This window comes from Enhydra lutris, unplaced genomic scaffold (genome assembly GCF_002288905.1).
Source record: "Enhydra lutris kenyoni isolate GAN:26980312 unplaced genomic scaffold, ASM228890v2 scaffoldscaffold35, whole genome shotgun sequence".
NCBI classification, from domain to species: domain Eukaryota; kingdom Metazoa; phylum Chordata; class Mammalia; order Carnivora; family Mustelidae; genus Enhydra; species Enhydra lutris.
The window spans coordinates 7,783,447-7,853,228 of NW_019154119.1; the positions used below are offsets into that span (position 1 = coordinate 7,783,447).

The 69,782-nt window shown below is 54.9% G+C and overlaps 1 protein-coding gene across 1 annotated transcript; it reads left to right on the forward strand.

Annotated features, from left to right (window-relative positions):
* Nucleotides 1-1,008: 1,008 nt before the first annotated feature.
* Nucleotides 1,009-24,553, forward strand: LOC111154117 (syndecan 1). Its single transcript, XM_022513519.1, has 5 exons — nt 1,009-1,272; nt 19,666-19,747; nt 20,653-21,125; nt 22,152-22,278; nt 22,414-24,553. Exons 1-5 carry the CDS (start codon nt 1,207-1,209, stop codon nt 22,581-22,583), a joined length of 918 nt encoding a protein of 305 aa, XP_022369227.1. The 5' UTR covers nt 1,009-1,206; the 3' UTR covers nt 22,584-24,553.
* Nucleotides 24,554-69,782: the final 45,229 nt, after the last annotated feature.

Below are 69,782 nucleotides of genomic sequence, written 5' to 3' on the forward strand. Positions count from 1 at the left end.
GGTTCTTCCCCTTTTCTCTCAAGGCCCGTTGCACTACACCCATAGGCCTTCCATAACCTTTTTGCACAGAGGTTCCTGAAGGGTGGGGGCAGGGCCTCTCCGGGAATCACAAAGGTTCAGAACTCAAGTGGTTCTCCTCAGATCTGCAGGCCAGAGGAGGCCTGACCTGGGAAGAAAGCCCTGCAGTTTTCCATTTAGACTCAGACCTGAAAGAGAGAAGGTAGTCTTCTACAGAAAGACACAGAAAACGTTTTTTTTTTTTCTTCCTTCCCCCCCCTTTTCTTTTACAGCCAGTCCTGAGCATGTCCTGCTGTTCAAAGTAAGGCCCCAAGTTTTCAGCACTTTCTGGAGTGCTGGCAGAAGGCGAGGGCATGTGGGAACCTGTCTTTGGGGAAGTGGGGACGCTGGGACCCCTTCCGAAGCCGGATCAGAGGATGGGGAAGGGCTCCATCGGTTTAAGGCCCCTTCACTCCGAGGCCCCGCACAGCCCGAAAATGTTCCCGCCGCCGGGATCTGGGGAGTCTAACGCACCTGGAGGACGCTCGGTGCCCACGCCCAGAGGGCGCTGCAGACTGGCGCTCACGGTCGGAGACCGACGCCCGCCTCTCCCGCCCCTCTCCCGGACAGCGCCCCACTACACTGGGCTGGGGCGGAAGGGAGTGCGCCCCGGGCCCCGCCACCCAGGAGCAGCACAGCTGAAACGCCGGGCACAACAGCCTGTGGGGGACCACAGCTCCGCAGGAAGGCGAGGTTCTCCGGCCTCGCGCAGCGAGAGGGGGCGGGGACGGGGGCGGGGCCAGGGCGCCGGGGGTGTGGCGTTGCGAGGAGGCCGGGCCGGGTGGCTCAGGGGGCGGGGTCCTAGGGGGTGGGGACTGGGGCTGGCCCGGAGACCTGGCGAGCTGGGGGTGGGGGGCTAGTTTTTGCAACGGCTAAGGGCCTGTGGGTTTATTATAAGGCGGAGCTCGGCGGGAGAGGTGCGGGCGGGAAGCGAGCGGAGTCGAGCGCAGAGGAATCCAGCGGCAGAGAGCGGACTGTAGCCGGCGGGTCCCGCAGCCCTCGCCGTAGACAGCTGTGCGCGGGGCAGCGCCCGAGGGTGCAGAGCGCAACGACCCGGCGGAGCCGGCCAGGAGCCCCGAGCAGTCCGTGCCGCGCGGCGCCGCCCCGATCCCCGCAGCCTGCCGCGCTCCCGCCGCCGGTCCGGGCAGCATGAGGCGCGCGGCGCTCTGGCTCTGGCTGTGCGCGCTGGCGCTGCGCCTGCAGCCGGCTCTCCCGGTGAGTGCGGCCCGGGGCCGGGCAGGGAGCGGCGGGAAGCCGGTGCTTGCAGACCCGCCGATGCCGCCGGCGGCACGTGGAGGGGGAGGGGAAGCGGGGACTTTCCTTCCCGCGCTAGCCAGGCCGGCCCGGGACCGTGACCGCGAAACCCGGGCTTCCGCCTCAATTGCCTCCGCCGTCGGTGGGCGCCGCGCGGGTTCCGCCGCCAAGAGCCGGGGCCTCCGGCTTCCCGCGGAGAGGAGCCTGCGCCGGTGCCCCGCGCTCAATTATGTGACCCCGCTCCACATGCGTCGGAGCCCGCCAGCCTGCGGCGGCGCCGGGGTCGCAGGCTTCTCTCCGCTGCGCCCGCGACCTGAGAAGATGCAGTGACCGCGGCCACGACGCCCCGCCCGCAGAGCCTAATTTAAAGCAGACTTGCCGATCCCGGGCGCCCAGCCTTTTCGGCGGAGACGAGTTTGGGCGCAGCGGGGCCGGCGCGCTGGCCGAGGAGCCGGGGCCAGGGCTGCGCGGGGGTCGCGGCGGAGGTCGCGGCGGAGGTGGGGCCCTCGGCTTCCAGTCCGCTGCCCTAAGGGAGCGGGGCCGAGCTGGCAGCGGAAGGTTCCGGGAAGTTGGCCCCCGAACATCAGTTCCCGCAGGAACCCAACTTCGGGGCTGCTGAAGTTGTGCTGCCCACGGAGGGGCGCGTGCGGGGCCGGGCACGGCCGGCGCGGGCTGCGGCTTCCACGCGAGTGGACCCCGGAATGGCTCTTCCCCTCCCCCGGCCTGGCTTTGTGCTGGAGCCGCGCGGAGGGAAGGCGGGTCCCTTGGCCCGCCCAGTGGAGCCGAGGGGAAAGAGGGACAAATGTGGAGCCCGTGGCTGAGGGAGGAGGCCTTCGGGTAGGACTCCAGCGTCCACCTTTGGCGAGGGGGGTGGGTCCCCCTTTAAAGAGGGACCTGGCCGACCTAGAGCCTCCCGAGGGCCCCCAGAAAGTGATCTCCCGCCCCCGCCGCCGTCCGCTAGCCCGCCTTCCCCAATGGGGGCGCTTTGTTCTCGGCCCCTGTAACCCTTTCCTGGGAACCGCCCCGCCGCGCCGGCCCTGCCGTGGGCCAGGACGCGGGCGGCCGCCAGGTGTCAGCGCTGGCTGCCGGGTGTCCACGTCCACTCCCAGCCCCCACGCCCGCTGCAGGGGTCCCGGGGCCCTCCCCGCGGGCTGGCTCGGCCATCCCCCGGGATGGAGAGGGGAGGTGCGGACGGAGCTGGGGGCTCTTCCCTTTCCGGAAGTGGCGGTCTCTCGCCACATCTGGACCGCTCGACTTCCCTAGCTCTTGGTTAGGGAGGCACGTGGGCAGAGAAGGATCGCGGCCGGGTGGGGGGGGGGCGGGTGGGGGGAGGTGCCGGGTCTTCCCCTGGTAATGTGGCATCTGCACAAGTCTCGGCAACGCCGACCGTCTGGAAGCGGGTCCCTCTGCAATGATAGAAACTACCAGCTCCTGAGAGCTGGCGGGTATTTTACAGGGTCTGGCTCAGGTGAGGTGTTTCCCAGGCTCATCTGGGAAGAGCCCTCCCTGCTTTCCAGGCGATTGTTGTTTCTGGAAGTATTTTGAAGAGTAGGGTCCCCGATGCTGCTTGAATTGCTGATGAGTTGGAGGTGGGGGGCCGAGGGTGCCAAATCTGAGGGAGCCATGGGGACTAATGGGATTTCTGAACTCCGTCTCCCGTGCATTCCTGGCTTTCAGGTCCAGGAAGGTGGCATCTGGCTTCTCTCTTCAGGGCTGCAGTTTCTGTGGGATTCAGTTGGTGCCTTGAATCATAGTTGACATTCGGGAGAAGAGAGTGGAGGTGTGTGGCTTACTTCCATGGCCCCTCTGGTTGAGGTGGGGTTCTCCACCTATTTCCAGCAGAATCGGGGGGAGTGTGGGTGGTGGTTCTTTTGCCCGCCTTGGTTGGGGCTGGCATTCTCCTGAGCTGGGATCCCAGGGTGTCTGTTGACATGGGGGAAGGCATGGGATCTGAGGTTCTCTGTGGAGCGTGTTTGCCAGTCTCCTGTGTACTGGGTAAGGGCAGATGCTGCAGTAGGAGGCATTATGTCTTGCCTAGAAACCTTGACCCAATACAGAGGGAGACACAGGACTGGGGGACAGTTGTGTCTCAAGGGGGAAAGGATGAAAGGAGGGAGTCTCCTTAGAATGTGGTGGTGGGAGGGCTTCCTGGAGCCTGAAAGCACTAAGCTTTGGAGTCAGACCTTGGCTTGGAGTTCAGGTTTTCTTTTTTCTTTTATAAAGTGTAGCGTGTTTTCTCTTGCCCAGCCCTGCCTTTTCCTTTTACAATGAATGTCCATGTTGGGTTAAAAGTGGGGACATAAAGTGGCATAAAGTATCCACCCCTCCCCCCTTCCTAAAAGAAGTAAGGCAGTGGGGTTTGCCTAAAATAGGAGGCGGTGTCTACAGGTTGCAGACATCTGGTCTTCTCCCAGGGTTCACTTTGGTCCCAGTGGGAAAGCAGGTCAGAACCCCCCTGGGGACCAGTGAGGTAGGGTATGATTCTGGGCACCTGACTTCGAATGGGCAAGGGAAGGCTGCTAGGGCAGAAGGTTGCTTGAAACCACTCCCAAGAGACAAGAACAGGTTTGCCTAAAAAGGCTTCTGAGTGTGTGTTTCCCCTGGTCTTTTGTTTCTTCCATGCCAGGAAAGTTGCTTGTTCTGGAATAGTTACTTGTTGTTTTTCTCTCCTTCCCTTTTCTCTTTCTTGAAAGGCATAAAATCCCTTTTTGCCCTAATTATGGGGGCCAGTAGAGACATTTCCCAAAGGCCTGGCAGAGTGGGTGGGGGGTGGGGGAGACCTTAGCTGCCTCCTCCTGGGCTCGGAGCCTTCTAGAGGTGATGTCACTCCTGGCTTCAGCTCTTCCAAGAGGGTGGAGCTGGTTTTCATCTCTACCTGTGGCTCATGGTGGGTTCCAGTAATACCTCATTAACCGAGGCTGGTGGGAGACGGATGAGAGAGGAGAGAGGCCTGGAAAGAATTAGAAAGAAGTGAAAAGCTTGAATTTTGTAGTATTTTTTTTATAGAGGACTGTTTCCTATTGCCAAATTTTGGATCCTGAAATCCCTTGGGAATGAGGTATCCTTGGTATCCAGGTTTCCTTAGTGAGCTAAGAATTCACATTAGCCTCAGAAGTATTCTTTCTTTGGGCAGGACTGTCTGCAGTGTATTTTCCTTCCTTTATTAACAGAAGGATACAAAGCATAATCTAATCCGGGGAGGCCGGGGTCCTCACTTGTCACCGTGTTACGTGAGGCATTTAATCTCCTGGGTTGTTGAGCTCCCAAGACTACTTTGCCTCCTGTGCTGGGTGCCCCCGGTTGGTACCTTTTGAATTCTGGCTTGTTCTTCCTCTTCCTCCGTCTCTGATAGCAGCCCGAGGTGACAGTCACGGTTGTGTAAGTGCGGCCGGCAGCTTTTCTGTTCGGTTCTAATTTGCACTTTTCTCCAGCAGTGCTAAGACACTAATCAGGGTTGGGAGAACCATTTCTCAGACGACAAGTTTTCTGTGCTGAGAGTTTCGATGGTGAGCCACGCTCGTGATCCGTGACACGTGCACTTCGCACCTTCATGGGCCCAGCTGGGACCTCTGCAGTACCCCTGATGGTACCTAGAATAACAAAGGCTGTCAAGGGACGTGCTTAAGGCTCCCTCGGTGAACAGGTGTGGATGACCTCTGGAAGGAGGCCCCTAATGATCCCCATGTTGTGAGTTCCTCCATCTGGCTTGAGTTATAAGCGACTCGCTAGTCACAGAGGTAGCCTGGACCAGGTGAGGCTAACTCCTTGTCACTCATAATTGGAAGGGCCCTTGTTCTCAGCATGGGTCCTGTCTCTGTCTCTTCGCCATGTTTTAATTGGATCGAAGGGCATTTTCTTAGTGCCGGTACTTCCAGGCAGGCCACGAACAGTTTTGGATTAAGTAGAGCCCCAGGACCGAGTCTCAACCCTGCCACTGATTCACCATGTAATCTTGGGTGAGTCACTTCACTTCCAAGTCTTGGTGTCCTCTGAAAAGTGGACATCGTACCTGTTCTCCCTGTCCTCTTTCTGTCATTTGCGTGTTCATTTCATAATGAGCACTTGAAAGTGTTTGGAAGTGAAAGTGCCAGAGGAGAAGGGAGCTGTGGATAGAATTACGGGGCCCTTTGATTGAATGCCTGCTGTCAAGCGCTCACTGCTTCCCTTACATTCTTATTCCATTTTTACCCAAACCTTTATGAGATACGTCATTGGCCTCGTTTTGTGGATGAGGCCTCTAGAAGTGAGCCCCTCCAAGGGGCCGGTGTGGAAGAAGCAGGATTTGTACAGATGTGGGGCCGTATGTGTATGGCACGAATGAGTTGCTGGACTCTGACGTCTCCCCAGTAAAGCCCAGAAGAGCAGGGCTGCCCGACACTTGCGAGGCCCTATGGGTGATTGCTGTTCTGTCCCAGAGAACTGTGCGTGGACATGCTTTGGATGGAGGGCGCATTGGGCTGGGCAGAGCTGGCCTGAACAGTGCCTTTAGGTGAACCCTGAGCATTGGCAACATCCTGGGCTTGGGTTGGGTTCAGCCCACGGCTTAGGGACAGGCAAGAGTTGCTCCCAGGAGCCTCAGTCAGGAAACAGTGGGACCCGGGAGAGCAGGGTAGGACGTGCTCCCAGGTCTGATGCCCATGAAGGAACCACACATCCTTGGCTTGGTGCAGAGTGGCCTGATGGGGTGACTATCCCCATGTTTGGATGGTGCCTGTGTGTTTGTCCCCAGGGTAGCAGCTGGTCTCCACGGACTTTCATCTTAGGCACTGGGGAAACGTTTTTGGAATTAGTAGACCCATTTTTAAGCTTGGGAGGCAGGCACCATGGTATCAGCCAGGTGACCAGACACCCAGGACTCCTGGCTCCTGGGTTGGGCTCCCCTGCTGGCCCTCTCCAGCTCCCGCTCTCGCTGCAGGAACAGCCCTGTGAAGAAATGGTCATTCAGTGCTTTCTAGTCCTGGAACCTTGCTAGTTCTACAGAACAAACGATTTCCTGATTTCTTCCTTCTTTTCAACAACCAGTCTTGGAGTCGTGGGTTGAAAGCTACCCACTACCCCCATCCCCCACCCTGAGGGCCTGCCTGAGTGTGTCTAGAGAGAAGGAATGGGATTAAGGGAGTCTGTGGAAAGAAGGCTTTTGGCGCCAGGTCCCTGCGCCCTGGAACAGACTCAGCACGGTGTCATTTCCCTCTCAGCTGTTCCAGCAGACGTGGGGCTTTAGATGGGAGTGTGCCTTCTGGAACCTCCCTCTGAGCGGGCTGGGGAGTGCTGAGGGAGGGCAGGCGGTATCCCTCAAAACAAGGAGGCCCATTTGAGGCCACAAAGGCAAGACCGTGTGCCCCACAGTCACCTCAGCAACTGTGACTTCAATACACAGGCAGCATCCCACACAGCCTTTGGGACGACGAGTTCTGTCTGCGTGATGGCACTGCTTTGTCCTGGCCTCACGAAGCTTATGCCGGGTGGGGAGTGGGCTCTAGAAGTTCTCCGGTATTTCTGGGCCTGAGACCGGGGCCTCTGGTCAGCTCAGTGCTCTGGGGCCCAGAGGAGTGAGCAGGTGATGGGGGTTGGCCTGAGGGAAGGTGGGCTAAGCTTCCTCTGGAAAGTGTCCTGCTTCCTGTCCTGCTGTGCAGGTCTGGGGAGCCAGGGTATCTGGAGGGGCGCAAGCTCGGGGAGGCAGGCTTTATGGGGGAGGGGAGTGCGGTGGGCAGCCTTGGGGCTTGGGACCACTGGCCAGGAGAGGGGAAGGCTGGTGGCTGGACCTGCTCCCCGACACATTCGTCTGCCCACAGGTATTTCCTTGACTCATGAAGTTGGAAGCTTCCCGATGTACCCCCTTCTGGTCTCTTTGGGGGTCTCTCTCCTCCTGGCCTCTGTTTATGGCTCTAAGGGCTGCTTGGTCCTATGCGGAGGCTGCTTCTCCTCTGGCCTTCGGTGCTGGGAAAACTCCTGTGACTCCCCCCCACCAGAGGTTGCGTGCGCACGTGCCTGTGTGCGTGTACACACGGGGGTGGGGTAGTGGACACGCAGCGTGGGTTGAAGCCAAACCTAAGCTTTGCCTGGGGCATCCTGACTCTGTTTCCCCAATGGGCCTTTGTACTGGGTAGGCCGCAGTCTGTTTTGGGGGGACCCTGGGTCCCACCTGTCTACAGCTTCCTCTCCAGAAGCTAGCAAGTGGTCTTCCTCTCTCTCCCCTTTTCTGGTGGGCTTTTCCCTCTTCAGCTACAACTCTTGACGCTCCTCTGTTGCTGGCGTTAGAAGTCTTTGGAGGTTCTTCCTAGAGAAAAGAGCAGCCAGGACACTTGTCCTTCCTAGTCCTGGTTTAACCTCTGACTGGCCCACGCAGGTCTGTCTCTGTGCCTCAGTTCTCCCATCTGCTCAAGGGGTTTCCTTCCCTGGCTTTAGCTCTGATGGTCATGTGGTTGCAGAGAGACCTTGTCCTGGGGACGGTGAAGGTGGCAGTGGGGAAGGGGAGTGCAAGTGGGCAGCCTTGGGGCTTGGTGGGGAACATGGCAGGGGTTTAAGGTCCTCTGCTGTTACTCTTCTGGGGCCTTGAAGGGACACTCACTGCCTGAGAGGTGCTCTGTGGAGGGCCGGGCAGGCTGCTTGGAGGAGGTGGACTTAGAGCTCAGAGTGGGAACCAGAGGTGGGCAGGGGACCTGGGCAAGGTCAGACTTGGTGATGTTCTGTGCACACACCCAGGCATCCTGGCCCCATGCCCCAGGTCCGTTCATCGGCAAGAACGGAAGCCCCGTCGGGCAGGTTGGGGCAGTAGGGCAGGCGGGTGTGTTTATCGCTCCATTTGTCAGCTGAGTCATGGTGCCAGGCCCACAGATCCTCCCCTGACACTCACCCAACCAGTCTTGACCACGAGCCCACGATGTGCCAGGATGGGATGGGGAATAGCCCAGTATGGCTGACTAAGGCTCTGCTTGCCTGGCTTCCAACCCTGCTCCTCCTCTTTGCTGCGGAGTGACTTTGTGCAAGGGCCTGTCTTGGCCTCAGTGAGCCCATCTGTGAAATGGAAGGAGGGGGCAAAGAAGCCGGTGACCATCACACATTGGGGTGTTCATGATGTCCTGCTGGGTCATGGGACTGGGGGCGGGGCCTACCTCTGTTCCCGCTGCCTCGGTCCCTGAGGGTCCTGAGCCCTTCCTGGCTTGACCAGATCTAAAGCCCAGAGCCTGCGCACCTGCCGTGTACACAGTCCCATGGAGGTGGGGAGTGGTCTACACCTGATCGGGGGGCCCACGCAAGAGAGGGTGGCCATGACTGGGACCAGACAGGAGGCTTGATCTGTGCAGACGGGCCAGAGGGGCCGTGACAGTAAAGGTCCTTCACTGGGACAGGGTTCCTCCCAGAATCCCTCAGCGGTACCTAGTCAGGAGCTCAGACCGCAGCTCGCAGGTCATTTTCTGGCCATGGGAAGTAAGAGCGGAGGTGGTGTCCTGCTGAGGGCAGTGGGGGTGGCCGAGGCTGCCAGTCCTGCTCTGGGACCATTCACGGGCACCATGATCTCCAGCGGTGTTAAGAGTCCTGTCCCATCACAACCACGTTGAATTCGTCTTTCCCACTTAGGGCTGCCCAGCACTTTCTGTGGCCACACCCGCCCTCCTTGGTGGCCCTCTGGCCCTGGGTGGGTGCAAGGTGTGGAGGTAAAGCGGGGCCTCCTGCAGGCCAAGGTGTGCTCATCCGCTCCAGACCCAGCAAGTAATGACGGCGGGCGGCCCTGGGGGACTCGAGGACTGCTGTTTCCACGCCCCTTGCCCCACAGTGGCCGCTGATGTTCGGGGCCTCGCCAGCCTGCTTGGGGCCCGGACTGTGTTGGCAGCACCGGCTCTTCTCTCCGTGGCTTGTCAGCGTCCCTGCTGCCCAGGGGACTGTTTCGGGCCTTGGAGTCCCATCTCTGGCGAGTGTCCCCGACGGATGTGTGATCAGGTTTGGGCTCGCAGGGCCCCGGGCTGCGGGTGTTTTGGGAGGCCTCTGAGACTGGCAGAGGCTGACGTCACTCCACCTTCTCCCAGAGAGAACTGCAGGGGTGTGGCACTGCTGTCTGTGGGGACCACACCTCCTCCTGGGTGCCTTGTGGGGACCGTCAGGGCAGTGAGACCTCCAGGCTGGCCAGGGCCTGCGGGCTATGGGCTGGGCTAGGAGAATGGGCCATCTATGCAAGGGGAGCACCTCAGACTCTGCCCCTGCCTCCTCTCCCCCCCCCCCCCGCAGGCATCTGGGGGTAGGGGTGGGGGATGCCTGGGGGAGGAGCGTAGTTGCTGTGTTTTTCTGGGGTCATCCTGGATGTTGTAAGGTCCTGGGAAGGCCCTGAGGTCTGGGTCCTCATCCTGGGAATTGTGTGAGGAGCAGAAAACCTGTGACTTTAACACCCACCCCCCGCTGAATAGGGCCATCCTTCGACCTAGGGGCTGGGCGTCCAAGGGACATCCTGGTCCACCTTTCCCCCAGTATGACAGCAGCAGCCTGAGCCTGATTGTTTGGGTCTGTCTACCTTTGGGGTGGGTTCTGGGGTCCTGACGCTCTGAAGGCTGGGCAGGCCAGGTGGGGTCTAGAGCTGGTGGGCTAGTGGGCATAGGTGAGCATCCCTGGGGACTGGACCAGGGAGAGGCGACCTATGGAGGCTGGGACGAGCACTGGACATGGAGTTACCAGGCTCCGTCATTACCAGGCTCCCTGGGTACCTCCGACCTGTTTCTTCACCTGCCCCTAAGCCTCAGTTTCCACTTCTGTAAATTAGGGGTTTTCATCTGCCTCAGAGGGCTTGGGACAAGGTCCCCGGAAGTAATATATGTGGCATGAGTGAGAGCCTCTTCCTTGCCTGGGCTCAGAGGAGCAAGTCTAGGGGAGTTTGGGGGCTGACTCTGTGGGGGGGGGGTGCCCTGGGGAGACCCCCTGCTGGCTGCCTGACCTGTCCGGGCGTATCATCCCTTCATGTCAGTGGCTGGCTGGTTTTACTCCCGTGTGCTGATACTGTAGGGTCTGAAAACAGGGCTTTTGCCCCTTGGAAATTGGAACCTTCCCTGGCAGGCCAGACTCTGCTCACCTGTGCCCGAGTCTCTGCCAGGGGCAGGCCACTGACCCCAAGGAGGTGTGGGCTGGGCCGGTGGGTGGTGTGAGGAGGCCGGACACCAGGGCACCTGGGTAGGGGTGCAGGCCAGCTGAGCAGGGACCCCCAGACTGGGGGGGGGGGGACAGTGGCTTGTCCCTAGATCTGCAGACTTAAGGTCGCCCAGGAGAGGGAGCTGGGCTAGGCTGGGCCGCAGGATTTGAGGGGAGGAGGGCCCCACTCCTACAGTCCTTCCTTCTGCACTTTCCCCTTTGCCACCTCCCATGGAAATGATGGCTCCTTCTTCCTGAGGGCAGGGGAGCCACGTGGTCCTCACTGAAGGTGGCTCACAGCATGCCTATCGGCCTGCCTGCCCACAAACCCTCCCCCTGGCCCTTCACTGGCTGTGTGCCCTGGGACTAATGACTTGTCCCCTTTGTTTCCGTTTCTTTATCTGGAGGATGACTATGGTACTAGAAGCTAAGGTTATTATGAAGATTAATTAATTCAGCTAAAGTGCTTAGATCAGTGCCAGGCACAGGGTACACAGTAAATATTAGCTGTTATAACTGTTTTTCCCCTGAGGCCTAATTCAGGTATTTCTGTTTGTCGAGTAACCCCCAGCCCAGGTTAAAGCCCAAGATTCTTACTGCCACCCTGACTGTCCTTGAGCCCTGGGGATGGTATTAGGGCTACTTCCCCTCCTGGGTGCCTCCTGGGTGCCTCCTAGGTGCCTCTGAGCTCCTAAGACTGGGGCTGCATCCAGTCTCCCTTCAGCTGCCTTAGGACCTACTGTGCACGGGTGCTGCTAGTGCCTAGGAGCTCAGGGCTGGGCGTTTGAGGCTTGGTGGGCCCTCCAGCCATCAAGAAGCCCCTGGCGGATGGTATGCTGATGGTCAAGGGACCCAGGCTACTCTGCTTCTGTGGAGGTGGGAGCCCACCAGTCACCTGGGGAGCAAGCTTAACCTATTCAGACCTGGTCTTCATGGAAGATTCTGCCGCATCTTGCTTATGCCCCAAACTCCCAGTTCCACTCTGCTATGGTACCCCTGTGGGACTCCTTCAAGGACGCTCTGCCCTTCCTGTGTCTTTGTCTGGGCTCCTAGCAGCCTCAGTGCCTAATCAGTCTGAATTGTACTTTATTCCAGAGGCAGGTTCCCAGGCTAGCCCATTCTTCTGCTTGTGGGAGGAGAAGCCATGTCTGTAGCTCAAAGTGGGAACAAAGAGAATTTCGTCTTTCTTAGGTGTGGGGTTGGCTGGCAACCATATTCTGACACAGGTTAAAAAATTTGTTCTTGGCATCTCCCAGCCTCTCTTTTGTAACCTTTCCCATCCTCCATAGCTCCTACCCACCCACAGTGCCTCACTTCCAGAATGAGCACATCCCCCTTATAGAGCTGCTTTATACTCTAGTGTGAATGACTAGCACCGGATAGCCTTCCCAGAGGCATTTTAATGGGGATACTCTGCAACAGCAGGGACACCAATGGGGTAAATGGGTGAAGAAGAGCTCCCCTTCCCTGCATACACAGCTGGAGCCCCGACTGGTTGCAGGTGTGTCCAAAGCTACAAGTTTCTGCCTCTGTGAAACTTGAGGATACTTTATTTAGAGCAGTGGGGCAGGGTGGGGGAGTTGTCTCTAGAGGCCGGTATGCCAGAGGTGTCAGGCCCCCAAGCCTGGTGGAATCTGGGGGTTAATCAGCTAGGGAGGAGTGCAAGGGGCCCCCGTGAGGGCTGGTGGGGAACCCTACACCGAGCTTCTGGTTTTAGCTGTCTTGTTTGGATAGCCAGGGTTGGGGAGGGACAAGGCTCTGGAGGCCTTAGCTGCTCTCTCTGTCCTCATGGGTTGCCAGTTGCCAGAGTCCCCTTGATTTGGGACATCTCCAGCATCCTGCCTGGTCCATAACCCTCCTCAGAAAGCTGAGCGCAATGACCCTGAGTCCCTGTGATCAAGCGCCCTTATCCCCACTAGCCACGTGGGTCCTCTGCCCACTACGCACCGTGTTTGTGGTACACCCCGCAGGTGGGCAGTCTGCTGCGGCTGCTGCACCGCTTGCCCCTTGAGGGCGGGTCTCGACCTCCCCGCCGTAGACTGGGAACTAGGACCCCCTTGCCGTCACTCATTGGACAGATGGGGAACTGGAAACTGTGTGTTTTCCAAGGTCATCCAGTAAGTTGGGAACAGAGCCCAGGCTATAACCAGGTTTTCCTGGTGTCGGGTTTGGTCACTTTCCCCTGGCTGTCCCTTGTCTGGCTCCCAGGGCAGCCCTGGCCACAAAGGCTGGCACGGCCAGGCTGGGCAACCTTGCTCAATGCCCAGCCTGGGGCGCTCGCGGGCGGGGTTGGGGGGGCAGGAAGCTGAGGAACTGGTCTTCCAGCTCCGCGGCCCCACACCCAGCCCTCAGCTGGGCCTGTTCTGAGACGAGTCCCAGCACGTGGGCTGTGAGGCGGGCTCCAGCTCTGGGGAGGGGTGGGTCTGGGGGTGCTGGTGGCAGCTCTCACCTGGCTTGGGCATCGGGCCTGGGGCTGGCTGCCAGGATCCTCCCTCCCTCAATGCAGCCTTGTTTTCTCTGGGTACTTGACAGAGGCAGAATGCGCCAGGGCAAAGGGCTCTGCGACCTTGACCTCAGGTTTCCATCTGGAAAGCCCAACATTAGTGTTGTGGGAAATGCTACCACAGGGCTGGCCAGGGAGGAGAGGGCTGTTTCCAAGGCCGGTATGGACATGCCCTGCCCTGGAACCCCCCACGTGGTGAGGCCTGTGTCTGAGTGGCAGGCTGGGGACAGGTCAGGTGGGTTGTGTGTGTGAGTGGGGGGAAGGGTACACGCGTGGGAGGTCCCCTGAAAGGCGCTCCTCCTGGCAGAAGTGCTGATGGGGGTTGGGGCCCGGGTGCCCTCATGGCTGCTCAGGCTGAGGGCAGAGTAAGTCTCCTGTCACCCAGCTGCTGCTGCCTGGTCCCCTGCTGCCCTAGGCCAAGCCCGTCATGCCCTCTGCAAGTCCGGGCTTGACCTGACTTGGGTAGAGAGACACTGAGCTGATAAATCACCATGCCTGTCAGGCCGGAAATGCTGGGGTGGCTCTGAGGCTCTGGTGGGGCCCCCACCTCCTGGGAGTGTCTTCAGTGGGGGCAGGCTTCAGGGTCTTGGGGCCAAAGCTGGGAGACTGGTGCCTCTCAGTGTCCTTAAGCACATCTCCCCAGCAGCTCCCAAGGTAGGAAAGAAGCCCCCGGAGAGAAAGTGATTTATGTGCCACCACTGGGATAGCCTGGGGCAGGAGGGAGCCCAGTGTCTTCCCTGGACCCTGGCCTGTTGTCCTGTACAAACCCCAGTGTGGCAATCGGGGGCCACCGTGTCACCCGCTGACAAGGAGCTGGGGCTGCTGCTCCCATGTCCCAGCCTAGCCTGTCAGAGCACTAAGGGAGCTTGGGGGACTCTAGCCTGGCCTTCTGTTGTCTGGAGAGAGGCAGAAAGCTGCCCAGGTCACCCAGCAGGGGAGCAGTAGGGCTAGATGCGCCCTGGGGCAGCCACCCTGGTCAGGCTCCCCACTCCCCGCAGCCCTGGCTCTGGTGATTTCCCTGAGACCCCGGATCCAAGCTGCTTTGGGTTTGACCTGCCTGGCCCTTTGGATCCGTGCTCAGGCCATGTTGCCCAGGTGCTAAAGGAGCAGGTACAGATGGTGTCCCGGACGAGGAAAGTAGGGCCCCAGGGTGTGGTGAGCCATAGGAGTGGGGCTGCGTGTTCCACAACATTCTCTTCCCTCCCTCCGCTCCCCATCTCTCACTCCATCCCCCCCCAGGGAAGCAGGTACCCCTGAAAGACTGCAGGGGGGCTCAGTGGCCCCTGCTCCCTGCCCCGGTGGGCCCGCCCCGAGAGACCCGGCTCCTCCTGCCAGGTCAGTGCCTGAGGCCTGAGATCCCACAGAGGGCCGGCAGCCCCAGGCCGGCAGGGCGGGCTGGAGGGAGGCTCCGCTTTGTCCCCTGCTGCTCATGCTGTGAGCAGCCAGAGGGCCCATGCCTCTGAAGTTCAGGGTTTCCTCAGCTCCGCGGTGAGGCTCTTTCACAGACCAGGCAGGCACTGCGGTGCACTGTTTGTAGAGAGTGGCTGCATCAGAAATACAGAGAATGTTCCAGAGTCATCTGGGATCCCTTTGCCACTAGGGCTTGTTTTGGGGGCCCTGTTGCTGTTTGGGACTTCCTTCTTGAACATGACCAGAGCGAGGGTCTTGGGACCTTCTAGGGGTTTGCCTTCCCCAGCGCCCAGGCGCTGGGCAACTCCAGGCTAGAAATTTTCCTGTTCAGATTAGTGTTCTCCAAGAATAGGCTGCATCCCTACTCGAGTGAGGACTTTGTTCGCTATCAGAGTCCTGGGCCTTTGCCCTAGACCCACTGAGTCAACTTCAGGGATGGTGCTCAGAGGACTTCATCTGGTGATTCTCAGGATCCTGAGAAAGAGAGCCCCGGGCCCAGCTGAAGGCGATGGTTTGGATGTCCCTTTGGGTCAGTTTGGCATCCTGATGCATAGGTGAGGGTTGAAGGCTGGGGTTCTTTAGCTCTGAGATCTCAGGACCCAAGAGTTAGGAACTGTAGGGGTGTGTGTGGGGGGGTGGGGGGAGTCTTAGTTCCATGGATCTGACCAAGAAACTGAGGGAGTAACAATTCCTAAAGAAAATATGAATCTCTTAATCCTCCCAAGAGTGTCTGCTGCTCCGTGGGATCTCAGTGGGTGGGAACAGTGGGTGTTTGTCCTGGCAGGTCTGTGGGGCCCGTGTTGTGTTTGGCCCCACCGCTGGGCTCCTGGAGCAAGTTGGGGGCCTCCAGTCAATAGTCCCAGAGCCAGCACCAAGGCTGGCTGCCTAGGAAACGCTGCCGCCAGCCCCTTTAGCTCTGAAGGAGACCAGGAGGGCTGTGGACTCGGTGATTTGGTCCTACTACAGCAGCCCGGGCTTCATCGTCCCACTGGGACAAATAATGATTAACGGATACCTGAGCCTCCTTCCCTGCAGCCGTGTATGCCTGCCACACTCCTGAGGTTCCCGTGTCGCCGAGCTTAGTGACTTGGGGCTGAGTGTTGTCTCCAGGTCTGCCTGGGGGGTTTCAAGGCCCAGCTTCAGTGTCCCCTGGAGGGTCACCCTCTGTGCCCCAGCCACCTGTTTGGAAGCCCGAAGTGGGGCTCCTGGCTGTGTGCCTTGGGAGCTTGCCAGGACCAGACCATGTCTTTTCTCTCCAAAGCCCCTGGATGGTGATCCCCTGAGTGTTGGTGTCACGGGCCCTGTTTAATATCTGTCTGTGACCTCCTTACACGATACTGTGCTTTTAGCCACGTGTTGGCTGAAGAGCAACTCAGTGATGCTTTCTAAAGGCTTCGTGCTTTCTCCATCACTAAGTCAGGCAGCCGGTGACACATGGTTAGTGACTCGGGGTCACTAACCTGTAGTTTGGAAACCACAAGTCTTGGACCTGTTGGCTGCAGCTGACGGGGCAGCAGGAGTCCGGGGAGCAGGGGGACAGGCAGCCTCTTCCATGAGTCTGGACTTGGAAGCACTAGGGTCCGCCTTCCTCCCTCGAACCTCTCTGAGATGTCCACTTGCTGTCTTGACTTGTGAGTTACCATGAAGCTCTTGGCCCCAAGATGTCTTGGGGGGCTGCTGCCCCACGGCCGCACTCCTGTCGGCCAGCCAGGATGGAGGTTGCCCAGGAGGGTGGCGCTGTCTTTGGCCAGTGCGGGGTGAGAGCTGGCTGGGCTTGGCTTGAGGCTCTGCCTTCTTGAGGCTCTTCTGCCGGTCTCCGCCCACAGACTCCTGATCTGTTCTCGGGAATGGCAGGCAGGAGCCCGAGGCAGACTCCCAGCCCTTGGCAGCTGTGACGCATGGGCTGGCACCTTGGTCCCCTCGGCTGCTGGGGTAGGGGTCAGGCATTCTTACTCTGTGACACTCTCATCCTGTAGCTCCAGAGCGGGGGTGGCTGTGTTGATGGGACTGACATCTTCATGTATGCGTTGCAGAAGTGTAGATGGGCACCTTAAACCGGATGGGCCTGCCAGGGGGTCTTTTGGGGGCTGGGGGGGGAGGGAGAGAGCTGGGTAGGTGAGGGGAGCACGTGCAGCCACAGCCCATGGCCTTGGGCAAGTCCCTGCCCCTGTCTGTTTCAGTTCCTTATCTGTGCAAGATGCTAATCTCAGGCCTGCCTGCCTCAAATAGAAGGGTAAAGGTGGAAAGGGATAGAAAGTGTTTCCAGTGTGCGAGAATGCCTCAGTTTCTCATACCATCTCTTTTCTGCTCTGCTGGAGCCCTGACCCCGGGTAGCCTCTCTCAGTCCTTCCACGCAGCTCGGGTGTGGCCAGCAGCTCTGATATGGAGGTGGGCTAAGCTCCTTTCCTACTCCCTGTCCCCCAGCCTCCATGTGTCTGCCACATGACCTGTGCCCTCCACTGGAGCCAAACCTGGCTTTGGCCTCTTGGGCTGGTGGGCTTAAAGGTCTGGAGCAGATTGGCCCTTCCTCTGGGCAAACTGAATGTGCAGATGTTTAGATCTTCCTACAAGGATTTTGGTGTGTTGGAGGAAAAGCTGAGCTTCCTAGGATTCTGCAGAGGTTAAAGATCCCCATTCAAGGTGTGAGCTGGCCTGCCTTTACCTTCCCAGGCTACTTGAGGTGAGTTCCAAGCTGGGCCACTCGCCTGTCCCCCAGCAGCCCTGATCTGTGGCCACGCGGTGGTCTCCGAGGGGCCCTAGGCAGAGACAGGGTTGCGGAGAGCCCCACAGGAGGCCTTGGGGGCAGCTGGCCACAGGCTCTTAGCACAGCTGCCTAAGTGAAACAGAAGTCTCACCCCAAAATGCCAGTCATCTGGCACCTAGTGATCCAAGTTCAAATTCAGCAGTTTCTGCTCATTTCCTCCCCAGGGAGTGGAGGCCCTCACTAAGGTTCACACCTGAGGGGATCAGGAGGTCACTGCAGCCCTTCCCCTGCTGGAGACCAGGCCCTGAGAGGGGAGGGGCTGCCCCGAGGTCAGGGAGCTGGTTTCAGCAGAGAAAGCGTTTGCTTAAGAGCTTGTTGTGTAAACAAGATCGCACAGGGATAAGCTGAGCAGAGTGGAGGGAACAAATTGTTTTTAGGGACTGGGCAGATTCACAGTTTTATCTGGTGGTGAAAGAGGCCCTGTGCTTGGGAAACGGGCTAACCTGTTGGGGCTTCTCTGGGTAGGTGAGAGGTTGGGCCTCCTCAGCATCTGCCTGCCCTCACCTGGGCCCGAGACTCCGGCTTCTGCTAGAAGATTTGGCCCTCGTTTTGCTGCCATGTGGGTGGCAGTCTGCTGTGGGCCAGGGGTGGGGGCGTGTTGGGATGGGGGAACCTGCTCCATGCCCGCCTGGTGAGCAGTGTTCTTTGCTCCCTTCGGGTGCAGGTACAGGCCTGGTGGAGGTGAGCTCCGTGGAGACAGGCCAGGTGTTGGAAGCACCAGCTGGGGACAGCCTAGGCAGGAAGTGGCCTGAGGGGCGGGTAGAGGACAGGGACTAAGCCAGTTGGTGTAGATGGGCCATGAGTGCCCAGATGGGCTCTTCTGGGGCCAGAACCTTTTTCTGGGGGGGTGAGAAGAGAGGTAGAATTTGGGTTTTGTACTTTCAGAGGAAGCTCAGTGATATTTCTAGCCTGGTGGTTTCTACACGTGTCTCAAGTGTCCCTCTGACCCGAGGGTCTGATGGGGAGCCTCCACCTGGCCCAGCTGTGCCCCAGGCAGCCTCAGCGAGGCCAAAGGTCTTGTCTGTCTCTTCCTTGCTCTGCTCCACTCAAGAGTGAAACCCCATGGCCTGTGGTGGGGACCCAGGGAGGCCTCTGGGGCTGAGGAGGCCTCATTTCCTGGAGCCCAGCCTTGGGTCCTGGCTCTGTCCTGCCTCTCTTCTGACACTCCACCACCTCCATCCCAGCTCTCCCCCAGAAGGCACCATGCTGAGCAGCTCTCACTCCCTGAGTTAGAGCAGCGGCTGCTGTCGGTGCATAACCTCAGTGAGTTTTTGTAGCAGTCCTGGAATGTAGATATTACTACTGTCCCCATTTTACAGATGGAGAAACTGAGGCCCTAAGAGGTTTAGTGATGTCCCCAGGGCCACTCATCTAGTAAGTGGCTAAGGTCAGGGAGTATCCTACCCCATGTGCTCTGAACTGTACTGCTCTGCCTCCTTATTCATGTTTTGGTGGCCCCTGACATCGGGGCCCTCTAGAGACGGAGGGGTCACGAACTCCTGTGGGTCAAAGGCTTGTTGCTGAACAGGACACTCATAGCTATCCGTCCTGCCACCTGGCCGTTGGGTCTCTCCTTCTCCGACTGACGTTCTGGAACTAGTGTTGGGGAGCCCTCCACACCCCCACATCGCCGGGCTCCAGGCTTCTCTGCAGCCTGCTGGGCTGTCTGTGGTGTGTCTTGCCTCCTCCTGGCCTGCTCACTAGTCCTGCAGTGGCAGCCCCTGCCTCGGGAGTCACCCTCTGGCCCCCACAGCCTCTGGGAGCTGCACTGGGCAGGCAGTGTCCTGGGACTGCTGTTTGCACACACGGTCCCTACCAGGCCCATAGCCCATGTGTTGGTGCCTCCTGAGTGCCGGGCCTCTTCTAGATCAGTCTCATCTGTCCCTAGCCTAATGGGCATCCTGTCTTTGCTTCCGCAAGGGGGCCTGGGCCCAGTCCTTCCCGTTGGTGAGAAAACAGGCCAGGTGTGGGAGGGAGCATGGCCAGGCCTGGGGCTGTCCTGTGTGGGTATGTCCCATGCCCATCCCTGATCTTTTCCCCTATGAGACCCTTGATGCCATACCCTGGTGTCCAGCATGCCTTTCTGGAGTCAGGTTACTGGGGGATTGTTCCTGGGGCTCTAGAAAACCCCAGTCTTGGACCCTGAAGCTCCCTGGCCAATGGCCCCATTTTTAGTGTGGTCTGAGCTGATGGGCTCCATTGGGGCCACAGTCTCTCTTCCCAGTAATGACATCTTCTGTGGCTCTTCTAAGAGGTCCAGGGCCCCCTTACCAGGCTGAGTTTCTTGGGGTAAGGGCCCTGCCCTCTCTGGCATGTTTTTTGTACCCCCAGCACCTGGTGCAGGGCTGGGTCATCATAGCATTCGGGGGTGTGTGGGGGACCAGAGGGCTGCCCTGAGCTGAGGGTCCTGGTGCTACACACAAAGTCTTCTTTCCTGTGCTGTGTGTGTGTGTGTGTCTGTGTGTGTGTGTGTGTGGTGCGAGAATTCAGCTGTCTAGGACAGGGACCCCAGAGTAGCAGGGCCTTGGCCAAGCTTCCACTCATACCCTTTTGTATCCTTTTCCAGCAAACTGTGGCCATAAACGTGCCCCCTGAAGATCAGGACGGCTCTGGGGATGACTCTGACAACTTCTCTGGCTCTGGTGCAGGTGAGCTGACACGAGCAACCCCCAAGGTGGCCATCAGGCAGCAGGGTCTGGGGGGTGATGTTAGGGAAGAGAATGAGGTCCATGCTGCAAGGAGAAGGCATGTGTGGGTTGGCGGGGAGTGAGTATTGGGGTTCTAGAAGGCCCTGGGGGCTGTCCGCTGCAGACAGACTTGGGCTCATAGTGTCCTAACTCTCTGGGCAACCTTTGGAAAGGGGGACTTCTCCAGGCCTCTCTTTCTTCATCTGTAAAATGGGAATATATCTTGACTTCATAAGATTATTGGGAGCTGTAAGATAACACAGAGCCTGTAGATCCTCCATAAATGTTCCCTTATCTTCTCCTATTTCCCCTTTCCCTGGGGGAGTGAAGTCCTTGAGTGGCAGGTGACCAGGGAGGCCTCCCAGAGGAGGTGCTCTTGAGCAGGATTTTGGAAGAGGGTTGAGGCCATCTGTGGGGAAAGTGGCCGAAGTAGGGGCCTGAAAGCTGGAAGTAGGACACAGGCCTCTGTTCTTGGTGGGGGTGTGCTAGGCCTTTTTGGGGAGAAGGGAGGTGAACAGGGAGGGGGCCAGGGAGGTGTGTGTGCGGAGGACAAGGCAGTCAGGCTCCGGAGAATGCCCGCATCCAGGTAGCAGGCTTCCGCAGCTTCGGGAAAGCTTCCTTCCCAGATGGCCTGGTGTGTCGTGGCTCGAGACACCACGCTGTCCCCAGGCACGTGTAGCAGAAAAGGGCAGCTTTCCTCTTCCATTTTCCAAAGCAGAGTTTCTCCCCTGGGGAAACCGCTTCTCACGGAGGGGTTGCTCTGCCGGCCGGGGAGTCTTTGGGCGGGCCTTCCTCCCTGCAGGAGCTTGGCCGGTTTGGATGTCCTGGGCCTTGCCTGCTCCAACAAGCTGCTTCTGGGCTTCCAGGTGCTCTGCCAGATATCACCTTGTCGCAGCAGAGCCCATCCACGTGGAAGGACGTGGTGCTCCTGACAGCTGTGCCCACGGCTCCAGAGCCCACTGGCACAGATAACCCCACCGTCTCCACCTCCGTCCTGCCCACGGGAGAGGTACCCGAGGAGAGGGAGGCGGTGCTCCTGGCCAAGGTGGAGCCTGGCTTCACCGACCAGGAGAAGGAGACCACCCACCCACCTGGTGAGACCACGCCACACCCGACTACTCACCGGGCCTCGACAGTGAGAGCCACCACGGCCCCGGGGCCTGCCACCTCCCATCCCCACAGGGACATGCAGCCTGAGCACCATGAGCCCTCGGCGGGACCCAGACAGCTCGACCCTCACACTCACCATGTGGAGGACAGAGGTCCTTCTGCCACCGAGAGGACCGCGGAGGATGGAGTGTCCACTCAGCTCCCAGTAGGCGAGGGCTCTGGGGAGCAGGTGAGTGCCCCCCGCTGTAGTCATCTGTGTTTCCACGGTGCATGGTGCCGACGGACTCTGGCTCAGTCATCAGGCACCCCCAGCACCTTGTGTCCTGTAAGCATGTCCCATCCCCCGCCATGAACAGAGGGTCACAAGGTCCTACCTTCCCCCTGCCTCCAGGGCCAGGCCCAGGGCAGGACAGACTAAATAGGAGACCAGAGCAAAGGAGTCCTTTAAGATTGCTTGTGAGGGGACGCCTGGGTGGCTCAGTTGGTTAAGCAGCTGCCTTCGGCTCAGGTCATGATCCCAGCGTCCTGGGATCGAGTCCCACATCGGGCTCCTTGCTTGGCGGGGAGCCTGCTTCTCCCTCTGCCTCTGCCTGCCATTCTGTCTGCCTGTGCGCGCTCTCTCTCCCTCTCTCTCTGACAAATAAATAAAATTAAAAAAAAAAAAAAAAGATTGCTTGTGAGAAGTCTTCCCAAACTTAAGCAAGAGAGTATAAAAATTCTACTCGATCTGACTTTCTGTCTTGCAGTCATGGTAACTTTACACTTTACATTAAAATGACGGTATTTCTTTTCTTTTTAAAGATTTTTATTTGTTTATGAGAGAGAGAGGGACAGAGAGAGAAGGTATGCACGTGCATGCACACACAAATGGGGGGCAGGGGCAGAGAGAGGGAGAAGCAGACTCGGTGCTGAGCAGAAAGCCTGATGCGGGGCTCCATCCAAGGACCCCGAGATTGTGACCTGAGCCAAAGGCGGACACTTAACTGACTGAACCACCCAGGTGTCACCCTGTCTATTTTCATATAAATACATGTGCCTTGTCTCACCTGCTGTGATGTCTCTGCCACAGTCCAGCCGGGGTCTGGTGTGATAGGATGAGAGGCTTTGGGGGTCCAGGAGGTCTGGGTTGGGTGCATCTGAGCTGGTGGCAGTGGTGACCAGGGAGGCCTGAGCTGCTTCTGGGTTGGGAAAGAAAACTGGATGCTGTTGCCAGAGGTGGCCCACCCCAGCCTGAGGTTGTCCCTGCCTCCCGTAGGACTTCACCTTTGACCTGTCTGGGGAGAATGTGGCTGGGACAGTGGTGGAGCCCAACGAGCGGAATCAACCCCCAGTGGACCGTGAGGCCTCACAGGGCCTCCTGGACAGGAAGGAAGTGCTGGGAGGTGAGTTTCTCTCAGGTGGGGGGTGGGCTGTATTTGTCCCTGGAGCGGGGCTGACCAAGGCGGCCTTGGGGGCCCCTCCTGGTGTGGGGGGGCTGCTACTTAACCCATGCTGAGCCGGCCTCCCTGCCCTCACAGGGGTCATCGCTGGAGGCCTCGTGGGGCTCATCTTGGCCGTGTGCCTGGTGGGTTTCATGCTCTACCGGATGAAGAAGAAGGACGAGGGCAGCTACTCCTTGGAGGAGCCCAAACAAGCCAATGGCGGAGCCTACCAGAAGCCCAGCAAGCAGGAGGAGTTCTATGCCTGACGGGGACCGTGCCCCTCCTCCCCCTACCACTTGCTAGGCCCCCACTTGCCTCTTCCATGAAGAACTGCAGGCCCCGCCACCATGCCCCCCTCCCAGAGCCCTGCCCGCGGACTCCGGGGGCACGCTGGGGGCTCTCGACTCTGCTTCTCTGACTTCTGCCTGGAGACTTGGGCGCTGGGGCTTTCTCGCACGTGACCTTTCCACCACAGCCAGCACCTGGCATCTCCTCCTCCTGACTCAGTTTCTCCAACCTGGAGCAGCCCCCGCCAGGCCCAACTCTGGAGGGAAAGGGGACCCTGCCGCTTTGGTCCTGGATGGGTCTGCTGGCCAGCGGTGGGTACATCTGTAGCACTTGCTGGCGGAGACCCCTGATCTGGGGGCATTTCCTCCCCCGAAGGGCGAGGGGTGGGGAGAGGAGTTCGGAGCTCCAGCAGATTCCCATTGTTTTGTGGAGGGGGGTCTCCTTTAGATACACCTTGTTTTTGCACATGTTTCCTCTAGTTTCTCTGTTCATAGTCCAGTAGACTTTGTTACTCCTGAGGTAAGTTAAGTAAGTTCATTCGGTTACCTACGTCTTGCTTCCCCTCATCTATGGCAAGGAGACAGCATCAGGGTTCAGACTTTTCTGTTTTGTTTGTCGTTTTTTGTTTTTTTTAAACTAGGAGAACCAAATCGGGAAAACAACATAATAGGCCTAGTTTGAGGGTTATCTCTGAGTTGTCACTCGTGTGCAACAGGGTATGGAATGTCTGCCGGGTGGCCCTTGGGCTGGGCTAGCTGATCCCAGCGGCCCATGGGCAGTCGCCGCTGGAGCAGCCGTGCCCGAGGCCATGGGGCCGCCGCCGTGGCCAGGCTGCTGTGAAGCAGAGGAGCCAGGGGAGAATGGAATCCTGGCAGCTCTGGCTGGGGACCGAGGAGAGAGGACTGTGGGCCGGGAGACGGGGCAGTGGGCCCAGAGAGTCTCCCGCAGACTGAGCCCGGCCTTGGGTGCCCCAGAAAATGTCTCTGGGGGACATCTGCTTCTGGAAGGTGATGTGAGGGGCCTGGGCACACCTGGCACAGAGCTGTTCCACGCAGGACCAGGTTCCCCTTCAATGTGCTTCTGTGGCCCTGCCTTGGGCTGGAATCAGGAATGTTCCAAAGAGTGATAGTCTTTTGCTTTTGGCAAAACTCTACTTAATCCAATGGGTTTTTTCCCTGTACAGTAGATTTTCCAAATGTAATAAACTTTAATATAAAGTAGTCACGTGAACTCTCCTACCTTTGCTGCTTGTCTCTGTGTTGGTCATGTGGACGTGACCAGCCTTTTCTCCAAACACAGATGATACTGAGAAACTTGGCCAAAAACTCTGTGCCTTTGTCTTTCCCGTGAGGAGGGATTCTGGGACCAGAGTCCCTCTGGTTGCTTTGCTTCTCGTTTTTTTTGTCTTTTCTAAAGTTCTTCTGGAGGTCAGTAAGTCCAGCCAAGGTTATAGAAGGCCTGATGTAAATTTCTGTTGCCAAGCTCGAAGCATTGTCGCTTCAACGGCTGGAGAAGCTGTGGCGCCTCCAGCCCAGCCTTCGGCGGAGGCCACCGGTCCCACAGCGCCCCGGAGCCAAGGCCTGCCTCTCAGACACCTTGGACGGACCTCCTCTCACACCTTCGCCAGGACCCGAGGCCCCCAGCGCAACCCTCCTTGGAGCCTCTGTGCTTGCCTATTTAATTTGACACCGTTCCAGCTGCTCTGTTGGCTGTTCCAGGAGGGGGGCCGTCTGTGACCCAGAGAGGTGCGCCGCCAGGAGAAGGGAACCTGTGCTCAGTACTGGGACTTTCTGTCCGGAGTGTGTGACCGGACATGACTGGGGGGGAGGGGTGTGGGGAGAAGGGTGGGGAAGGGTCTGTTACTGCTCATCTCTGCTCATCCTTGGGATGAGGCCGAGCCTGTGGCTGGGCCCAGTCGTGTAACTATAATAAACGGCACTTGTCATTTTGGGCTGTGGTGGTGGTTGAGTCTCTTCTTGGCCTGGCCATGCCCTCACCTGTCCTCTTCTTGGAGGGATCCCGGCTCTGGGCCGTGCTGTTGGTTGGTGAGGAACACGGGACCAGTGCCGGGCCCTCTGCAGTAAGGGAGGGCTCTGTCCCCCTCTGCCCTGGATCTCACCTTTGTCATCTCACCTCCTTCTAAGGCTCTTGGTCTTACTGTCTCCTGCCCAACCCACCTTCTTGCTCTCCTTCTAGATCATTCCCTACCTTGTGGATGTGAGGGCTCTCTACCGACCCGAAGTTTAAAAACGTGCAGTGCACTGTGGGAGCCCTGGTGTTGTAAGGGCATCTGGCTGCCCTCCCCTTACTCGGTCCCATCTAGGCCGATGCCCCCCAGCTGTCCCTCTGTGGCAGATCTCTCTTCCTGTGGCCCTTGTCATCTGCCCCTCTGGCCCTGGGTGCTGGCGGGCACCCCAGGTGTGTTCTGGGAGCACAGGGCAGGAGGGACCACTCCCTCCAGGGCCCTGCATCGGTGGGTGGGATGGGGAGAGCAGGCTCTGGGCTGCTTTGCAGAGTGAATTGGACTTTCCCTGACAATGCACTTGAAGGGTTTGGAGGCTGAGACAAAACCCTTAGCTCACTCACTGGTTCAGCATCGAAAACCCTGAACGCCCATTGGTCTGGACGTTGAGGGCTCGGTTGCAGAACAGGCGACTTCCTACTCTGACTGAGCTCACTGTGGGCCAGATACTGCTGGACACCGCCCCCACCCCGCCATTATCTCCTATTTCCTCCACTACAGACTTCTAACCCGTCTCGGAGACGGCGCCACTGTTGCTATAACCACTTCACAGACAAAAACTGGCCCAGAGAGGAAGCCGCTTGCCCACAGTCGCATGCGCGTGGGCAGGGGAGCTGGGCTTTGGAAGCAGGTCACTTGGCCCCTGAGCCCACCCTGGCTGTGTACCCCCTGAGGGCGGCACTGGGACCCGGGAGGGTTGATGGCCCTTCCACATGGGACCTGCAACGTTCCAAGACCCAGTGTCCAGGCCACCTGCTCCCTTCCTCTCCAAAGGGCGAAGCTGTGCCACTACCCACAGCTTCTCTTGCTCTGCTAAGTGCCCCTCCTGATCTGAGCCCCCGCTGGAGTTCTGCACACCCCCCCCCCAACGGAGGGCACTACCCCTACAGGATGGGGCCATAAAACTGGCTTCACTGAGGAGCCTAGCAGGGAGAAAGCTGCAGTGTGAGGGGTTACACAGCATCTCCAAGTGCCTTAGGCACCCGAACTTCAAGGAATTTCTCTGCCTCTCCCTTCTCAGGCCTCAGCTTGCTGCCCTACTCCCCACGACCTTGACCTGCTTCTCCCCTATTTTCTGCTTTCCCGTGACTCTCCCTCCCCACTCCTGGGAATGGAGCAATGGAGCGCTATTTCCTTTTCTCCTCACCTTTTCATCATGTGCCCGTGTGCACCTGGTCACGTGTCCCTGCATTGTGTGGGGGTGGGGCACTCGTGGAATTTTTTGCGTGAGTGCTTTCGAGCTTTTTCTGAACTAATGAGCTGTCTTCTCTTACATCAATGGTGTTGCCTTCTTCGTTTAAGCCAGTTTCTGCTTTAAATGGCACTTTCTGCCTTGTTTGCCTCTCAGGTTTTGCTCCAGCTCCCAGGCTCATCCTGTGCTTTCATTTCCAGAACAAATATGCACAGTATTGCTCTCGGGGTGTCACGGTCCAGGGCGCGGTGTGGGCTGCTGGGGGAGTGGTGGGCCCCCAACCCAGCATGGCGTCAGGGTCAGGGACGGTGCACTGGAACTGGGTCTTGAAGGACAGGGGGATGAGGGGAGGCATTCCAGGCAGAAGGCAAGGCTTTGGCAAAAGTAGGGACTCGGGAGACTTGGTATGGGGAGAGGTGTGGGGAGAGGTGATGCTGGGATGGCGGGAAGTCACCCAACTTCTCTGAGCATCTCTGAGGAGCAGCTCTGGGAATTGCACAGGGATGTGGGGCCGAGGCCCAGGCCAGTAGAGAGATGAGGAGGAGGGGCTGGCTTTGAAACCTGGTTTGGAGTAGAACTGGCAGAACCTGTGAGGCCTGTCCCCACTTCACTGGGCCTCGCCTTGCCCTCCCCCGGGTGCATTTCTCCAGTGGAGCCTGAGGTTGTCCTCTGGGCTGGCCCATCACAGGGTGGGGGCAGGGTAACGGGCAGCAGAAGGGACAGTAGTCCCACTGGTCTCATGCCCCCTCCCAGGCTAGGCTTGTTGGTAGGGGGACACCAAGCAGCATCTGGGGAAAAAACCTTCTTTTAAATGGGTCTGCAGAGGGCTCCCGTGCAGAGAGGAGTGTGGGGCTGTGCTCCCACCTCTGAGGAATCCCTGTCCTCTCTCCCCATCAATCCTACCCCATCCCCCATCTCTCCAGCCTGGAGAGCAAGACAGAGGAGCAAGGCGGGTGGGCTGCCCTGGAAGAGGCTGCCCTGGAAGAGATGGGCTGCCCTGGAAGAGTTCCTGGAGTTGCAGGAGCTGGAGGAGAGGGCCCTGAGCCAAGGGACCCTTAAGGGACTTGGGATCCTGCCGGCTCTGCCTGCCCATGGGCACAGCCTTTACCTGGCTTTCTTGCTTCCTCCCACTCCCGAACACCATTGCACCCTGTCCTGTCACCCAGTGTCGCCTTTGAGACTTGCCAGCTCTACACCCACTCGCAGAATGTGCGTATGAGTGTGAACACACCCCCAAACGGGGCCCTTGGCTGGGCTATCACACACCCGCTTCACTTCAAGGCTGGGCTCACAGCTCAAGGGAGGGGCCCTGTGTCCTCTATGGCCCTTCACTTCTGGCACCTCTCCCCTCGTCCCTGAGGTGTTTGCTTCCACAGGGGCTTTCTGCTACCCTGGGTGTCTCTCGAGGGCAGGCGCTTTGCTAAGACCCAGCGTGGCGCATGGGCTCAGCGCACATAGCGAGTCTTGGCCTTTGGGACGCTCACTGTAGCCACCTGGTGCTGCTGTCTTGCTCTGAAAGTTGGGCACCACCACACCCCCCACAAAGGCTGGCATTAGAGATGGACGATAGTTGGGGGGGGTGCTATGGGGAGGAGTGTGTCGATGGATGGGAGCATTCTGGAGCAGTATCTGTTGAAGACACACATATGCTTTCCCTATAATCCAGACAGAATGAGAGCGTGTGTGTGCTGAAATCTTCATTCAGCGCAGCCCAAGCCTGGAAGCGACCCCCAGACAGGACAATGGGGGAAGCAACAGATTCTTTCATACCACGGAGTGCTACTCAGCAGTCAAAAAGGACACACTACAGTTTCACATACAACAGAGATGAATATCACAGGCAATGTATAAAGCTCCAGGAACCAGACGCCAAAGAGCACCTACCACATGACTCCATTGGGAGAAAGCTCAGGAACAGGCAAAGCTGATCGATTTTTTTTTTTTTTTAAGATTGTATTTATTTATTTGACAGAGAGATCACAAGCAGGCAGAGAGTGGGGTGGTGGGAAGCAGGTTCCCTAGTGAGCAGAGAGCCCGATGTGGGCTGGATCCCGGGACCCTGAGACCATGACCCCAGCGGAGGGCAGAGGCTTAACCCACTGAGCCACTCAGGCGCCCCAGAGCTGATTGATGTAGACAGAAGCCAGGGGTGCCCCTGCCGGGGCTGTGCGGTTGGCAAGGCGGGGACATGAAGGAACCTTCTCTGGCAGTTTCTTTGGCTTGATGTAGGTGGTGATGACAAGGGCGTCTGCGTCCGCACGGACACTGTCAGGCTCTACAGCAGACCCCCGTGCACTCTGTGTTATTCTGCAATAAGAGTTAAAGCGGGTGGCGGGGGGAGGGGGAGCTTTTAAAAGGGCTTCTGAGATTCTAATTAGTTCCTTTAAACCCCACTGTAGCTTTTTCAGCAAAAACGAGGGAGGCCCACATGGCCTACGTTTTCTTCGGGATCCCAGAGGATTCTAATTTATGGGCAGAGAGGCCCAGGGCAAAAGCCTTCCCCAGCCGTGAGCTGCACAGAGCAAGTAGGCTGCTACCCGGGGATGAGGAGGGACTGGGGGTTGGGGGAGCGGGCGGGGTGGGGGGTGTGCGACGGGCTGGTGGAGTGACCTGTCCGACGCCGACCTGGAGGGCGGGCACCGGGCACAGAGGGCCGCCCCGAGGACCCCCCCCCCCCCCGCCCCACTCCCCTAGCTGCGGCCAGACCCCGCTCCTCCTTGGGTTCCTGGAAGCTGCCCGACCCAGCGGGGTTTCCAGCACTCAGGGCTGGGAGCTAAGCCGCTCCTCCACTCCAGGAAAATATTTGTTCAGGGCCTTGGCACCCGCCGGAGAGGAAATAGAAGCCAGCGTGGAGCGAGCGGGCGGCGCTGCTGCGGGTGGCTCCGTCTGCCCCTGCAGACTACATCAGGGGACCCCGAGGCCCCGGGACCCCACCCCGCAGCCTGGCCGGCCGTCAGTGTTGTGTGTTCCTTCCCCTACGGCGGTCACCTGTCCGATCCGCCCGCAACAGTTCCTGAAGTGTCCTGTGTGCCAGGCACAGTGCTGGGCCCTGGTCACTGTCGGTGACACGGGCCCTGTCCCCACCTTCCAGGTCAGGGTGAGGAAATGCGGCCGGCAGAAAGGCCCTCCCCGCCTGATGGGAGCGCTGGGTTGACAGCGCTGAGGCCAGGGTGCTGGGGAGCGGGCCAGGCCAGGCCAGGCAGGGCGACGCTGCCCGTGGGGGGAGGGTGGGCAGGCGCCTGGCGTCAGGCTGGAGGAGGAGGAAGGCGAGAGGAAGAGGCAATCAGAGGGCCCGAGCGCTCCAGGTAGAGGGAACAGCACGGCCAAAGGCCGGGAGTTAACAGAGAGCAAGGGGCTCTGGGGTGTGGAGAGCGGTTGGGGTTGGCCGTGGCAGGGACCCAGGAGTCGGGAGACTGGAGAGGAAGCAGCCGCTGACGCCGAAGGACCTCCCAGGGCGAGCTCAGGAGCACGGACTTTATCCCCAGGGCAGCGAAAGTTTTTGTTTGTTTTGCAACATTTAAACACATTGATTTTGATTCTTTTTGATACAGAAAAGTACAAAGAAAAAAACCAAACGGCCTCACATCCCACCCCCCAGATATTTCCCGATGACATTTTAAAAAAATCAAAGTGCTCTGTGCCCACGATTAGAAATCCAGGCAAAGCACACCAGGAAAAGGGAAAGCCTCCTTCTCCCCACCTGTCTCCCTCGCCAAAGGCAGTTTCATTTCACAGGGTTTTGGTGCATGCCTCAAGAAGTTTTTCCATGCATATCCTTGCGAGGATAAGCCCGTGCTTTCAAGAGTTGCAAGCAAGGGAAAGGCTCTCACTGGGGAGATGGGCAGCTCCTTTCCCTGACCAGTGTCATCTGGGCCCTACTCCTTTCTTGTTAACATCTGGGGAGCATTTTGTTGTCTGGACAGAACATGACCGACTCAACTCTCCCCTCTTGGTGGGCATCTTATTTGCGGGCTCTGCTCTGGCAGATGGTGGGGGAAGCCGCCCTGGCAGGCCGCTCCCACACACGGCAGGGGACATGGACAGAGGACACCGTCTCAAGTACACACTACGGGCCCCTTTAGAACACTGGGTTCTGGATGGAAGGAGGTGTCCCTCACGGTGACCCTCCAAAATGTCACCACTGGGCCACGGCTGTCGCCACACCCAGACCGCATGTGAGAGATGCCGGACACCCCCTCACGGGTCACCACGCATACCAGCCATGGGTTCCATCTTTCTTTCCCCAGGAGGTGGGGGACGTAGACAGTGTCGCAGGGTGGTTTTGATTTCATTTCTTTAACTCTTTGAATAAGTTTTTGCTGTTTGCCTTTCTTTTTTCATAGGGCAACTGCTTCTTCATGTGTTTTGGCCTGTTTTTCTAATGGGCCTTTTGTCTTTTCCTAATGGATTGGCGTGGGCTCCTGGTGTACTGGTGATTTCGAGGGAGCAGCCTGTCAGGTTCTGGGGTCCCTCTGGCTGCAGGAAAAGGGGGATGGGGGTGTGGTCAGCTGGGAGGCCGGCGCAGGGGTCCCTGTGAGAGGTACACGGCCTGGAGTGAGCAGTGCTGTTGGAGAGGGGAGGTGTGAAGACATTCAGACAGGAAGATCAACAGGACGAGCCAGTGGATTGATTTTTTTTTTTTTTTTTTTTTTTTTTGCACAACAATCCAGGGCACTTTGGGGTCAGTAAAAAGAACCCAACATTGCCAACTGCCCTCCTCCAAAGTTGTGACATCGGTGGGATTCATACCGATAAGCCACCATGTAGGCCTGGAGCCCCCTGCCCGCTAGTTTGTGCCCCCTCCTTCCCTGACTGTGTGGGCCATGGGAGGGGTGGGGTGACAAGGAGGAGGGACGTGTCAAGGATGGTTCCCAGGTTCCCACTTCAAATATTATGGTCCCATAAACCATGGAAATGTCTCAGAAATTCCAGTATTTCAGCACAGTTACCGACTGACCCATCAGTCAGCTTGAGGCTGAAGCCATCCAGAGTCCCCTAAGAGGGAAATAGGGATGCACTGGGCCTCAACACGCATGTTGGGAGGTGTGGGAGGAGACACAGGCTGAGGACACGAGCTGAGGAGGAGCAGGGGTGGGGGGGGTCCCCAAGTGAGCGCAGGCTTCTGGGTGCCGCTCCCTTCCATGGGCAGAGCAGAGGGCCTGGCTCGCAGGAGGCACATTGGAAATATCCACTAATTCAAATTCATTATTACTCAAATTTATGTGGAGGTCAAAATGAATGGAGAGGGACAGAAAAGGAAATGTAATTTTCTTCCTGTTTTTTTTTTTTTTTTTTTTAAGTTGAGATCTATTTTACATACAGGAAAACCTGTTCTTATTGTCTTCAATTCTTTGACAAACGCGGACTGCCGTGTACTGACCTCCCCAGTATAGCGCAGAACAGCTTCAGCGCCCTGAAAAATCCCCGGTACCCCTCTGTCGCCCAAACCCTCCTCCACGCCTGGCCCCTTGGTGACCACTGATCTGTTTTCTGTCCTGGGAATTTTGCCTTTCCCAGATGTCTTAGGAATGGAATCATATAGCATGAAGCTTTTCCAGCAGCTTCTCTCATTTCGGAGACTGCCTTTGAGCCCCGGCCACGCTGCTGGTGTATCAGGCGTGTGCTGTTTTTTATTGCTGAGTCGTATTCCGTGGTACGGATGTGGTGATTTTACTCATAATCGCCCCAAACTAGAATGAACCACATGCTCTCCAACCGTGAGTATTTCCTTATTTCTAGATTCATACATCAATACTGCCTTTGTCCGAGTTCAAATCCTGATTTCAGACCAGAAGGCATGGTCCCTGTTGCCTGAAGGAGATACCAGTGAGAGCCTGCGGAAACTTGCAGGCCCCTGGGGAGGAGAGAGACCCGGGCCAGAGGGCAAGACAGGATGCCTGCTCCAGGGCTCCTGGAGGGACTGTCCCCCCTCCTTTGAGGCAGGCCCACACTCAGCCCATGCAGCACCTCTGGTGAATTAAAAAAGACTCCCCATTTGGGGCTTGGCTCAGCAGATTATAAGAGCAAGAACCTTTTCCTCTAGGCCCATGAACCTTGAACCTGGAAACCAGGATATTGGCCCCTGCTGGTCCATTGACCCAGGTTAAGGCTGCACAACCACAGGGGCAAGCCCGATCGGGGCCTCTCAGCCTTATAAGCAGCAAAATGCTAAACTCTGCAGATCCGGGAGGCAAGCAAGCATGAGGGCCTGTGTAAGCCTCAGAGGAAGCCTGCATGGTGTCCTTGGGCTGCCTCAGAGCCTCCCCCTCACCCGGAATGGGAGGTCTGGACCCCAGAGACCTTGGCAGGGGAACATCTTCAATCCTGGGTCTGTAGAGCCCTTCCTAGGCTAGAAGTCCTGACCGGCCAGGACCCACACTGGCTGGCACGCCTGCTGCACCAGCCCCAGGTGTGAGGGCTTCTCAGGATGGGGGCTCCCAGTGCTCCTGTTAATCCCTGAAGTGAAGGTGCTGTGGGGGCACAGGAGAGGTGGTCACCCCTCCACAGCTCAGGGAGAAGGCAGAAGAGCGTGGTGGTTGAGGTGAAGACTGGAACCAGAGGCTTGGCCTTAAAATCCTGGTGGTTCCGTCTGCCAGTCATGTGATCTCCTCCATGGGGCATCCTGAGGACTCCGTGAGGTACTAGGTAGACAGCATTTGGTCTGCTGCTGCCTTGTGGTAAGTAACAGATGCTGTGGTTAAACCCGGGCAGCACCACGGACTAGCAAGGCATCCGGGGCCCCAGCGTGGACATCCCCGGCCAGTGTTCTCTCCCTCTGGACACCGTCTCCCCATCTCCTAGGACATAGACAGGGTGAGATCATCCCTCACACCTTCCAGAACCCTTGCAGAACAGGGTGACCAGACCTGGTGCTAACCAGGCCCAGGGCCTTTGATGAGGCAGACCCTGGCAGTTACCTTCCTAGGAGGGGGGTGTCCCTGCAGCCTAAGGGTCAGGGGCAGAAGGTCTACACCAGGTCCCAGGGGTCCCCAGTGCAGAAGCTGCTGCGCCCCTGGGGTGGGTCCAGCCTGGCTATTGCCAAGCCAGAGCAGAAGCTGAGGCTTTGCTCCAGGCCCACTGCTGGCCGGCTGTCCATAGTCTGCAGAAGGAGGAAGAATTTTATCAACTGCTTTTCTCTGCACATGGGTCCTCAAGGCTATATGAAATGTTTATATACTTTTCTCTCTCTCCTTTTTAAAAAATATTTTATTTGTTTATTTGACAGAGAGAGCCACAGCAAGAGAGGGAACCCAAGCAGGGGGAGCTGGGGAGGGAGAAGCAGGCTTCCTGCTGAGCAGGGAGCCCAATGTGGGGCTTGATCCCAGGACCCCAGGATCATGACCTGAGCCGAAGGCAGAGGCTTAAACACACAGGTGCCCCCTTTTTCTCTTTTTAAATTAAGATGTTTAGCCATACATACCCAATGTGCTACCACTGGAACCCATTAGGGAAGTCTCTTCTCCTGGTGGGACAGACAAGCTGCTGTTGGGCTCCAGAGTGCAGACACAGAGCAGGTGTGTCGCTGTGGACAAGGTGGGCTGAGCCATCCCGGAGATGTGCCCTGCCTCTGTGGCTCAGTGCAGGCTCTCAGCCCCACCCCAGGCCCCTCCCCGAGCTGGGCTCCCACCCACGGGGCCAGGCCAGGCACGACCATCAGCCTCTCACGTTCTCCTGACGTCCTGGGACTGGGTGCTGGTGCCGGTGTTACTATCATTCCCATTATCCAGGTGGGGACGCAGGTCTGGAAAGAGAGACGCGCCCAAGGTCCCAGGGCTGGAGTTTCAGGTGCCCTGTGCCTCCCCGCCTCCCCGCCCCCATCCCAACTCAGTTATGTGGCCCAAGGTAGGGGCAGAAGAGAGGGTGGTGGAGGAGGTGGGGAGCCGGCCTGTCTGCCCGCTCTTGGTCACGGCCCAACAGCCAGCCCTCTTCAGCCCTGTCTTTCCAGCCTTCTTCCCAGCCAGCACCCTCAGACACACCAGGCTTCTCCCAGGAGCCACTCGCCAGCCCTCCCCCTGTAGAGCACAGGCCCAGAGCCTTGGACCTGGTGCTCAGCCCAGGTCTTCGGGAACTAGCCATGGGACTGCGGAGAAGCCCACACAGCCTTGGGTCTCTGTTTTCCTCATCTGAAGCCCAGGAACACAAGTGCTTACCTTCAGGTTCAGGTAAAACTTGGAGAGAGATTTTTAAGAAATTCCATCTCTGGACAGTAGGATTTTGGGTAATTATTAATAAGAGCTACCACCTGTCATGGGCCTAGAAGGTGCCAGGCCCCACACCCACCTGCCCTCAAATGTGTTAGGGACACAGGGTAGCATAGAGGTGGGAGCAGAAGCTTTGGTGTTATACCTCACTTGCTGTGTGACTATAAACTCCTCGGAACCTGTTTTCTCATCTGTGAAATGGGGCTAACAGGTCTGCTGCTGTAGGGCTCTGTGGGGGATCACACAGATAATGTGAGTAATGTGAGTGGGTTTTGCTGTGGACACTTTGCAAGGACTCCATAAACAGTAGATGTTACTCTGACGTTCACAAAAGCCCTGAAAGGCAGGCATAAGTACATTTCACAGATGAGGAAATCAAGGCTCCACACCGGGGCTTTGTAGAGCTACTGAGTGTCCAAGCTGACCTGCAAATTCAGGTCTTTTTCCCTTGGAAACCCAGAGCCCTCCCCGTGCCACTGCTGCTTCCTGTCTTCCCATTCTGCTCACAAAGGACCACCTGGGCAGCACTGGGTAGGCGGGGCTCTTCCAGGCCCCGGACTGCCCCAGCCACCCCCGAGGCTATTCCCAGGCATGGGAAAGGGTGGCCTCCCCAAAATGTCTGGACGCTGGTGCCAAAGTCAATAATGATAGCCTGCCCTGCAGGAAACCATGGTCACCACGATACAAACAACTGGGAGGGACGGCAGGTCACTTGGGCCCCAGCACCTGCGAGCTCTGTGCCCCTCTGTGCCGGAGGAGGGCAGGCTGGGGTTGGCACCTGGTGACTCTCAGACCCAGGAGTGGGGAGGGCGCCCCTTCCTCCAATATGGGCCGTGTCCCCTGTCCCTCTCTGGCAGCTCTCCTAGAAAGCTGGCCAAAAAGGTGGCACTGGGCTCAGCTAGGAAGGATCCAAGGGAGGGCCTTGGGTCCCCCGGGTAGCTCCTCCCATGGAACCCTGGGCCCCAAGCTTGCTACTCCGTGCATCTCACTGCCTCAGCTCAGTCTTGAGGCCTCCTCTGGATCAGGGGCTGAGACCCAGAGACCCCAGAACATGGTACTGGCCTCTGCAGAGCCGTCAGTTCTGTGACAAGGACGGGCATGCTTTATTAAATACTATAGATGTCCAAGGGCAGTGTTCTAGGGTCACAGAGGAAGGACACTAATCGGGCTTGGGGAGTTAGAGAAGATAGCCTAGAGGAGGGAACATCTGCTTTGGGTATTACCAAAGGAGCTGGCCAGGCCACACAGGAGATGGTGTTTCTGGCGAGTGCTGGGCGCACTCAGGGACCTACAGGTGCCCTCCTGCGTTCAATGTCTGCGTGGGGGGTGGGAGAGCAGTGAGAGATGAGGCTGGAGGGACAACGGGGGCCGGGGGAGGAGGACTTTGCACCCTAGGTCAAGGGGAAAGGGGTAGAGATGACGGTGTGCTGAGGTTAAGAACTCCTGGCTTGTGAGCGCTGATGGGGCACGAGTTCGGCAACCTTATGCTGTTACTTTGAAATCAGCTGGGGTGGGAATATTTACACCAGGGGATCTGGTCCGTGCTACAGACCAGAGTCAGTTGTTAAAAAACACACACATGCACAGGGCAGCCTTTGGTGGAGGCATGGGATAATTAGCTCTGGCTGCTGCGATGTGAAGGACGGGTGGGAGGAATGGGCTTGGAGTCTGGAGCTGGGCCCTGGGTGACCTCCCGGGGAGGGTGAGAGGCTGCTCACAAAGGGCTAGGTGGTGGGAGAGGACGGGCCCTGCTGTGTTGGCGCAGCCTGGGGTGGGGGGCGTGGCGGAGTGGGGAGCTCCTTCAGCCTTCTTCAGCCAGAGCCTGAGAATCCGGAATAAAAGCCTTAATGGGAAACACCTGGGCTCTGCCTGCCCTGCTGAGAGCCAGGACGGGAGGGTGAGGGATGGAGGGTGAGCATGGAGGACTGCTCCCCACCCCTTCCTTCGCTTGTGCTCCAGCTCTTGCTTGTGCTTGACGGGACTCCCTGGGCCTGGGCTGGCGAGCTTGGTGAGGTGCGGAAGGAGGTGCGGCAGGGGTCATGGACACGGGCCCCTAGTGATCGCCTGAGCCAAAGGGCTGGTTGCTTGGGTGTCTGTTCTATGGAGGCTTCTAGCGGAGGTCCTATGTGTCAGAGCCACAACCAGCCTAGGTCCTGGCTCTCCCCTGGCTTCCCCACAGAGGCCTGGGGGTGGGCCGGGGTGGGGGCTCCACTGGAGAGAGTGCAGGGAGGAAAAGACTGAAATGGGGGAAAAGATGTTCTTACCCGGAGAGGACGCCACTTTGTTAACTGCGCTCCCACCTGTTATGCGCCTTCCAAACCCTCCCCCCCGCAAATTCCCACCCAGGGACGGGTGACTCCCAGCCCAGGCTCAGGGCATCAGGGGCAAACAGAGAATTTCTGCGCACATTAGAAACAGCGCCCCCTCTGGACAGGTCCGGCTCTGTGGGAAGGGGGCTTGGTGGGCGGACATGGCCTTGATTGTCATTAGAAAGGAAGACACTTGCTTCAAGCCGTGACCAGTGTCCCAGAGGAGTGGGCTTCCCTTACACACATGCAGCTCTGCCTTCTCTGCCCTTCCCCCATCCACGGGCCACCCCAGCCCTCCCTAAGAATGACCCTGAAAAGGCTGGGAGGGAGCTGCAGGGCGGGGAGGAGGGCCTTGAAGGCAGAAGTCCTCACACACTTCAAGGGCTGGGGGAGGTGTAGCCCACTCGAAACCCCACGCTAACCGCCCACCCCCTGCTGACAGTTCTGCCGCAGGCCGCCTCCAGGAGGGGAAGCTCCACGCTCCTTCTGGGCACCATGTGGGGAAGGAGGCCCCGGCATTTGGAGATGAAAGGCACAGAGCCGGCTGCAGGGTTTCCCTCTGGAGCCATATGGTCCCATCCAGCGCCCACCCTACCTCCAGACCCACGGAGTCAGCAGTGTAGCCATAAAGGCTCTTGGGTAGAGCAACTGGCCTTATCAGCCGGGCTGTGAGAGGCGGTGCTATCATCCCAGCCCTTGAAAGCCGAACACCCCTCCACATCCTGGCCCTCTTTAGGACACTGACCCCTCAGGGTGTGTCTGTCCTCTGGGGAAGACGGGGAAGGAGCCCAGAGCTGTGGGCCAGCAGGCTCAGGGACAGGCTCACGATCTTGGGGACATTCCTTCCCTCCTGGGCCTCAGGTCTCCTCATCTGTGAAACATGGTCAGAGAGTTGGGTCGTGGGCCAGTGACAGGCGGAGCTCGGGTTGGAACCCTACAGCCACGGCTGCAAGCTTCCTTGCGGCCAGCGGGGCAGGCCGTGCTGAGTGGGACACCCCTCGTGGATCCTTCAGGATGTGGCCACCCCTCAGCGCTTCTCCACACAGAGGAATTTTTGGAAATCACAACATGGAGGATTTTTAGGGTTCTTGAGGCCATAGTCTTGAAACTGAGGCTCAGAGGTTCAAAGTGACTGGCTCATCAAAGGGGGAGCCAGTTGCTCCCAGCATAGTGTCTCTCCACTGTTCAGGTGGTCGTTTAGGCCCCCGGCTGGTGACACTGCGTGCACGTGGCACCTGGATTGTGACTGGGGCCTCCTTCCCGCCGGAGAAGACGGTCTCTCTGGAGAAGCAGAAGCAGGTGCGCCTTCCCGCATGACTGTAGCTGTCACATGAGGCCACCCTTTCCCTTTGTCCCCAGTTACTGACTCACAGAATAGCAGTCAGTTCCTTGAAGAGAAAGGAGCTGTGGCTGGTGACCGGTGGGAAGTTGCTGCCAGTTCCTTGGGCAGGTCATTTGCTAAGACCAGGCCCCGAGTTTGCGCAGCCTGGAAGGAGCCAGGCTCCCGCCTGCAAAGCCTGGGGCAGGGCTGCACCCACAGGCAGGAATTCCTGAGGCAGGCAGGTTCGGGGACTGGGGAGAGGGAGGGGGCAAAGGGGCTACAGCTGAGGATTCAGTCCATCGCTGAGATCCCACGGGCACCTACAGGAAACCCAGCCCTAGGCTTCCCAGTGGAATAGGCCATTAGGGACCCCAAGGTCCTGCTGGGAAGACACCCATCAGACTCGAGCACTTGGCACCATGAGTTGCCTCCAGGCCCTGTAGGAGCAAGGGGAGGAGGGAGACGCCTGCTGAGGGCTGTGGGTGCCAGGCGGTGGGGTGGGGGTGGCTCTCAGGCTGGTCTCGAAGGATGGGCAGGATTTCTGACTGGGAGAGGTCTAGAGATAAGAAAAAATAAGGAGCTAAGAGACCATGTCCGGCAGGGGAAGTGGGGCACTCCAGTCTTTCTGGGTGTTGCTGAAGCGGGTGCTGCTTCTCCAAGAATGGTTTCCCTGTAGCAGGCGCCACAGTGGCCAAAGCAGGCCACCCCCCCCCCCCCCCCCGGCATGACGGTGCAGGGATGGTGATGACATGAGCTCCCGCGAGTCGGGGTTCAGGAGTGGCCCCTGATTCCCAGCATGCCCTCCTTGTTCGGGGAAGACTTCCTATAGGGTTCAGGATGAAGGGGTCAGCTCTGTGGGTGCCCCCAGGTGGGGAGCTCAGACACCAGAGTTAGTGTGACCCCCACCCACTCAACACCGCCCCCTGTGGGGAGGCAGTTTCTCTCTGTGGCCTTCTGGATGCTTTTTTTTCCGGGTCCAGGAAAGTCTTCCCTCTTACATGCTGTCTCTCCTCACAGTGCCACCTGTGCCATGGGCAGCCACCTGGGAGAAAGATCCTCAGGAGCTGGGGCCACACACCCCTGGAGCCAGCCTCCTAGAGACCAAGAGCCCCGGGATCGACCTTGTGGCTTCTCCTCCCTCTCCTTCCTCCTCGTCCCACATACTTTTCTGGTCTCTGCTTCCCTTCATTACATTCTCAGCAGCTGCGTCCACTGATTCTAAGACTGCCCACATTCACAGGGCAGGCTTCCAGGAGGAGGTGTCACTGAGCTGGATCCTGGAGTGCTAGGAGGATCCTTCTGTAACTCTAGAAACTTCCAGCAGTTTCTAGGAACCTTCCAGGACAGGGCTGAGGCTGTGAGTAGAAGCAGCTCTGTCTTCCATTACCCACCCTTACACTGACCCACAGATTCTCCTCAAGCCCGGTAGCAGTGGGGTGCAGGTTTGAGGAGTTCTCGGTCCATGGGACAAAAATTTTGTCTGCCTCGTGGTATGTGCAGGGCTGGGGCAGCTGACTGGGGACAGAATGGGAGGATTTCGAACCCAGAGGGTGGGAGAGACAGGAATGGGCACAGAGAGAGAGAAGGGGGGTGAGACCGTCTCTCCTCACTGTCTCCACCCTCCAGAACGCAGGAGTGTCCGACGCTCTCACACCAGTGTCTCCGGGTGTCTTTGCCAGACTCCCTGTTTTCAGCTTCTTGCTGTAGCTCCTGGCGATCTTAGTTCAGGGGCCTTGTCCCTGTGCTGTGCTGTGCTGTCGTGGATGCTGTGTGGAGAGCCGGTCCTGCAGCTAGGTGCACAGACAGGAGGGACAGCTAGATACTACCTACTCGTGACAGTTATGCTACCCCGCCCCTCCCCCACCACCCTGCCACCCAGACTGATGACTTCCTGAAAAGGGGTTCAATGGGGGATTTGTGACATGGAACATTTGATGTGACCTGAGAACTTCCTGTTCAAGTGACCCCTGGGGCTCCTGACCTCTGAACGTGTCGTGCAGTCAGAAAGTCAGAATGAGCCCTGTGGGGTGGGGGTGTGTGTCACAGTTTCCTAAACAGAGCTGTTGGCAGGCCCCACTTGCCCTGGGCCCCAGAATCCAGACTCCCCTGCTCTGTAGGCTCCTCTGACTTTTTGCCACAGAAGCTGCTTGGGGACCTTGAGGCTCAGGAAACCAACCGGGGAATCCTAACAGGAAGCAGATCTTCCCATCTGAAGGTGTTTCCCACACCCAGCCCCTCCCCAGGGCACTTAGGAAAATGGATCCTGAACTGAGCCTTGGGAGCTGGTACCAAACCCCGGGGCCCTCAAGGCTCCCAAGTGTGAAAGCGCCTTGGGCTGCTCCTCAGGGTTCCTCGGACTTCCTGATTCCCCGTGGGTTTCCCGAGAATGCCTGATGAAGCCCTCACCCCACAGGGACTGCTACGGCACCCTTGCTTACGCGGATGGGACCGGGAGGGATGTTTACCTGCATACTGAGGAGTCCTCGAGAAGCCTTAATCCAGGTGGTTGATCCTCATCACAAATGTCCTTGTTCAACGCTGTCTTGCATGAGCTGGGATGTGTGTTAAGAAGCCTCTAGCCCTTGATTTCTATGGAGACTTGCATCCCTCCACTTCTGCGACGCTCGGGCTATTCTGCGATGGGATCTGGAGCCCCTCGTTTTAAATCTGAGCCCGGGGGCTACAGCCTGGGGGGGCACCTCTCGGTGTTTCTGGGGAATTTTGTGGTGGGAAACCTGCTTCTTGTGTGAAGTCTGAGTCGAAATGGTTTGGCCAAAACAAAGATGCACGAACTTGTATAACGTCTTTTTTTTTTTTTTTTAAGATTTTTATTTTATTTATTTGACACACAGAGAGAGAGAGATCACAAGTAGGCAGAGAGGCAGGCAGAGAGAGGAGGAAGCAGGCTCCCTGCTGAGCAGAGAGCCCGATGCGGGGCTTGATCCCAGGACCCTGAGATCATGACCTGAGCCGAAGGCAAAGGCTTAACCCACTGAGCCACCCAGGTGCCCCTGCATAACGTCTTTTCATTCTGTCCTCCCCCATGACCCGCTTGACTGAACTATAGGTTAATTGCCTCATGCCCACTAAGGTGTAGGTTCAGTAGCTAAATGGAGCTAAGCCTAGTGGAGCTTCTGGGGAGCTCAAGTCCTCCGCAGTCTCTAGCATGTCACAGAACGATCCAGAAAGCAGTGCTCAGCCAATTAACACCCTGTGGTCTTCGCAGACCAGGCAGGAGTGACTGCTGGGTGCCCACCCTAAGGAGGGGTCCCGGGCCTGATGGCAGAGCCAGGAAGCCTCTCTGGGCAAAAAGGCCTTCCTGTGTGTTTCAAGGTTTCAGCATCACCTGGTGAGTCAGAAGAAAGGGCGGTTCTACGGGCCCTGTCTCAGCCTCCTCGGGCTGAGGTCCATAGAGCTATTCCCGTGCGCTGTAGGACCATCCAACTTGACCAACCACTTGGCCAGACCTGGGTTGCCTAAAGCATGAGCTGTCTGCCTGCTAGGGCTGCCTGGGGAGCGATGGGTCTGAATCAGACCTTGACTAGACACTAATGAATGCCAGACCTGGGGACTGGGGCTTAGGTTGTGGGGGTGGGGAGCTTGGAGGCAGGCCAGCCTCGCAGGAGAAGGAGATGGGGTAATTCGTTGTGGGCACATGGAGAGAAGCGTTGGGCAAACTACTGTGCTCTCAAAGGCAGGGAATCTGAGATGATACTCCACTGCCCAGTGTTCTGAAGGTGAGAGAGAGCAGAGAAGCCTGAATGCCCATCCCAGGAGAAGGTCAGGCATGGCTGTGGTCAGAAGGATGAAGAGGCAAAGCCAAAGTATGTTTGATTTCCTGGGAGAAGGAAAACTGAACAGTGACTCAGCTGAGAAATATTCAATCAAGTGTTTGCGGAAGGACAGCATAATCAGAAGGCAGTGCAATGATGAAGGACATGGAGCACTGGAGAGGTCTGAAGGCAGTGCCCTGCCCCTTGGCCCCCACGTGCACCAACACCAGGACCCCCTCTGGAGGAAAGCCTGGATCAGACCTCCAGCCCCCAATAAGTCACAAGGATGGGTGGTTAAAAGGAAGATTTAAAACCAAAAAAATCTGGGCGCCTGGGTGGCTCAGCCATTATCTACCTTCGGCTCAGGTTCTAATCTCAGGGTCCTGGGAATGAGCCCCGCATTGGGCTCCCTGCTTGGCAGGAAGCCTACTTTTCCCTCTCCCACTTCCCCTGCTTGTGTTCCCTCTCTCATTGTGTCTTGCTCTGTCAAATAAATAAATAAAATCTTAAAAAAAAAAAACCAACCCAATATATCTCAAATTGAGGTGCCTCCTCGCCTGATGGGTGGAAGCATCCCTTGTCAATATCATGGGCTGGGTGGCTCCGGCTTTAATTCGCCCATGGCCCCTTGGGGATGCAGTTCTCCTGGGCCTCTCCTGAGAGCCCCAGCATGCCCTGTCACTCCTCCCTGCTAAGTTCATGGATCCAAGACCTTCTCCCTACCTCTAAAGGGCCAGCAATCATTTACGCACTGACCACTCTCCAAGGCTACCAGGCTATTCCCTACATGGTGGTGGTTAATGGTTTGGTAGAAAATCGGGACTGTAGGAGGGCTGGGGTACACCTGTCATCCAGCCACCTGGGCGTCCTGCAGGCACTACTTCAAACTCATCATTTCCATTGCAAATACCTGCCTCTCTCTCCGGGTATCCTCTCCTCCTGAGTATCCTCTCCTCCTGGGTACCTCCTGGGTGTCCTGAGCATCTCCATCTTCCCAGTCCCAACTCTTCCTCTCCCTCACAGTCCCATTGCTTCACCTTCCTTCATCAAAATGACAGTGGTTTCCTAACTGGTAGCTCTTTCCAGTCTCAGTCTCTTTGAGTCAATCAGCCAGCTTGCCCTCAAGTTCAGATAAACAGAAAAATTTGCGAACATGTGAGCAAGGGGCAGGAAGACATTGAGAACTAGTGAGGTCAGCCAGGCCTAGCGCTTTGGCTTTCCCTCGCCAGTTTGCAGACACCCTGCAGAGAGTTAATCCCCGGGAGCTGGGTCTCTTTCTTTCCCCAACCTCCTGCTGGGGCTCCCTGTTGGCTGAGTCTGTCTAGCGGAGGGAGCAGGGAGCGTGGAGGAGCGGGCTGACGCTGTCCTCACAGGCTGGTCTCCCCAGCCCAGGGCAACAGGTGGAGCAGGGATCTGGAGGGGAAATGGAAGGAGTTCACGCATAGGCTGACCCATTCTTCACGTGGCCACCAGGGAGATGTGTCCAAAACCTGTATCTGAATGAAGTTCCTGCCTAAAATCTTGAGAATAAACAAAATAATGGTATGAATTAATAAGGGCTACTCCTCCAATGCCCCCCCTCCCCCCGCCAGCTGGCCCCATTCATAGGACTTTCAAGGTCAATGGCATGTTCCATTTTACAGCGGAAGTGACTGAAGCTCAGAGAAGCAAACAATTGGGTCTCCATAGCCAGGACGGGGAGACGTGAGAACCTGCTGCTGTGACAATCCCTCCCGTCAGGAGGAGCCCCGGGGGTAGCTTCAGCTCTCCCGGGTCTTAGCCCAGACTCCTTCCCCACTCCGGAGGCTCCCGGGATCTAGCTGATCTGTGTAACTAGCTCTCTGAGGCCTCCATTTGCTCTCACCTCTGTGAGCATTTAGGGCAGAGGCTGGCCAACCGTGGGCTCATGGCTCCCCACCTGCCTGTCTTTTTACAGCCTGTGAGCTAAAAACACTTTTCACCTTTTAAACAATCAAAACATTTAAAAGGATCCCATTTTGGGGCGCCTGGGTGGCTCAGTGGGTTAAAGCCTCTGCCTTCGGCTCGGGTCATGATCCCAGTGTCCCGGGATTGAGCCCCGTATTGGGCTTTCTGCTCAGCGGGGAGCCTGCTTCCTCCTCTCTCTCTCTCTGCCTGCCTCTCTGCCTACTTGTGATCTTTGTCTGTCAACTAAATAAATAAAATCTAAAAAATAAATAAATAAATAAATAAAAGAAAAAAATAAAAGAAAATAAAAAAAAGGATCCCATTTTGAGATGTGAAAATCATGCGACATTTCCATGTCCATAAATAAAGTTTTACTGACCCATGGCCATGCTCGTTTGTTCACATCCCATCCGTGGCTGCCTTGGGGCTCCCATGGCAGAACGGAGTCATTGTGACAGAAAAAATATGGCCTACGAAGTCTCAAATATTTGCCATCTGGCCCTTTACAAGAGAAGTTTCCCAGTTCCTGCCTCAGGGGGCTGCTTTTTGACATGCTATCAGTCTCTATTGTGTTCCAGTGCGTTTCAGTTTTACCTCCAACTTGAAAATTGGCGCTCATTATAGGAGACTCAGACCAGACAGGGGGGTGGGGGGCCGTGGAGCCCTGCCCCCATCTCCTGTCTGGGGTTGCTGGTACTATTTCTTCCATTCTGGTTGCCTCAGCTTCTCTGACCGACTCCCATTCATACCTTGGGCCCAGCTCAGCCGCCACCTGGTTCAGGAACCGCTGGGCCATCCTTTTCTTTTCTATGTTGCTTCAGAGGCAGCCTACCTGGCGGCTAAGAGCACAGGTGCCTGGGTTGGAATCCTGGCCCTGCCACTTACCTCCTTGGGCGATTTACTCAATTTCCCTGCTCTTCTCTCATGAGCTACAGTGGGGGGCATACGTTGCTGTGAACCTCATGGGATAAAACCCAGTAACTACGTGGGACCCACTCAGAACAGGGTCTGGTCTCCAGAAGGTGCTGTGTAGAAGGCAGGCATGGCCTCCTCCGTGGAAATTCTGACCCGTTCTCTGCCATTTGCTCACGTGCCTGTCTCCCCCCACGAGGTCCTGTGTTCCCGCGGGCAGTGAGCAGCTTCTGTTCTCTTCACGTCAGGAGTGAATGCCGAGTAAAGAAACAGATTTACTGTGAGGAGGCCGGAGGGAGGGGTCCGGGCAGGGGTCTCACAGGGCCCTGGGAGGATGAAACCCAGGCTTGGGCGTGGGATGGCGCTGTGGGAGAATAAACAGGATGCCTCAAAACTTGAGTTCCCAGAGGCTGGGCAGGTGAATCTGGGCCCCAAACAGTCAGTCAGAAGGAGCTCACCCTTTGTTTATGGCTGAAAAGTTTGCAGAAAGCCTAGGGTCACGGTGTCCCCAGATTATGAGGAGAGACCGGATAGCCCCAGTGGGCCCAGGCCTTCCTTACTGCCCCCCACCGCTGGGGACTGTGGGGAGGTGGGGGACAGTCCTCTGAGGGGCACGCGCGGGTCAGCTAAGACACTTCATTGGCCCAGCAGACCCGGCCTTCCTGGAATATTGAGAAAGGGGAGAGGGGGTGGGAAGAGGGTCAGCCCCATCTGCGGCACCCGCTCCCGTGCCGAGCTGCAGAGAAATTATCTTTTCCTCCCTCACCCCATCTCCCACCCACACTGCTCAACCCTCCCTGGACTTCTAAAACTTCTGAAACCTGAAGTGGGCACAGGACTTACTCAGGACAAAGGACATGCGCAGTTCATTCAGCTAAGGGAGAGGCCCAGCCTCCAGGGAGGCGGGCGCCAGGGTGTGGGCCCAGCAGCGCGTCTGGAGGTAGATTTGGCCCAGTCTGAACGGAGGTTCACTGCCACCACCACTCCAGGAACCAGGGTGCCCCTGCGGAGAAGGGGCCCCGGGGGTGGCGCGTGGGTGGGCGCACCAGGCCGGGAACATGCGTGTGCCTGTGCGTCCCCGGTGCAGCCGGAACAGGGGTGGAGGTGCAGAGGAGGGACCTGTGTGACTCCACTAGCCGAGGGGCTGGAGCAGGGGCGCGGGGGTCCTCGTGGTGAGCTCCTGCCTCCTCCAGTCTGATCTGCGTATGCTGGTCTGTGGCTGGATGAGAGGGACAGGCTCAGGTGATAGGATTTGACAAACATCTCCAGCAAGGCCAATCTCCCCGAGCCCTGAAGCCCGAGTCTGCTCCTGGGACCCACGGGAGCCCCCAGAAGTGGCCCCACAAGCTGGGGACCAGGGGTGCAGAATGTGGTGGTGATCACTGGCAGCCAGGCTGTCCCTTGTCCTTCCAGGGGTGTCTCCCCAGCTTCTTGGAGCCTGCCTGGCCCTGCCCTCCCTGGGTCGCCCCTGAGCCCCGCAGGTGGGTGCGGCAGCCGTTGTGCAAGGGCTGAGCTCACCCGCGGAGCCCGTCCCGGCCTGCGCCGGCCTGCTCACCGCAGTTAATCATTGTTCAAAGGCCCTGGCAGGCGAACAGGCTGCGGAGGAAGACGTGATGGGCAGGGCCGCCCCTGCCAGGTCTCAGCAAAGCTCCTCCCGCAGGCCTGGGCTGGAGCCGTTCCCCAGGACCCCACAGTGAAAGCCAAAGGCGGGCCTGAGACCACCTCCCCTAATTCTCCAGTAGGAACTGAGCAGTTGTGTCTGATTGCAGCAAAGAACGCCCCTTTGTGGATCTCCTCTTTTAGTCAGAGCGGCCTCGGGGCAGTGTGGCTGCCAAGTACGGAAGGCGGGTACCAACACCAAATGCCTTGGTTCGAACCACAGCGATGCCACTTCCCAGCTCTGGGACTTGGGCCAAGCATCACCATCTCTTGCGCTCTGAAAAGTTGGTGTTGTTGTTGATGATGCTGCTTTCCTCAAAGGACTGTTGTGAGGCTTAGGATCTATATCAAGTGCTTTCTATGCCAATAACGCAGAAACCCCAGGACCCCAAACCGACACTAAAACACTCATCACTGGGTACGGCTAATCCCCAAGAGGAAGCCAAGAGGTCACCAGGCGCTGGGCTGGACTGTTTGTGCACATTGTGTCATCGTCCCTCAATGCAGGCTCTTGTGAGTTAGGTACAACTGTCCCCATTTCCCGGAGGAGGACAGCCAGGCTTAGGGGAGTGAAGCGACCGCCCCAGGTCACACGGTGTAAATGACAAAGCCGGGACGCAAGCCCAGGTCCATCTGCCCCCAGATCCTGAGTTCTCTCCCCTACCCACACTGCCAGGTTTGCAGATCAAAGATGCGAATCCAAACTTGCCAGGCAATTAACTTCTGCCCACACTCATTGACATCCTCTGCGCGTGGGGGCAGGGGTGGGGATGGGGTGAGGGGGTTCGGGACTGAGTTCTCTTGTGGGAAAGACAGAGATCAACACCAGCCAACCCCGGCCTCTGTCTGCGCTCAGAGAACCTCCGATGGGTGAGGCCCGAGCCAGCATCAGGCACAGTCCCTGTAGAATCCCAGTGCTGCTGCGGGCTGGGATCTGGAGGAGCTTGTGACCTCCCGACGGCCAGGATGTGGGTGGGAGCTGGTGGGAAAAGGGCCTGGAAGCAGCATACTGGTTTGGGTTTTTTTTTTTTTTTTTTTTTTTGTTACAGTATATATTTGTCATGGTTGGGGAAGGGGAGCTATGGGGTTGTCAGAAGGCCCAGAACCCTTTCTCCCTCCCACCAGAAGCTTCCCCATGGTGTAACTCTTGGCCATAATGGCCTTGTGCCAGAGATCCCCACTAAACAGAAGAACACACGTCTCCAGGGAGGCTCTTGGCCTCCTGCAAGGACTCTTCTGTCTGTTTCAGAGGTGCCCCTTAAGGGAGCTTGCCTTTGGGCCAGCAGGACCATTTGGGGGTCTCATGGGAGCTGGCACAGTATGGGATTAGTAGCTAGAAAAACTCCATGTCAGACATGTAATCTGAGATCTTGGGAAAGAAAGGGCCATGAGGCTAACTAACACAGCCCAGGGACCTCTGCGTGTGCGTGTGTGTGTGTGTGTGTGTGCACGTGTGTTGGGGACTGGCTAGGGCAGCAGTGCTTCTCCTCAGAATGGTGATGTTAGTGGAGTTCATCTCGTGACAGCTCTAGAAAGTTCTCTCTGGATCGTCCCGCCTCCCTCGGTGTACTTTCCCTGAGATGCCCACCCCATTCCCCACCCAAACACTCCACGCTCCCTGCCCTCTCCACTTCTCTCCAGACAAAGAGGCTTTCAGAATATGCTCCGATAAGCGCACTTGCTCGGAGTTGTTGAGGGCTGAAAAGAAGGTTTCCTGAGTGGCCCTCCCAGCTGGTCTCACTGTTCACTGACCATCGCCCTGCCCCTAGATGCATGGTCCCCTCTTATGTCGGGGACAGGAAGCCCAGCGCTGAGCACCCAGGCCCCCCTGGCTTTCTAGGACACTGAGGCAGCCTGTTCCTGCCTGGCTGCTGCTGGAGGAAGATGAAAGGAAGCTGAAAGCCAGTCTTGGCCACCGTGACGAATTCCAGCCCCAGAGGCCAATCTCAGGCCCCAGAGCTGTCCTGAGTGTTTAGTGCCCTGCCTTGGAGGCCCTGGGCACAAAGAGACCATTTCTGGCCATGGCTGAGGCCACGGATGTGGGTGTTGGGAGACATGGGTGAGACCCTGGCAGATGGGAAAATGTGTGAGACATAGCACTGGTGTCAGGAAGGGAAGCGATACTAGAAAGATACAAGAAAGATGCAGAAGGAAGGAAAAGGTCCAGTCTCCTATGCCATCTGTCCCCCTGCCGCCCACCACCAGCATTATCCTCCTGACCTTGGTCATCATGGCCGTTCCATGATTCTCAGGTTTTTAAGTAAACATTGGTGTCCCCAGGGACTAGGTGGGAGCTCTGAGACTTCAGGTGATGGGATGTTATAATGAAAGCAAATTTCAGACCAGATTCTGCCACCATGTCCTATTTTTAATAGCTAGTAGGCATAAAAACCAGCATTTGAGCCTCTCCACTAAGCCTAGGGCTTCCCCCTTCTTTGTCCTTAAGTGTGTCAGCAAGCATTGCATGAAAAGTTCAGTGCCCCAAAGATAAGCCTATGTCCTGTCGGCAGGACCAGCCCACCTTTCAGTTGGATCAGGAGACAGAAACTTATGTTGGAGTTGGTGGAGCGGTGGTTGGGGCTCAGAGAGAGACCCAGAACCAAATGGGAACAGACCCAGAGCTCCCGTCCATGGGTGTTGTTCAAGTAAAGACATGGGTGCCTGTACCGTCTTTCCAGCCAAACACGTCTCTTGAATATCACTTCACCTATGACACATTATCTAGAACACCTCTCATGCTAACTAGTGAATTTTGGGGGATCCGATTCAGATAACTGTGTTTGAAGTTCTTGCTAGCTGCTCCTATGGTGTGAATTCCTTTCAGTGTTAACTAATCATCCCTAGAGCATAAATTACAATGACTCCTACACAAACATACCATTCCTCCTGTTCGTGGATTGGTGTTTTAAAGTAAATTATAGACAATGTCACTAGCCCAGGTCCCCCAGCCACAGGACCAGTGACACTTCGGGCTGAATAATGCTTTGTTGTGGGAGCTGTGCTATGCATAGTAGCACAGAGTCCTTGGCCTGTACCCACGAGATGCAGTAACACGCACCCCCACGTTACGACAACTCAAGATGTTGCTAGATGCTGCCAGCTCTTGGGGCAAAATCCCTTCTGGTGATTGAACTAGAGTGACCATATTTATTGTCCAGTCTGGGATGTTTTCTTTTTAAACTTTTTTTTTTTTGAGTTTTATTGGTTTGTGAGAGAGAGAGAGAGAGAGAGATCGACAGAGAAAGAGCATGAGTGGGTTGGGCGGGAGCGGCGGAGGGAAAGGGAGAAGCAGATTCCCCACTAAGCAGGGAGCCCGATGTGGGGCTCCAACTCAGGACCCAGAGATCACAACCTGAGCAAAAATGCAGATGCTTAACTGACTGAGCCACCCAGGTGCCCCGTTTTTAGATTTTCTACAGTAGATGATTTCAAACGAACTATTATAATAGAGTGGTATAATACAGTGGTATAATGAAGCCCATGTATCCACAGCAAACTTCGACAATGATGAACTCTGCCAGTCTTGTGTCTTCTCCACTCCCGCCTACTACCTGCTGCCATCCCACCCCTCAGCTCATGTGGAAGCAAATCCCAGACAACATTCAGCTATGAATATTGAAATATATATCTCTAAAAGATAAGATCTCTTTTTTAAACCTACCTGCAGTGTTCCTATCATACCTCAAAAATTTAAAAATAATTCCATAATATCATAAAATATCCAGTAAACAAAACCAAGATACTTTTGAGAGTGTAACAGGGAGTTAATGGAGATAGCAGGCATAAATCGAGACTGTCCCGGAAAACCAGGACGGAGGCAGGCACACTGGAACATTCGGTTTCCCTAAATAGAGCACTTCTAATGCACATGTCTAAAAAGTCATTCTCCTGCTCGATAGCCTCCAAAGGCTCCCCAGTGCTGAAGCACAAAGTGCTGACTCAAGCAGACCCCCAGGGCCCCGTGACATGGTCCCACGTGCTCTGCCTTATCCTCCCATAGTTCTTCTGCGGCCGCTGCCAAGGTTGTGTCTGCTGACCAACGCTCCTCGGAACGCCAACCCTGCTCCCTGCTGCGCAGACGCCTTGCCGGCACATGGGACGAGGGGCTGTGCGCGCAGGGAGGCCCTGGGACTGAACAGGGTGTGCTCTTTGCTCCCTTAAGTTCTAGCTGTCCCTTCCAGGCACCTGGATTTGAATGTTGGCAGAAGTAGGATGTTTGATGTTTTCTGTTTAAAAAAAAGTGCTGGGCTAGAGGTTAGAGGTGCCCGAATTGCTTTTTTGTTTCTTTCACCCCTTCTTTCTTTTTTGCTCTTGTGGGACCAAAATGACTCCTTCCAGACGCCAGGGCCCCTGTCTGTGCTCAGCCATGCCCAGTGAAGGAGCTGTGGTACGGCCGGGCGGGCAGAGGGAGCTGCTGAGACAGGTGGTGCCATCCCCCCCGTGCAGACGGACAGACAGAAAAGCAGAGTTCAGCTTGTTTGACCAGAGTCAGCCCTGCTGCTTTCTGGGAGGGGCTCCCAGGGAAGGAATCTTGCCCTCTCTGGCTAGAAGAGGCAGAATCTCTTTGCTCTCTGGCAACCTGAGCTCCCGAGTCAGACTGGCCGGGTGTGACCCGCCCCCCCCCCATCTCCGTGTGCCTCTACCAATCTCCCGAAGGTTGAATTTGGGGGTTTCTGGAAGAATGCAACTCCGAAGAATGACAGCAAGCCATGCTCCTTGAGAGGAAACGAAAGCATGACCAGAAAAGTCTTCCAGATCCTGCAAAGGCTTGATCCTCAGTTCTGGCTCACCCCACGTGCCCAGGACAGGCCAGAGACCAGCCCTGCAGGTCCCAGCCACTCATCACCAAGATGCCTTCAAGATCGACCTGACCCTGGTGCTTCCCATTCCTTGGCTTCACCCCAATTAGTTGAGTCTCTCTCTGTCTACCTCTCTGTCTCAATCCCCAGCTAGTGCCTGGCCCAGGCCTTGTGTTGACCTGTGGCCCAGGTCACATTTGCCTTGTCCTCCTGGTGGGTGCCCTTCCTTTCCTGCAGTCCTTTCCTGCAAACATGTCTTTGCTCATTTATTCACTACACAAAGATTTATTGAGGATTCGCTATGTGCCAGGCTCAGGAGCAGTGCTGGGACACGGGTAAGCAGTATACACCAACCCACCCCTGGCCCGTGGGCTCATATTCAGCCACTGAGATGACTTTTCACACAGGTTTTTGGGACTCCTTCTCTTCTCAAAAGCCCTGGGATTCTCATTAACACAATTCTCCTCTTCCCAAGGGACCAGGTTTACAGACCAAAGGACCTGAAAATAGATGTCTGCCCTAGTCGGGCTACAGAAAGTTGTGTTATCCCCTTACTCTGGAGGGTGGGTGTCTCCAGCCCCTATTATGACACAGGAGAGAGACCTGCCCCATGGCTTTTCTCTGAGGAAAAGAGACCCGTTCAAGGTGACTCACTCTTTCTATTGGTGGGAACGGGATTGCGTGTGTGTGTGTGTGTGTGTGTGTGTGTGTGTGGCAGTGGGGATTTAGGCTTCCAGGAGCAGTCTGGTGAATTCTATGAGGATTTTATACGGCTTCTGAAAGGGTTCTCTGAAGCTTCAACATGGATTTCATTAAGATCTCGTAAGGATTTTATGTTCATCCACGAGAAGTAGACATGGCTTCCAGAAAGACTCTAAGAAACTTTAACATGTCAAGTGCCTTCGCCCTGAAGGGTGAGGCTGCTGAGTGGTCCTTTGCTCTCAGCTGTGCCCCGCTTGCCACAGATGGGCTTTCACCAACCCTTCCCCTATAAACTGTAGCATTTTTCTTTTCCACTGGGTTCCTTCTTTTGCTCTTTACATAACCAATTTAACGAGATGAATTTAAAAACGAATAAAAGGAAAACCCCAGAGCAAACAGCACATGGGGAGCTTAGCCAAGGACATCTTCTGACATCAAAGGCTCTGAGACCATTGAAGAGGCTGTGAAGCAAACACACAGTGCTCTCCCCACCCCCAACCACCGCCTCCCTCCTGGGGCCAGCCTGGTACCAAAGGCCAGTGGCTTCTGGATGGCAGACAGAACCCAATCACCTGCAACGCCCGCCAGCTCCCTTTCCTCAAAACTCTCTAGGATGAGGAAGGAAGGTGGGCTGTCCTCCAGCTGGCCCCACCCCAGCTGGGCCACAGTCCCCAGCAGCTGCTCCTTGCAGGTCCCTGTCCCCTGCAAGCCCCATTGTCCACCCCAGGTGATGGGGACAGCTGCAGACAGGCCTCAGGCCAGGTCAGCCCCAGTGCTGGGGCTGAGGCTGGGCAGGAGGGGCAGGAGGAAGGACCTGGACCTGGGGGTGGGCCCTGCTCTGGTTCACTGATCCTTCACGGCCTCCTCCGAGACCCACTCCTCCGCCTGTGGCTCAGTTCCAGCGGGCTGAGCACTGCTTTTCCTTTCATCTGACTTTGCTCCTTCCAGGGCCACTGCTGGAGCAGGGTTTTCTGTGATGCTGGAAGTGTTTTCAGCCCGCACTACCCAGCCCATCACCCCTGACCAAAGGTGGCTTGTTGAGGGCTGGCAATGTGGCTAATGTGCCTAAGGAATGGAATTTTATGTTTTGCTTAATTTTAATTAGTGTAAATACAAATTGTCCAATGTGGCTAGTGGGCAACTGAATGGACAGTTGTGACTCTTTTTTTTTTTTTTTTTTTAAGATTTATTTATTTGAGTGAGAGAGAGCACCTACGCCTGCACCAGTGGGGGGAGGGGCAGAAGGAGAGAATCCTCAGGCTGACTCCCTGCCAATCATAGAGTCCCAGTGGGGCTCCCTCCTATGACTCGTGAGATCATGACCTGAGCCAAAACCAAGAGTCCCACGCCCAGTGATTGAACCCCCCGGGAACCCCCCACATGGACAGTATAGCTAGTGGGCCTTCTTGGGTCCATTGACATTCTCCTCACAATGTCCCCCACGGGTCTGTGATAGCACCTCAGCAGGGCCAAGGCTGACTCCCATTCTGCCCTCCTGAGCATCTCTGGGCTACTGTTGGGCCTGAGGACCAACTTCCCCATCTTTGACACCAGCAATAAAGTCACATTTGGGAGCATGTCCATGCCAGCCTTTGGGGAGATTTCCTACCCTCAGCAGAAGACCAGCAGGAATCCAGCATCTCCACCCCACTGTGAGGCCACAAGGACCCCATCGAAGCCCTGTAAAATCCCCTGTCAGAGACCTGTAACATTTCTGTAGGAACTTAGCAAGGACCCCACTCGGAATGGAGCATTTTTGTGTATCCCTGGATACACCACCTGGAAAGAGCTGGCTTCTGTCTGTGTGTCTCAGCCCTTGTTGTGGTCATTCAAGACCAAGTTCAAGGTCACTTTCCCAACTGATTATGAGGTTTTACTCTCTTGCTCTTTGCAACTTCACCCGCCCGCTGCATATCCCTTTCTTAAAACTTCTGTCGGTGTCCCCGGTGGGATGGAATTTCTCAGCTCCCGCCACCGTAGGGGCACAGACCAGGCCTTCCACCACCCCTACACACCGTGGCAGGACTTCTGGGCAGCACAGTCACCCTGCCCCCACGGGGTGAGGTGTGCTCAAGAATGAGCTGCCCCTGCTGGGCCCTGCTGCCTTCTCTCCCTGCAGGCCCAGGGGCATCTGTCCCACCGGCCAGCACCTTTGTCACCTGCTCCTTCCACATAGGTGCCCATGCATCCCAAAGCAGCAGAACCCTTGTGGCATCACCTCAGGGCTGGGCCACCCATGTAGGTCCTCTCTCCTTCAGTCTGCTTCATGCTTTGTCACCTGGGCCTTAAGGTAGTGAGCTGCTGGGCTAACTATAACTGGGCTATCATAAAGTTCTTTATTTCAGGAAAATAAAATGAAACAAAACTCTTTTTAGTTTGTGTCTCTAACCCTTATGTCCACACAGCTTTAAATGTCACACAGCCCCGGGGACTGACGAGGTCACATCCCCCATGGCACTGTGTTCTCCCTGCCCCTTAGCCAAAAACCCCAGGCCCCGGAGGCTTCCCTTTTTTCACAATATCACCTCCCCAAATAAATAAAAGGGGAAAAGAAAACCTTTGGGCAAACCTACTCACTGAAAAGGATACCCATAGGACTGCCAAAGAAACTCACTGTCAGTCTTGCCCAGAGAGTCTGTTTAGGGGGGCCCTTCCCATTCCATCCTGTATATTTGGGATCCCACCAAGCAGGGAGCCCAATGCAGGGCTCGATCCCAGGACCCTGGGATCATGATCCGAGCTGAAGGCAGATGCCTAATGACTGAGCTACCCAGGCACCCCTTTTTTAGTTTTAAATTGAAATATAGTTGTTTTGCACGAGTGACATTAGTTTCAGGTGTACAACATAGTGATCTGATACGTCTATGCGGTAAGCAGTGTTCACCACTAGGGTAGCTCCCGTCCGTCACCACGCCGTGCTACAGTAATACCACCGGTTACAGTCCCTGTGCTGTACAGAGAGTTTCCTCAGCGGTGTCTAGTCTACTAACAAACCCATCAAAGGCATTCCTCATTTCTGCTTGTGTTTTTGATCTTTAGCATTTCTTTTGGTTCTTGGAATTTCCATATCTCTGTACATTGCCCATCTGTTTTTGCCTGGTGTCTACTTTATTCATTAGCGTCGTCAACATCTTAATTATAGTTGTTTTAAATTGCTGCTCGGAGAATTCCAACATTCTAGCCACGTCTGTTCTGATGCTTGCTCTTCAAAGTGTGTTTTGTTTTGTTGCCTTTTAGTATGCCTTGTAACTTTTTCTTGCTAGCTATACATGATGTATTAGATAAAAGAAATGGCTTATAAGTAGGTCTCTAGTGATGTGGTTGTGAGGTATGGAGTGACGGGAACGTTCTATGGTCCTGGGATTAAGTCTTGGTCTTTCGGTGAGCCTATGCTTCTGGGCTGTGAGCTTCACAAGTGTTTCTCCATTTTTCCTCCCCGCTTAGGTGGGACAAGATGACTAGACTGGGTTAAGCTGGGTATTTCGCTTCCTCTAGGTCAGTTAGGCTCTGACAAAACCCCAGCAGGTTATGCTCTACTTAACTAGTTTCCCCCAGGGTAGGACTTGTTATGAAGAACTTTCAAAATGGTTCCTTTCCCCTCTTCCTATGGGAAGCAAGGGGATTTCTCTCTGCTTTTCACTGTGAGAACCCGGGAGCCCTTGGAGATGAAACTCACAAAAGTGCCCCTCCCCCCGGGACTGGGTCCTCTGTAGTTCTCCTCTCTTGACCTTGTCTTCACTGAGCCTCCAGCCGTCTGCCCATCCCCATTCTGGTTTCCTTGCCCAGCATTGGCTCCAGTGGAGGTCTCTGCACCCTGCCACCTGCAACGCATTCACCCATCACTCTGCTGGCTCCGGGGGCAGTGGTTTGCTCAGTGCCCCACCTTGCTGAACGATCTAAGAAGAGGTGTTGTGTTCTCAGTTTGTCCAGTTTTTGACTTGCTGTTAGGAGTGGTGACTTGTAGCTTTGTATATGTTGGACGGGAAAGAGGAAGCGCCCTCACAAGTTTATAGACACACATTTTCATATATGTACATTTCCCCCCTGAGAAAATTGTCTGTAGGTTTCATCAGATGCACCCATAACTCTGAGTCCTGTGTCATCAGGCCAGGTGGTGGATAGAAGGAAGGCTTGGTTTGGGAGCCATGGCTTCGAATTCTCACCTGATTCCAAATTACTGTGTGAACTGGAAGAGCCACTGTATTCGAAGCCCCTCTCTAAAACAGGACCATTGCCCCTGTCTTGTGTGGTGAGTTAAAAAACATGTTCACAGTCATGGTCACACATCTTTTTGACATGCTTCCCATCCAAAGGCGGAATCTAATTGTCCTCCCTTCAGTACTGTGTGTGTGGGGGGTGGATTTGATGACATGCTTGCAATGCAGAGAGGCAGAAATGATACTGTGTAGCCCCAGATTCTAGTTTAGAAAAGGGGATATGGTGTCTGCCTGGATTTCTTTTGCCCGGGAGCCCCGAGCCCATGCAGAGTCTGGCGGAGAGAGGTGTGTGTGAGGGGTCCCAGCTGTTCCCGCCCCCAGCTGCCAGCCCTTCCCAGGCCGGAGCCAGGCGTGCGAGCGGCCTCAGACGATGAGTGGACGCAGCCTTCCAGCTGATACCAAGCGGAACACAGACAAGCAGGCAGAATTAGATGATAACCCATACCCTGCCTATCTCCGAGGGACGTTGTAAACACCGCTTAGCACAATACCTTCCATGTGGTAGGCACTCAATGAAACTAAATACGGGTGATATGGAAACTGGGTGGGTGTGAGCCGCGGTTGGTCACGTGACAGGATGAACTGCTTCCTCTTGCTGGGAGTTCTGTTTAGCTAAGTTGCTCTGGGTTTTCTGGAGGCGCAAAGTGTCCGTCGCCCCAGCCCAGCCAATCAGCTGGTTTGTTGAAGGGGGGGGGCATGCATCCCCAGGACAGAATTAGGGCCCGTGGGATAAGTGTGGAGAGGGAGGGTGTTCTCTGTCCTGTTGGCCTGACTCATGACAGGCTGCCCAGGGAAGGGTGGGGAGAGCGAGGCGGGCCTGGGAGCAGTGGGCTGAGGCTGGGCTGGGTGATGGTCAGCCCCACAGAATCCACAGTCTGCCCTTCGGCCCTTTGGGTCTGTCCCCAGACCCTGAGGCCGGGGCCTCCCCTCTGTGGCTCCTAGACTGGCTCTGCATTCTGTTAGCCTTGCTCTCCTGCAGATCTGTTTGCTGCTTCTAATCAACACAACCTGGAAGGCACCGTGTTTTATTTACGTTGTAACCGAGAACTGAGTACACAAGCTGGCAAGAGTGTGACATCGTCAGAGCGTCTCACCACATAGCAGGGGCCAAGGCATGGGCTGGCTATGAAATGAAAGGGTCCCATGAAGAAGGCTCACCGGGCTGGTGGCAGAAGGTCCAGAGTGGGAATCCTCAAGCTGGCCCCATCCCCCACCTTCCCAGTGGGGAGAGGAGACCTTGAGGGCAGCACTCTGACCTCAGGCCAGTTTTGAGGTCCCTGCCCGCTCTGAGCCCTGCATTCCATGATCTGATCCCTTGGCAGTAACCTGCCCAGCACCACAAGCCCTGTAGGATGGGGATCCCGTGGCTGGGCTCCCCACCGGCTCCCCATGCACTGATGGGCCGGTCTTCTGGATCCCTTGCTCAGTCACAACTGTCTCCCGGCCCGTTTCATCCCACACGCCACAGTCTGATATCAGTTCTGACTGCTGCTTTCCCAGAAAGGGCTTTGTCCAGATCCAGAACTCAGAATCCATGTCAAGAGCTCCCCAAGAATAGGCGGAATCGTCTGGGGGCACTGAACCTTAAAGGAAGTGGCCTGGCTGCCCCCTGCCCCTCCGCCAGCCTGCACTTCCTAGTAGACCCAAAGCTTTACAGCAGGAAGGCCTGCCCACCAGGCCTCTGGACCCCGGGCCCTGGCTGCTCCCTCTGTCTGCCCGACCTGTGCCTGGATATCTGCCCCGAGCAGATGTGACTTAACCTGCTGCTGGAGAAATAGCTGTGAACATTAACCATCAACAGAAAAGCAGCCTCTCCGGCCCAGGACCGGGCTGTTGGCAGAGCACCCTGTGGCTGGGGCCGTCTCCATGCCGAGGCTGGGGCTCTCCCATGCGCACAGCTCTCTCCATCCCCCCAGAGCCCCCAACACGAGATGTCCTGGCCTGAGATCATGGAGCTACTCTGACAGAGAAACAGGCCAGCCTTGTGCCGTGTGACCCCGCCGTGCCTCAGCGTTGCTCCCAGGCCAGGAGGGCCCGGAAGCCACACGTTCCAGAGACAGGGGTGGCATCTCTCTGAGCACCGGTGTGGGCCGGAGCTAGAGCAGCAGGAGTGCAAGTCGATGGTCTGAAATGAGTGGGAAGCAAGGAGCAAGGAGGACGACGTTCCTCTGGCCGTGGTGTGCCCAGAGATTGTGAGGACCAGGGCCCTGGCTCTCAGGAGCACGGACTTGACAGTGGGGATGGTCGCCTCTGGAGAACAGCTGCTGGGCCGGTGGGGGGCTCTCCTGGGTCCTCTGGTTCTTCCACTCCTGGCCCACCTCCTGCCTGGAGCTACCACACAGTTTCCGGCGGGGGTGGGCAGAGTTGGGGGGTACCTGATAAGCTGGGCAGGGTTTGCTGGTCACAAGTCCCAGGGCTCCTGTCTGCCCACTTGCTCTGCTGTTGCAGGGGACAGAGGCTCTCAGAGCCTACTGCCCTTAGTTGGAAAGGGAACTCATGCCCCGACTCAGGATGCCAGGAACATGAGCTGGGCAGGCCGGTGGGGCCCACTGTGTTCCTGTGTCCCCAAGTTGTGGGCTGGATTTTTTTCTTTCTTCCCACGTTGCCCACACTCCCCTTGCTGGGGCTCAGCAAACACCTTATCCCTGGCACACACCAAGGCTGGGGTAGTAAATGGGTCATTGAACTCATGGTGAAGACAGAGGCTCTGAGCATAATTTCACACCGACTCCCTGTGGTAGATGGCCCGTCGCAGTAACACGCGTGAACTACTGACCCGGGAGAACCGTAGTGGTGGGATCTGAAGCCAGACTCCCGCCCTCAGGGCATCTTTAAAGTGAGACCAGATGGAGTGCAAGAGCTGGCCACACAAGCCAGTGGTCAGGGGACAAGGGGCCAGTGTCCTGCCAGAAGGGGAAAGGGCAAAGAGCCTGAGGGCCACGCCAGGGAACAGAAGAGAGAGGCCCAAGGGGGTGGGGGCTGCGATCTGCAAGAGGGGGTGCTTGAGAAGAAAGGGGTGAGTGGAAAGGGGCCACGGCAGACCCCCTTTTCCAACCAGGCCTCCTTAGAGGCTGGTAGACATCACGCAGATATAGGGGCCCACATTTGCTTGAGGGCTCCCTGGAAGGGCCCGATGGACACGATAACGATTAAGACCATTAACAGCTGATGGCGGGGCTGGACCCAGCGGGTTGGCGTGCATGTCTCACACACACACACACACACACACACACACACACACACACACACACATGCTGGGATGATATACGCTGCAGACAGAAGCCCTGAGCAGAGCGGGCAGTCATTGTTGTGTACTGACTGTGTCTCCGTGGAGCCACCAAGGAAGAAGAGGAGCTTTCTGTCATGGGGGGCTTCAGTCTGTCTGGGGAGGACACACCCCCACACCCCCACCCACAGGCCAGACACCCAGAGGAGAAGCAGTGCATGAGTAAGCCCGGGGCGGTAGCTGTGTCACCCTCGTCTGTGGTGTGAGTAATGGGGCCGAGCAATGCCGTGGGACCCACAGAAGGCACTCTGGGCTCAGGAATCTCTCTCTCTTTGGGCTGGCGTGAATCACAGCCGCCATTTTCCAGACTAGAGGATGTACAGAATTTTGAGGTCGTTCTCCCTAGAGACTGTGAGATTCTCCTGTCGTCTGGAGGGAATCCCATGGAAATCCATCTTTCCTACAGTCTAAGTGGCAGGCAGCCTCAGTCCCCAGGAGCTCTGGAGGGTTGAAGTTGGTTGAAGTTGGTTGAAGTTGGTTGGCGTCTGCCGTAGAGTACGGAAGTGCTGAAGGAGAGGCGGAACCGAGTGTCCAGGCCCGTGTAGTCACAACACCGTCCTCCGGTCCAGCTGCTGGGGGTAGTTGTGGGAACGACCAACGAGCTGGCCTGTCGTCCCGGAGACTGACTGCCTGAAACTTTTGGCTTGAAGTGTCCCCCACACCCTCAAAGAGCTGAGGCAGCAAATGGAAGTGATGAGGCATGTTTTGCTGTAGTTGGCACTTCGTGTGTGTGTGTGTGTGTGTGTGTGTGTGTGTGCACCCGCACACACACATGTGTGGTGGGGGGAATCCGATCTTGCTCTGCATGGCCAGGGAGGGTGGTGAAAGTACAAATTTCATATCCGGAGATCCTGGGGCTTTGGGAGCACACGGGCCAGGCTTGTGCCCTTCTATGGACAGAAGAGCTTCCCTGGCTTGGCTCGGTGTAGACAGGGAGGGGGAGGAGGTGAGGGAAGGATGCGTCCAGCCCAACACTCATAAAACCTCTTTGTCTGAGTGTTTATGGGCCCAGGTCCCCGCGGTAAGCCTTTAAAGTCGCACAGGAGACTCCTGTGTGTTCATAAGATCCTCGTTGTCTATAACATGCTGCTCCAGCAATACCTCCTTCCCAGGCCACCTGGTCCCCTCCCACGTCATGGCCACTGGGAGATGGGGAAGCAGGGGACTGGAGAGTCCATCCCAGGGTTGGGGGAAAGTGGAGGTCAGAGGGGCAGTGTCTGGGCTGAAAGCTGCTTCTGGCCGGCATAGGTTCTCCAGCCTTGCAAGGAGCCTCCACATTCCCTCATCTTCTGCCCAACTACCTGGTGGAGGGCAGGCTGGTGACATCCAGCTCCTCCTCATTCCAGGAAAAGCAGGTGAAAGGGGGTTGCCAGAAAAAGCAAAGATTGCTCAGTTAGATTTGAATTTTAGGTGAACAACAGGTAATTTTTTTTAGCACAAGTATGTCCCAAACACTGCATAGGATGTGCTTATACTAAAAAAGTAATTCTTGGGGCACCTGGGTGGCTCAGTGGGTTAAAACCTCTGCCTTCGGCTCAGGTCATGATCCCAGGGTCCTGGGATCGAGCCCCACATCGGGCTCTCTGAGCCTGCTTCTCTCTCTCCGCCTGCTTCTCTACTTGTGATCTCTGTCTGTCAAATAAATAAATAAAATCTTAAAAAAAAAGTAATTCTTTGTTTATCAGGAATTCAAATTTAATTCAGTGTCCTCTGATTTTATTTGTGGAATCTGGGAACTTGAACTTGAACTTGAAGGGAACCACAGTTTTTGTCCCAAGTCGTTGAGAGTGCCCCTTCTCAGCAACAGGTGAGACTTTGCATACATTATTTCATTTAAACCTCACCATTATCCCACAACCCAAATTTGGATGATGTTTGCCTTTTGCATACCACTTGTATTCTTTTTTAAAAAAGTTTATTATGTCAGCTAGCCAACATATAGTACTTATATTCTTCTTTACTTCTTTATTTAGATCAATATCTTTTTAAAATTTTATTTATTTTTAAAGATTTTATTTATTTACTTGACATAGAGAGCGAGCACAAGCAGGGGTACAGCAAAGAGAGAGAGGAAGGGTCCCCCCTGAGCAGGGATCCTGACGTGGGGCTCGATCCCAGGACCCTGGGATCATGACCTGAGCTGAAGGCAGATACTTACCCGACTGACACACCCAGGCATCCCAATTTCCTTAAAAAAAAAAAAAAAGGCACTTACTTTTAAATTTTTAAACTTTTACTTAAATCCACTTACTTTTAAAGCAAATTGTATCCAGTAGCACTTGTTGTAAATAGCTGCACAATTAAGTGCAATGTTACTGTTATGTTGTCTGCTGGATACCATCATCTAAGGGGAGATTGGAGGCAGGGGTATTCCAATGTATTTTAACCACTGTCTGAGAGGTTCCAGGCTCACTGTGACTGACCCTGGTGTTCTACAGCCTTCTCACACCTTCTTTCTCGCTGGAAGAACCCTCCTCCTCCAAGGGGGATAAACATGCTATACTTTTCCCAGCCTCCCTTCAGCCAGTGTGGAATTATGGCCCAGCTGTGGTCCCTGAAATCTGAGTGAAATCTCCCAGGAGCTTCTTGGAGAGATTTATTTCTCTGTTTAAAAAATAAACAAACCCCGGAAACAACCTTAATGCCCATGAAAGAATGAATGGATAAAGAAATGCGATCTATTCGTACAACCTACAACAGAATATTACGCAGCCTTAAAAAAGGAAGGGAATCCTGTCATTGGCTACAACGTGGGTGAACCTTAAGGGCATTATGATAAGTGAGATAAGCCAGGCACCAAAAGACAAATACTGTGAGATTCCAGTTATACTTTTATGAAATATCTAAAGTAGTCAATTCTTAGAAACAGAAAATAGAACGGGAGTTGTTAATTCAGTATAGTGTTTCAGTTCTGCAAGATGATAAATCTCTGAGAGTTGTTGTACAACAATGCATTCACTAGTGTACTATACACCTAAGAAGGGTTAAGATGATAAATTTTGTTATAGATATTTTTACCATAATAAAAATAATTTCGAATTAGATGGTGGTGGTGGTTGTATGATCTTGTGACCCACTGAATAGTTTGTCTTGAAATGGTTATTTTATGGGAATTTCACTTCAATAAAACATTGTGTGTGTGTATGTGTGTATGCCTCAAAATAAACAAACAAAGGGCGCCTGGGTGGTGCCATTATTTAAGTATCTGACTCTTGGCTTTGGCTCAGGTTATGTTCCCAGGATTGCGGGATCAAGCCCTGCATCAGGCTCCATGCTCAGCCCGAGTCTGCTTGAGATTCTCTCTCTTCCTCTCGCTCTGCCCTCCCCTTGCTCCTGCTCTTTCTCTCTCTCAAATAAATAAGTAAATCTTTAAAAATAAATATATCGCACAAACTGAGGTTTTTGGAGGGGAGGGGGGTGGGGGTTGGGTGAGCCTGGCGGTGGGCATTAAGGAGGGCACGAATGTATGGAGCACTGGGTGTGGTGCATAAACAATGAATTTTGAAACACTGAAAAGAAATTGAATTAAAAAAAAACAAATAAATTGCAACTTAAGCTACTCTTAATGTCTTTAAATAACATTAAATTATATGTCTTAAAGTATAAAGACCTAACGTACACGTCTTTACAGATACATACTAATCCTGGCGCAGGGGCAGCCATTTTGTAGCTGCAAAGGAACATGCCAAAGAACCAAGCCAATGAGAAGATGAAGAAAGATGAGAAGAATGTGGGCCTTTGATGACTTCACTGCGCTGTTGAACTTCTCTGGAATTGTGTTTCCCTGTAAGGTTACATGAGGTAATGCATTTTCCTCATTGTTTTATTTACTTTTAGTCTGAGTGTTTGATTATTGCAACAAAAGCATCCCAACTTAAACAAGTACCAGATACTTTCTTCTTATGTAATCAGAACTGAAGGAGAAAAAAATGAAAAAGGAATACATTTATCAGCAGGTAATTCATCATTATTTAAGGGTATATCCACATACTATGTAAAATAACCTATTATACCACCCAATATCTCCCATAAAATAAGCATTCTACAACTTGGGGCACTTTGTAGAATTATTATCTCTATTTTTTGGATGAGAAAAATAACAATGGTCACAAAGTTAAATTGCTGAATAATCTTCATTTACTAAAGAAACCTGAAATTGTATGGTACAGTTGGAACTAGTATTTCAGGTAAGGATGAGCCGGGCAGTTTCTAGCCCAAGGCTTTGTTCCCTCTAGGGGCTCTCTGCCTACTTCCCTCTGACACCTCCACACTGACCTCCGGGATAGTCATTCTCTACTCTCTTAGATGCTCCTTCCCTCAGGCTCCTGACTCAGCCAAGATGGGCTGGGGCTCTTCCCAACAGCATGATGAATCCTGAATGAGACAAACATAGGAACAATGAAGGTGAGTGTCGCACACACCATCAAGCCCCTCCAGCACACTTCTGATTCAGAGAAGTAGACTCACAGCATTCTTGCTTTCCGGACCATCCCTCCCCACATGCTGCCTTATATGGCAGCTGCTTCAGGAGTCATTGGCCAGGTCCCTCAATTCCTGCTGTAGGCCTGCCTTCCCAGAGAGGGTGTCACCCCACACCCTAGTGCTTGAGGGCTGGTCTCCTTCATCCCTGAACCCCTTTGCTGCCTAACCTAGGGATTTGATTCAAATCAGGGTTTCCCACACTCACCTCTCACCTCTCACGCTGTCTTCCAGAATGGTCAGTCAGTGGCCTGGTCCCCACTATCAATGCCATGGTGTAATGATCCTTTAACCTTTTAGTGATCATGGCATCCACTTAGCAGGTTGGACCCTAGGACCTACATATAGTAGGTCTTGGTCACAGAGATGGGTAGAAGCGCAGGCCTGGCCTGGGAGAGACAAGCTATAAAGCAAATGAAACACAGCGGGGCGGGGGAGAGGAAGGGAGGGAGGAAGGGTGTGGGGTGCTGTAGTTAAGTCTTCTTAGAACCTCACTGAGGGAGGCCAAGTTAAATAAAGCCATCAGCTGGGTCTCCACTCATCAAGTGAAAGAGAGACCCCTCAGCTTTGCTGCCCTTCCCACCCTCCATTCCAGAGCCTTCCAGGCTGTTCCAGGCACTTGAGGGGACAGAGGACCTGCATTTGACCCTGGGCTTCACTCTCTGAACTCTAGTCCTTCACAAAAATGTTCTTACATGTATCCTATGGGAACATACACATGGAAAGATTTTGTTCCTACATGATTATGACCAATTTGAAAATATTATGTGAGAAAAGATCCTCTTCACAACACAATGAAAACTCACGACATATTTAGGACTAGTCCTAAGAAAAAACTGAGATAGGTGCTTGGGTGGCTCAGTGGGTTCAGCCTCTGCCTTCAGCTCAGGTCATGATCTTAGGGTCCTGGGATCGAACCCTGCATCAGGCTCTCTGCTCAGCAGGGAGCCTGCCTCCCCGCCTCTCTCTGCCTGCCTCTCTGCCTACTTGTGATCTCTGTCTGTTAAATAAATAAATAAAATCTTAAAAAAAAAAAAAGGAAAAGAAAGGAAAAGAAAAACAATGAGAGACTTATGTGGAGAAATCCATAAAACTTAATAACAGACAAAAAGAAGACTCAAATAAAGGGAGATATATACTATAAACGGAAATCTCTATATTATGAAAATATCCACAGTAGAAATTATCTATAAATTCAGTACAATTCCAATAGCCATCTCACTGGGATTTCTAGTTAAAATGGACAGTTTTATTATTATTCACATGGAAGAAAAGATGCAGAAGAAAAGACTATTTTGAAAAGGAAGAATAAGGAAGGGAAATGTATCCTGCCAGGTATCAAAACATCCTATAGTTATAGAATTTAAAACAGCATAACAACAAATAGACAAATAGACCAATGGAATAGAACAGTGAGCGCAGAAACAGACCCATGAACACATAGGAACTTAGTATATGATAAAGTTGGTATTTTAAATGAGTGAAAAAATACTCAATTAAACACGTTGAGAGAAATGAGTCAAAAAAAATGGAAATCAAGTTTGCACCCTACTCCACACCATTCAACATTAAAAAAACAAACAAATTCTAGAGTACTTAAGGAATGAAACATTTTTTGAAAACTACAAAAGAACAGAACAAAATATAGGAGATTATTTTTATGGTTTTGTGGTCAGGAAAGCTTGTGAAACAACTATGATTTTTTTGTAGATGGAGACGAATTATTCTAAAATTTATAGGGAAATGCAAAGGAACTGGAGTAGCTAAAAGAGTTTTGCAAAAGAAAAAATGAAGTAAGCGTTAGTCTACCCAACTTTGCAGGTGTTATATAGCCACAGTAATGAACACTGTGGGTTGTTGGTGTGAAGGACACAGATTGGTGCGACAGAACAGAGAACCCGGAAGAAGACCCACAAATATGCCCAACTCCGTTTCGATAAAGAAGCAAAAGTAACCCACTAGAGGAAGGACAACCTTTGAAACAAATGGTGTGGAATATTCAGACAATCCAAACGCAAAAAAAGTGACCCTCGATCTAGACCCCATAACCTGTATAAAAATTAACTCAAAATGGATCATAAACTTAAATGTGAGACATAAAACTATAAAACTTTTAGAAAAACAAACGAACATAGGAGAAGAATCTTTGGAATTTGGGGCTCAGCAGAGTTCTTAGCCTTGACACTAAAAGCACTCTCCGTAAGAGGAAACATTGATAAATTGGACTTCATCAAAATTTAAAATTTTGCTTTGTGAAAGGCCCAGGGAAGAGGATAAAAAGATAAACTGTAGGGGTGCCCGGGTGGCTCAGTGGGTTAAGCAGCTGCCTTCATCTCAGGTCATGATCTCGGGGGTCCTGGATTTGAGCCCCGGGTCAGGCTCCCTGCTCAGCAGGGAGTCTGCATCTCCTTCTCCCTCTTCCCCTCCCCCGTCGCTCATGCTCTCTCATGGCCTCTCCATAAATAAATAAAATCTTAAAAAAAAAGACAAGCTGCAGATTGGTGGTAGTGGGGGAGAATATTTGCAAAACACATATCTCATAAAGGACTATCACCTAGGGGTGGCTCGGTGGATTAAAACCTCTGCCTTTGGCTCAGGTCATGATCTCAGGGTCGTGGAATCGAGCCCTGCATGGAGCTCTCTGCTCAGCAGGGAGCCTGTTTCCCCCATCCCCCTGTCCCCCTCTCTGCCTACTTCTGATCTCTGTCTGTCAAATAAATAAACAAAATCCTTAAAAAAAAAAAAAGGACTATCACCTAGAATACATAAAGACCTCTCAAAACTGAGCAATAAAAAAACCAACCCATTAAATTAGAACGTGGGCATAAGACATGAACTGATATTTTACTGAAGAGAATATTCTTGTGGCAAATGAGCATATGAAGAAAATCTTCAACATTCTGAGCCATACAGAAATGCCAGTTAAAACCCCAGGAGATAGCATCACACGCCTATCAAAATAGCTTAAGGAAATACAGTGACGACCTCAACTTCCAACAGGGATGAGAATAACTTGGACCACCTCTACTTTGCAGTGGGGATGTAACATGGTCTAGCCACTGAGAAACAGTTTGGTGGTTTCTTAAAAAACTAAACATGTAACTGTCATTCAACCTAACAATTTTGTATTCCTGAATGATCTGTACACAAACGTCTCTAATAATTTTATTTGGAATAGCCCCAAAATGGAGATGACCTAGATGTTCTTCCACAGGTGAAGGGTAAGCAAAGCAGGTGCCTTCCCAACCTGGACTGAATGCGTCTCAGCAATAACAAGGAGCTAACTATTGCTACCCAAGACAACTGGAATGATTCTCCGGGGAATTATGCTGAGTGAAGAAAGCCAATTCCCAGAGGGGAATTGGAATATTGGGTGATTCCTTTTATAGAACATTCTTGAAATGACAAAATTGGAGAAATGGAGAACAGATTAGTGGCTTCCAGAGTTCAGAATAGGGCAGCAGGGGGGTGGGGGGTGGGGGTGGGAGAGCGAGAATTCTATGTGGCTCTAAAGGGAGAACGAGGGGGCTCCTTGCATGGAGGGATTGTTCTGGATCTTGACTGCCCCAGTGTCAATGTCTAGGCTGTGGTACTACACTACAGTTTCGCAAGCGACTACCACTGCCGGAGAGTGGGTAAGGGAGGCACAAGATCCTCCCGTATTATTTCTTTCAACCACATGTGAATCTACAATTACCTCAAGATCAAAAGTTGAATTAAAACTACAAAAGAGGAACGCCTGACTGGCTCAGTCAGCGGAGGGTACAACTCTTGATTTCGGGGCTGTGAGTTCAAGCCCCGTGCTGGGTGTAGAGACTACTTAAGAAAAAAATAAAATCTTTAAAAACAACAACGGTTACAAAAGAATTAGAGAAAAACACAAGATATTATTTTTATGGATTTGTGACAGGGAAAGCTTGTGAGACAAGATACTCCACAGAGAAGCCATTGAGGAAGGGATATCCATAAACTCAACCACATGGGAACACACCGTTACAGAGACTGAAAACCAGCAACCAACAGGGGGTGGGGGGGATATACTTGCAATGGTTACAATGTGCACACAATTAATATTCAAAAATATACATATATCATAAATCAGTATGAAAAAGCAAACTGCACAAGGAAACAGTGCAAGGGATACGAAAAGACAAATTCACAGAAGGAGAAATCCAAATGGTGAGGAAACATAGGGAAGGGTGTAATATCTCAATAATGAAGGAAACGGAAAGGAAAAGAATGAGAAACCACTTTTTATTTAACAGATAAGCAAAGCAGGAAGTTTGATTGGTGTAGGGCTGACGAAGATGTGGGCTGTTCTCACACTCTGTTGGTGGGAATATAAATTAGAAGAATTACTTTGGAGGGCAATTGAAAGAATCTGTTAAACTTTGAAAGGCACTTACCTTGTAATCCAGTAAATCTGCTTCCTGGTACATTCTTAGGGCAACAGTCCTGTGTACCCAAGGCAGCAGGTAAAGGGCTTTCCTGTGGAAACTGGAAATGGCCTCAAGGTCCATCCCTGCGGGAATGGTTACACAAGGTCCGGCGCCTCAGGTGTATGAAATACTGTACACATAGCCCATCGGAAGTAGTAAAAGCGAAGCTGCCGAATCATACAGAATGAGAGATAACGATTCATGTAAACACACACACGGTTCCTGGAGGTGATTTTCATTTTAAGTTCATGACCACAAACCTCAAATGATCATGCCACACAGCCTGGAAATCCTAAAATATTTCCCTCCTAAGTTTATTTTCTCTTTCTAAAATCATTATTTTGTATCTTCTCCCTCCTCACCTCTCCCACAACCCCTACCCAATTTACATCCAGCTGGTGACCTTGGTTAACACTTCAACTGAAAAAAAAAATTAAAAATAGAATTACCATATGATTCAGAAAACCCACTTCTGGGTAGATGTCCAAAAGAGCTGACAGTAGATCTTCAAAGGTTATTAGCATGTCCATGTTCATAGTGGCATTATTATTATTATTTTTAAAGAATTTATTTATTTATTTGACAGACAGAGATCACAAGTAGGCAGAGAGGCAGGCAGAGAGAGAGAGGGGGAAGCAGGCTCCCTGCTGAGCAGAGAGCCCGATGCGGGGCTCGATCCCAGGACTCTGAGATCATGACCTGAGCCGAAGCAGAGGCTTTAACCCACTGAGCCACCCAGGCGCCCCCAGAACAGCATTATTGACAGCAGCCCAAAGGTGGGAACAACCTAACTGTCCACCAGCAGATGAATGTGTAAGAGAAAAGTGGCATATACGTATCATGACATACTCTTCAGCCTTAAAAGGAAGGAAATTATGACACATGCTCCAATGTGGCTGAAGGAACTTTGAAAGGTGCTGCCAGGTGGAATAAGCCAGACACAAAAGGACGGATCGTGTATGATCTCACTTACCCGGGGTACTTACCGTAGAGAGTAGAATAGAGCTTACTGGGGACTGGGGAGAGGGAAGAATGGGAAGTTCTCGTTTAACGGGGACAGAGGTTCTGTTTGGAATAATGAACAAGTTCTGGAAATGGATGGTGGTAAAGGACGCCCAACACCATGCATGTATTTAATCCCACTGAACTGGAAAACTAAAAAAGGTTAAAACGGTAAATGCTACATTTTGTATATATTTTATCCCCTCAGACCTATTATTCATTTTTCTTCCTGGCAGCCAGACCCACCAGACTACAGACTACTAGGGAAGGTTAAAAAAAAAAAAAAATCTATCTTGTTTTCAAAGCTATTCCCAGCTCCTGCGGGCACCAACATGGAGGTGAAAACGAAAGCATCTGGGTTGGATGGTCGGCATCTGGGTCCGGCTGCACCGGCCACTAGCCCCTGCTCCCGGGGCACTGCTGCTCGCTGCTCTAACGAGTCCGGCCCGTTCCCTGGAGCTCTGCAAGTTTTGGGGAGTCATGGAGGACCCGGGTCTGTGCCCGTCTGCAACCCCCCAACCAAGACAGTCCCTGGGTGGGCACCACTGACCAAACTTCTGCCAGCAAATAGGAAGTGGCAAATAATTAAAAAAAAATAGGAGGGTCTGAGGGGAGCTTGTTCATAAATTGATGGCTTGTTCCAGCTCAGTCTCTGGCCTCCACATGTCCAGGTTTTGAGCCTGCTCCGTGCAGCTGAGGATTGCGTTGGAATCTGCCA

Excerpts from the sequence above, each read along its gene's own strand:
- LOC111154117 (XM_022513519.1), top strand. The coding sequence starts at position 1,207 with ATGAGGCGCGCGGCGCTCTGGCTCTGGCTGTGCGCGCTGGCGCTGCGC. Across the intron at positions 1,273-19,665 it reads GCCTGCAGCCGGCTCTCCCG|CAAACTGTGGCCATAAACGT; the intron begins GTGAGTGCGGCC and ends ATCCTTTTCCAG. Across the intron at positions 22,279-22,413 it reads CAGGAAGGAAGTGCTGGGAG|GGGTCATCGCTGGAGGCCTC; the intron begins GTGAGTTTCTCT and ends CTGCCCTCACAG.